Genomic DNA, 72,089 nt, shown 5'->3' on the forward strand with positions numbered 1-72,089 from the left:
GAGAGAGAGAGAGAGAGAGACAGACAGACAGACAGACAGACAGACAGACAGACAAACAGACAAACAGACAAACAAACACACACACATTAATATTTGGGTAAACTCTCCTCATTACTGTCATAATCTCACTCTCATTACGGCAAAAAGATAAAACTGAATATACAGCGTGCTATTTCCTTCATGCAATTATAAAACAGTTATCTTAATATCCGTTCGCAACTGCTGTTTGTTTACATCGGTAGAATGACTGTAAGTCTCTCACAGTGAAACTCTTACCTTAACTCTTAAATCGTACCTGCTTCGCGCGCGTCTGGAGGAATAAACGCGTTTACTCTCGTTCTGCAGGGCTTCAGTCAGAGTTTCAGCGAGCGACTGTAAAGAAAAACCTTCACAATGTACTTTGGATTTTAGCTTACGGCGCTCGAGCGCGACCAAAAAGTACAACCGCGCGAGCCTCAATAGCATTCGTGTATGGGGTCCATTTGTGCCAAAAATGAGTCGACTGCTTTGTGCTTTATACTACACATAGTTGTTCGTAAAACTGGTATGTTGATGTGTGTTTTCTCTGTTTATGTCGATTTGATCTGTCGTTCTTACTGTATTGATCCTTCTTTTTCAGGAAAAATAGTATATGTTGCTGTGTTTGTTCTCGATTTGTTCTGTATTCCGTACTTGAACTGTAGTCCGATAGCCTACACTGTCGTCCCGTTCTGACATCTTAACTGTCGTCCCGTTCTGACATCTTAACTGTCGTCCTGTTCTGTCATCTGAACTGTCGTCCTGTTCAGTCATGTTAACTGTCGTCCTGTTCAGTCATCTGAACTGTCGTCCTGTTCAGTCATGTTAACTGCCGTCCTGTTCAGTCATGTTAACTGTCGTCCTGTTCAGTCATGTTAACTGTCGTCCTGTTCAGTCATGTTAACTGTCGTCCTGTTCTGTCATCTTAACTGTCGTCCTGTTCAGTCATGTTAACTGTCGTCCTGTTCAGTCATGTTAACTGTCGTCCTGTTCTGTCATCTGAACTGTCGTCCTGTTCAGTCATGTTAACTGCCGTCCTGTTCAGTCATGTTAACTGTCGTCCTGTTCAGTCATGTTAACTGTCGTCCTGTTCAGTCATGTTAACTGTCGTCCTGTTTAGTCATGTTAACTGTCGTCCTGTTCAGTCATGTTAACTGTCGTCCTGTTCAGTCATGTTAACTGTCGTCCTGTTCAGTCATGTTAACTGTCGTCCTGTTCAGTCATGTTAACTGTCGTCCTGTTCTGTCATCTGAACTGTCGTCCTGTTCAGTCATGTTAACTGCCGTCCTGTTCAGTCATGTTAACTGTCGTCCTGTTCAGTCATGTTAACTGTCGTCCTGTTCTGTCATCTTAACTGTCGTCCTGTTCAGTCATGTTAACTGTCGTCCTGTTTAGTCATGTTAACTGTCGTCCTGTTCAGTCATGTTAACTGTCGTCCTGTTTAGTCATGTTAACTGTCGTCCTGTTCTGTCATCTGAACTGTCGTCCTGTTCTGTCATGTTAACTGTCGTCCTGTTCAGTCATGTTAACTGTCGTCCCGTTCTGTCATCTGAACTGCCGTCCTGTTTAGTCATGTTAAAGGGGCATTATGCAGGAATCCCGTTTTTGTCAAACAGCGACCCCTAGAGTTACTGTGGAGTACTTGAATTTAACGTTACTGTCGTAAATAACACTCACTCAGAGCGTGACATGGCCTGTTACATAGTATACAATAGTACATTGTGTTTAATTTGTCGTTTAATGAGATATAATATATGTTGTTAGTGGTGAGAATTTTCACGTGATTAAATACATAGATCCGACAATTTTAATGGTCCAGAGGCAGAACTTTTGCCAAGTGTGTCAGAGGTTCTGGGTTCTAATCGGTACTAGTAGTATAGTTTATTTTCCTCATCAAAACTGATTGTTTATTAGTGGTTGTATTTCAAGCAGGGACATGTTTTTTGTGCATTAGGTTTTGTGATTTCACCGTAACAAATATAGAGAGTCTCTCAGTTCCTGCAACGGATTCAGGCGCGCGTCACAACAGAACACTGTAACTTATCTGCACCACTGATCGCAGAGGCAACGAGCACTTTGGTCACTTGATTTCAAAAATAACACATTTCAGATCGCCTCTTATTTAACAAACGAACGAAATGAATGCTCTACTAGAGTTACCTGGAGATGTTTTATTTGTTTGTAATGGTAACGTTACATCCGTGCCGCGAGAAGTTTCAATGGGGACATAACACACCCGCAAATTATGCCTATGCTCGTGTCCGACTCCTCGCTCGGTCAGTCTGCTGTTTCCTCTTTCTCTGTTCCTCCGACAATGCTTTCCTAGCTTTCTGCATCTTATATGCCGGCTCAGCCATGACGATAGTGTGACAAACTCCATCCCTCTATACCTTGTTCCTGTGTGTATGTGTGCAGTTGCCGTAAAGGAATATGTTACATCGCGAGAGCTGATATCACGCGATACTTCCTGACACTGAGCACGGCGGCCCGCCGCACCGAAGTTGCAAGTGAGATTTTTTCGCTCACAGGCACCAGGGGGGGTCGAGACGCCCACCATTCAACCCGAAAGAAGTTATATAACCATTTCAATAACTCTGAAGCTGTTCAGTTAAGCTAAAAAAGCTGCATAGTGTCCCTTTAACTGTCGTCCTGTTCAGTCATGTTAACTATCGTCCTGTTCAGTCATGTTAACTGTCGTCCTGTTCAGTGATGTTAACTATCGTCCTGTTCAGTCATGTTAACTATCGTCCTGTTCAGTCATCTGAACTGTCGTCCTGTTTAGTCATGTTAACTGTCGTCCTGTTTAGTCATGTTAACTGTCGTCCTGTTCAGTCATGTTAACTGTCGTCCTGTTCAGTCATGTTAACTGTCGTCCTGTTCTGTCATCTGAACTGTCGTCCTGTTCAGTCATGTTAACTATCGTCCTGTTCAGTCATGTTAACTATCGTCCTGTTCAGTCATCTGAACTGTCGTCCTGTTTAGTCATGTTAACTGTCGTCCTGTTTAGTCATGTTAACTGTCGTCCTGTTCAGTCATGTTAACTGTCGTCCTGTTCAGTCATGTTAACTGTCGTCCTGTTCTGTCATCTGAACTGTCGTCCTGTTCAGTCATGTTAACTGTCGTCCTGTTTAGTCATGTTAACTGTCGTCCTGTTTAGTCATGTTAACTGTCGTCCTGTTCAGTCATGTTAACTGTCGTCCTGTTTAGTCATGTTAACTGTCGTCCTGTTTAGTCATGTTAACTGTCGTCCTGTTCAGTCATGTTAACTGTCGTCCTGTTCAGTCATGTTAACTGTCGTCCTGTTTAGTCATGTTAACTGTCGTCCTGTTTAGTCATGTTAACTGTCGTCCTGTTCTGTCATCTGAACTGTCGTCCTGTTCTGTCATGTTAACTGTCGTCCTGTTCAGTCATGTTAACTGTCGTCCTGTTCTGTCATGTTAACTGTCGTCTTGTTTTGTCATCTGAACTGTCGTCCTGTTCAGTCATGTTAACTGTCGTCTTGTTCTGTCATGTTAACTGTCGTCCTGTTCTGTCATGTTAACTGTCGTCTTGTTGTGTCATCTGAACTGTCGTCCTGTTCTGTCATGTTAACTGTCGTCCTGTTCTGTCATGTTAACTGTCGTCCTGTTCAGTCATGTTAACTGTCGTCTTGTTTTGTCATCTGAACTGTCGTCCTGTTCAGTCATGTTAACTGTCGTCTTGTTCTGTCATGTTAACTGTCGTCCTGTTCTGTCATGTTAACTGTCGTCCTGTTCTGTCATGTTAACTGTCGTCCTGTTCAGTCATGTTAACTGTCGTCCTGTTCTGTCATGTTAACTGTCGTCCTGTTCTGTCATGTTAACTGTCGTCCTGTTCAGTCATGTTAACTGTCGTCCTGTTCTGTCATGTTAACTGTCGTCTTGTTTTGTCATCTGAACTGTCGTCCTGTTCAGTCATGTTAACTGTCGTCTTGTTCTGTCATCTGAACTGTCGTCCTGTTCAGTCATCTGAACTGTCGTCCTGTTCAGTCATCTGAACTGTCGTCCTGTTCAGTCATGTTAACTGTCGTCTTGTTTTGTCATCTGAACTGTCGTCCTGTTCAGTCATGTTAACTGTCGTCCTGTTCAGTCATGTTAACTGTCGTCCTGTTCAGTCATGTTAACTGTCGTCCTGTTCAGTCATCTGAACTGTCGTCCTGTTCAGTCATGTTAACTGTCGCCCTGTTCAGTCATCTGAACTGTCGCCCTGTTCAGTCATCTTAACTGTCGTCCTGTTCTGTCATCTGAACTGTCGTCCTGTTCTGTCATCTGAACTGTCGTCCTGTTCTGTCATGTTAACTGTCGTCCTGTTCAGTCATGTTAACTGTCGTCCTGTTCAGTCATGTTAACTGTCGTCCTGTTCTGTCATCTGAACTGTCGTCCTGTTCAGTCATGTTAACTGTCGTCCTGTTCAGTCATCTTAACTGTCGTCCTGTTCTGTCATCTGAACTGTCGTCCTGTTCAGTCATGTTAACTGTCGTCCTGTTCAGTCATGTTAACTGTCGTCCTGTTCAGTCATGTTAACTGTCGTCCTGTTCAGTCATGTTAACTGTCGTCCTGTTCTGTCATCTGAACTGTCGTCCTGTTCAGTCATGTTAACTGTCGTCCTGTTCTGTCATCTGAACTGTCGTCCTGTTCAGTCATGTTAACTGTCGTCCTGTTCTGTCATCTGAACTGTCGTCCTGTTCAGTCATGTTAACTGTCGTCCTGTTCTGTCATCTGAACTGTCGTCCTGTTCTGTCATCTGAACTGTCGTCCTGTTCAGTCATGTTAACTGTCGTCCTGTTCAGTCATGTTAACTGTCGTCCTGTTCAGTCAATGTTAACTGTCGTCCTGTTCTGTCATGTTAACTGTCGTCCTGTTCAGTCATGTTAACTGTCGTCCTGTTCAGTCATGTTAACTGTCGTCCTGTTCAGTCATGTTAACTGTCGTCCTGTTCAGTCATGTTAACTGTCGTCCTGTTCAGTCATGTTAACTGTCGTCCTGTTCAGTCATGTTAACTGTCGTCCTGTTCTGTCATGTTAACTGTCGTCCTGTTCTGTCATCTGAACTGTCGTCCTGTTCAGTCATGTTAACTGTCGCCCTGTTCTGTCATCTGAACTGTCGTCCTGTTCTGTCATCTGAACTGTCGTCCTGTTCAGCCATGTTAACTGTCGTCCTGTTCAGTCATGTTAACTGTCGTCCTGTTCAGTCATCTGAACTGTCGTCCTGTTCAGTCATCTGAACTGTCGTCCTGTTCAGTCATGTTAACTGTCGTCCTGTCCAGTCATGTTAACTGTCGTCCTGTTCTGTCATCTGAACTGTCGTCCTGTTCTGTCATCTTAACTGTCGTCCTGTTCAGTCATCTTAACTGTCGTCCTGTTCAGTCATGTTAACTGTCGTCCTGTTCAGTCATGTTAACTGTCGTCCTGTTCTGTCATCTGAACTGTCGTCCTGTTCTGTCATCTTAACTGTCGTCCTGTTCAGTCATGTTAACTGTCGTCCTGTTCTGTCATGTTAACTGTCGTCCTGTTCAGTCATGTTAACTGTCGTCCTGTTCAGTCATGTTAACTGTCGTCCTGTTCAGTCATGTTAACTGTCGTCCTGTTCTGTCATCTGAACTGTCGTCCTGTTCTGTCATGTTAACTGTCGTCCTGTTCAGTCATGTTAACTGTCGTCCTGTTCAGTCATGTTAACTGTCGTCCTGTTCAGTCATCTGAACTGTCGTCCTGTTCAGTCATCTGAACTGTCGTCCTGTTCTGTCATCTGAACTGTCGTCCTGTTCAGTCATGTTAACTGTCGTCCTGTTCAGTCATGTTAACTGTCGTCCTGTTCAGTCATCTTAACTGTCGTCCTGTTCAGTCATCTTAACTGTCGTCCTGTTCAGTCATCTTAACTGTCGTCCTGTTCAGTCATCTGAACTGTCGTCCTGTTCAGTCATGTTAACTGTCGTCTTGTTCTGTCATCTGAACTGTCGTCCTGTTCTGTCATGTTAACTGTCGTCTTGTTCTGTCATCTGAACTGTCGTCCTGTTCTGTCATCTGAACTGTCGTCCTGTTCTGTCATCTGAACTGTCGTCCTGTTCTGTCATTTGAACTGTCGTCCTGTTCAGTCATGTTAACTGTCGTCCTGTTCAGTCATCTTAACTGTCGTCCTGTTCAGTCATGTTAACTGTCGTCCTGTTCAGTCATGTTAACTGTCGTCCTGTTCAGTCATGTTAACTGTCGTCCTGTTCAGTCATGTTAACTGTCGTCCTGTTCAGTCATGTTAACTGTCCGTCCTGTTCAGTCATGTTAACTGTCGTCCTGTTCAGTCATGTTAACTGTCGTCCTGTTCAGTCATGTTAACTGTCGTCCTGTTCAGTCATGTTAACTGTCGTCCTGTTCTGTCATGTTAACTGTCGTCCTGTTCAGTCATGTTAACTGTCATCCTGTTCAGTCATGTTAACTGTCGTCCTGTTCAGTCATGTTAACTGTCGTCCTGTTCAGTCATGTTAACTGTCGTCCTGTTCAGTCATGTTAACTGTCGTCCTGTTCAGTCATGTTAACTGTCGTCCTGTTCAGTCATGTTAACTGTCGTCCTGTTCAGTCATGTTAACTACTCGGTTACTATCGTAACCTCAGTTCCCTGAGAGAGGGAACGAGTATTGCGTAGCTATACGCAGTGGGGAAACTCCTTTTCCTCGATTTACTGAAGCCTATATGTAAAACGCATTTGCAGCTGCACAGCTAGCACACTGAGCGTCTGACACGCTCATAGGCTGTGCTGCAGCAACTGCACATCCAATGGCGCGGGCGAATCTGACGCACGACCAATGAGCTAGCCCAACGTCAGAGCCCGTCGAGGGGGCGTGGCCCAGCCTATATAGACCCCCGAATTCGCCATTATAGCAGGTTTATACGACTGAAGCGACCACTTCACCAGTTACCATAGTGCGGCCGGCTACGCAATACTCGTTCCCTCTCTCAGGGAACTGAGGTTACGATAGTAACCGAGTAGTTCCCTTTCGAACGGTCACTTCGTATTGCGTAGCTATACGCAGTGGGGACGCCATGCAAAACGCCGCACCCTGAGTAACTGGTTGCCCTGGCACTCAGGACCCCTGAGCTAACAGAACAAGCCAGAACCCAATAACATATGCATATACATGTATATATAACAGACCAGACACAGTCGGGTCTGAATAATATATATATAAAGTCAGTAACAACTAACAGAATATACTAACCAAACCAGACACCGTCGGGATTATTAGTATAACTTTATAACCGGCCGAAGCGGGTTTATATAAATATGTATGTGATTATGCACAGTAATTTTTGTAGACAAGACCAGCCACTGACAGGTCTCAATCATACCGAAAGCACCTTCGCCTGCAGGGAAGGTACCTCCATATTATAGAACTTCATAAATGTGGAAGGCGAGGACCAGCCGGCCGCATCACAAATATCTTGAATGGGAAAACCAGATGACCAAGCCCACGACGAGGCCATACCTCTGGTTGAATGGGCCTTGACACCTATGGGGCAAACCTGACCCATTGCAGTGTAGGCCAAAGAGATGGCATCCACTATCCATCTAGACAGTCTTTGCTTAGTGACTGGATCACCCTTAGATCGGCCCCCAAAGCAGACAAACAGCTGTTCTGATTGTCTAAAAGACGCAGAACGGTCCAGATAGATTCTCAACGCCCTGACAGATTAACCTCCCCATCCTCGGCAGAAGGGGGAAGGGCTAATAGCGTAATAACTTGTGCTCTAAACGGTGTTGAGAGCACCTTGGGTACATAACCATGCCTGGGTTTGAGAATGACTCTGGAGTCATCCGATCCAAACTCCAAACATGCAGGACTCACAGAGAGGGCCTGCAGGTCTCCCACTCGCTTGATAGATGCCAATGCCAACAGGAGAGCAGTCTTTAGCGAAAGTGGTTTTAGATCAACCGACTGGAGCGGCTCAAAAGGTGGTCCCCTCAGGGCCCTAAGGACCGTGGAGAGGTCCCAAGGCGGCACCGAAGGGGGCCTGGAGGGGTTAATCCTCCTAGCACCCTTCAGAAACTTTACCACCAGGTCATTCCTTCCTAGTGATTGGCCAGCCACCAGAGCATGATGCGCTGCGATGGCTGCCACATACACTTTGAGCGTGGACGGGGTGCGGCCCGCGTCCAGTAGCTCCTGCAGGAAGGAAAGCACCACCGAAACCTCACATGACTCTGGGTCAATACGATTTCTCGAGCACCAGCTGGAAAAACCCGACCACTTTAAAGCATAAAGGCGCCGAGTAGACGGGGCCCTTGCTTCAGAGATAGTGCTTAAGACCCTGTCAGGAAGGTCCCCGGATACCCGTTTAGGGGCCACACATGGAGGGTCGGGGATGCCACATCGTTCCGTTGGCCTGTGTGAGGAGATCCTTCCTCAACGGAACAGGCCAGGGGGTCGTGTCTGACAACTGAACCAGTTCCGGAAACCAAGGTCTGGATTTCCAGAGAGGAGCCACCAGAAGGACTGGGCATCCGCTCTCCCTGACCCGCTCGATAACCTGTGGGATCATCGAGACGGGGGGAAACGCGTAAAGGGGGCGGCTGGGCCAGAGATGAGCCAGCGCATCCCTGTTTTTCGAGAAAAACACCCTGCAGTGGGTGTTGGCTCTCGAGGCGAAAAGGTCGACTTCGGCCTCGCCGAACCTCTCCCATATTAGTCTGACCGTCTGAGGGTTCAGGGACCACTCGCCTAGGGGAGTGTTGCCCCTTGAGAGCATATCCGCGCCCACATTCTGGACGCCCGGGACATGCGCTGCTCTCAGAGAGCTCAGATTGGCTTTGAGATTTCGCATTCATGCGATGATGCATTCGCATCAGATTTCGCATTCAGGGCGCTCCCGCGCCCTGAATGCGGCTACCAGTGTCTGCACAGAGAGCGCGCGCTCTTGAGTGAGCCGCGCTTTCATTGTCACCGAGTCTAAAACCGTGCCCAGAAAGACCACAGTCTGGCTGGGGTTCAGTTCGCTTTTGGCAACATTGATTTGTGAGACCCAGGCACTTTAAATGGCTGAGAATCAAATCCCTGTGAACTATTAGTTCGTCTCTCGACTGCGCTAGCACCAGCCAGTCGTCGAGATAATTCAGCACACGCACTCCCTGGCTTTTCAGCGGGGAGAGCGCTGCATCCATATGTCACGGGGTGACCAGGGCCGGAACCTTTTTCACGGGAGTTGTTGCCATGGAGGAACACTTCCGGTGTAACACCGGGCCGGTTCCGGTGACTCCCGAACAGGGCGGAAATGCAGCGAGAGCTGATCGGGCGAAATCATCGGCACGTGCGAGGGGAAAATCCCAAACGGTGATTTGGGCGTGAGAAGCATAAAAGACGCGGTAGCGAGGGAAGGAGAGGGTGGAACAGCCGGAGACGCAGTAGAGACGCAGGAGAAGGACGGAGGACGGGGGGAAGCAGGATTCTTCTAGCTAAGTGGCTAGCTTTCTTTGGCATGAGTATTACATGAGGAACGATTATATCTCCATATTGCCCAGTGACGTGGAGATTATGGTGAAATAGATTCTGTTTTATGTCAGCGTGTGAAGATTCCATTTATCAAGGGTCCATTTGAGCCCGAACACTGCCTTATCCAATGATTTGCGGTGCTGGGTTGATATTTTCACGTGTGGAGTGAGTGTTTTGCAGTGTACACACGAGTGTGGGACCCCTGCGGACCGTTCGGGTGATCGAGTGGATAAACACCCTTGATGTAACTGCGCCAGCTCATGGAATCCAGTCCTGTGAGTACAAACTACAGAGTTATTGTTGACATCTTCGTCTGTTCTCCTGTCTGTGCTGAAGCACATCAGAGCTGCTGGACCGAGTATACCTCCTGTTGAACTGAGTCCATCTTCTGCCGTAATCCAGCCCTGTGAGTACGAAAGACCGAGTTAATGTTGACATCTTCGTCTGTTCCCCGTCTGTGCTGAAGCACATCAGAGCTGCTGAACTGAGTCTGCCTTCCGCTGTCATCCAGTCCTGTGAGTACACAATACAGAGTTATTGTTGACATCATCGTCTGTTCCCCGTCTGTGCTGAAGCACATCAGAGCTGCTGAACAGAGTCTGCCTTCTGCTGTCATCCAGTCCTGTGAGTACAACATACAGAATTAATGTTGACCTCTCCGTCTGTTCCCCGTCTGTGCTGAAGCACATCAGAGCTGCTGAACTGAGTCCACCTTCGGTCGTAATCCAGCCCTGTGAGTTCAAAATACAGAGTTAACGTCGACATCTTCGTCTGTGCTGAAGCACATCAGAGCTGCTGAACTGAGTCCACCTTCTGTCGTAATCCAGCCCTCCCTGTGAGCACAAAATACAGAGTTAATGTCGACATCTTCGTCTGTTCCCCGTCTGTGCTGAAGCACATCAGAGCTGCTGAACTGAGTCTGCCTTCTGCTGTCATCCAGCCCTGTGAGTACAACATACAGAATTAATGTTGACCTCTTCGTCTGTTCCCCGTCTGTGCTGAAGCACATCAGAGCTGCTGAACTGAGTCCACCTTCTGTCGTAATTCAGCCCTGTGAGTACAACATACAGAATTAATGTTGACCTCTTCGTCTGTTCCCCGTCTGTGCTGAAGCACATCAGAGCTGCTGAACTGAGTCCACCTTCTGTCGTAATCCAGCCCTGTGAGTACAAAATACAGAGTTAACGTCGACATCTTCGTCTGTTCCCCGTCTGTGCTGAAGCACATCAGAGCTGCTGAACTGAGTCCACCTTCTGTCGTAATCCAGCCCTGTGAGTACAAAATACAGAGTTAACGTCGACATCTTCGTCTGTTCCCCGTCTGTGCTGAAGCACATCAGAGCTGCTGAACTGAGTCCACCTTCTGTTGTAATCCAGCCGTGAGTACAAAATACAGAGTTAACGTCGACATCTTCGTCTGTTCCCCGTCTGTGCTGAAGCACATCAGAGCTGCTGAACTGAGTCCACCTTCTGTCGTAATCCAGCCCTGTGAGTACAAAATATAGAGTTAACGTGGACATCTTCGTCTGTTCCCCGTCTGTGCTGAAGCACATCAGAGCTGCTGAACTGAGTCCACCTTCTGTTGTAATCCAGCCCTGTGAGTACAAAATACAGAGTTAACGTCAACATCTTTGTCTGTTCCCCGTCTGTGCTGAAGCACATCAGAGCTGCTGAACTGAGTCTGCCTTCTGCTGTCATCCAGTCCTGTGAGTACAACATACAGAATTAATGTTGACCTCTTCGTCTGTTCCCCGTGTGTGCTGAAGCACATCAGAGCTGTTGAACTGAGTATACTTACTGCTGTAATCCAGTCCTGTGGACAAGAAGTACAGAGCCAACGTGTGTTGGAGAGACACAGGAAGAGACCGCTTGATTTTAAAAGAGACATTCCTTTAGCCCTCTGGGGTCTGCAATCACGCCGGCGTGATCTGCTCGCTTTTTTTCTTATCAGTGCAAAAGAGACTCAAATAACTCAGTCGATTTTTGTCATACAGGCAAATGTTATACATCAATCGATCCTGTTAAGTTTCTATTTTTTTTGTGGATACTCACAATAAAAACAAAGTGTTGTGCTTTTCACCAAATAAAGAAAAACAAACATGATGCGAGTTCTGCGTTCTCTCTGTCAGTGAAGTCCATTCTGAAACGCGTCCTAAGATTAACTGTAACTCCGCGATTACTTGTCATACAGGCACGAGAGATTTTTCTTTATGAAGCTTGAATTCTCTTTTTTTAAATGAAGTAATTTATATAAAAAACAAATATTCTCAGTTTATGCAATCTGTATGAAAAGAGAGTGCTGTCAGTATTTTTTTCCCCAGCTCATTACACTTCATTACGCGTTAATCTGACACGCCCACGGAGGACGCGCGCTGTTCAAACGCAAATGTCGGCAAGCCATGACAATGCCCACATCAGCCGTTCCACCGCGGTGGTAAAATGTGTGGTGTATTTGCTGCCTTTTACCGCTAAGAGGCGCTACAATCATAGACTATGAAAAGTGTTCGTTTATTCCGGTTTATTCTCTCTAATGCGTAATCTGCTGCCGCACCGCGCTGATTCAGAGCGATTGAAAGCTGGTAGCAGATGAATTCAACAAGTGAAATGTGGTTAAAATAATTCATAATCACAATACTGAAATTAGGCTACTGAAATGTAATTGAATAAATAATGAAAACATTTCAACATAAAACATTGCAATAAAAACATTTAGGCTACATCAATGAGGCTTTACAACTTAAACAGCGTACAGACGATAGCTCAGTGGTTAATGCAACAACACGAGCTTCGAGGAGCTTCAAACGACCCGAGATCGAATCTCAATGTAGCATACATGTTGTTAATCGATGTTGCCCTACAGCGTTTATATTTTACCACCTTGATGCTTAAATAGCTAACTGTTTATAACTGTTTACTTATTTAAAGTCAAGAGTTTTGTTTAATTATCATTACAACATAAATTTGCTACATTCCTGTAGAACCGCAGCCGCTGCACAAACGACATAAACTGATGAAGGAAGATTGTCAGCCGATTGCATCAGAAAATGAAAATGAAGAAGCTCGTCTTTAGTCTGCTAAATTATTGTGTAATGTAAAAGAACACTAAAATTACTTAAGTTTGAAACCAAGTTCGAACATTTCAAGGTTTAAATAAAGTGTCGGGACAGTTTTTTTTATTTAAAACAGGGTTGCATCGGGTTTAGAGTTTATTTCTTTTGCGATGCAAAATAAGAAACACTAGGCTAATCTTATTATTGCGACATTTTAAATTTGTATTGCCAAAGAAATGACAGCTAAATTAAACAATTAAAACAGTACAAAACGAAAATTGTCCAAAGAAACATAATTAAATTAAAAACATGCGTTTTTCTTTGCCTCTCTCGCGCTGGAACTCTTTTTAACAAATTTATTTAGTCTCCCTCGCTGCGCATGCATGATATGATCAATGCATGATAATTATTTAGCCTTTAATTGTTGCTTCAAAGACACAGCATGCCTTGTTGAATTCACCTTACAATAACTTCAATTGAAATTTTGTGTGAAAAAAAACTTAAAATAGGCTACAATAAATAAACTACAATATTTATAATTTAATAAGATATGGGGCCTACATTTGGACACAGATTTATCCTTACAATAATTTTGCCTGCTCATCAGGCTGGCTATCCGACACTCTCCATATGAAAGAGGAACATTAACACCTTTGTCCAGCAAATGTCCCTCCAACCCCCCACAGGCTATCGGAGTCTGAGGCTGACTTAACACAAAGAGAAGTCGCAATTCACACTTAAATCGCTATTCTAGACAGTGTTGATAATGAAGGAATTAAATGATTTAAGTTACATGTAGCCTAGTGATATTTCTGTCATAAAAGTTTATTACTAAATATTTCATTATTTCAATAATTAATGAAATAAAACTGGTTTGGGGCAGCTTTTTCCAAGCAAAACTAAATATAATCTGAAAAAACGCTTGTTAATTTGTTGTCATGAACAAAAGGTTCAACTTAATATTAAAGTCTACAGGGATCTTTGGATCCTTACAACCAGGCATGCAATTTGTGAATTAAGTTTTTATTTTATTTTGTATTCAAATAAATATCGAAACACGGTGCTTCGTGGTAATGCTGCTAAATTAAATAACATTTATAGAATAAATATGAACTTAAATGAAACAATATCGCAACATTTCGACAAATACATTATTATGTTTTTACATTTTAATTCAGGGCGATTTAGCCTACATTTAATTAGAGCGAGATTTTCACCCTTGTCTTGTCATTTTCTCATTGGGAAGCACATGTTTGAGTAGATCCTCTGTACCTCTCGTTTTCATATGGATTAGCCTACATAATCAGATAACATTTATTAGCCTAAACATTTAGACATTTAAATTCTTTAGACATAGCCGATTTCTTATCGTGACTGAGCTGAAGTGGCTTTCGGTTCATTTTTGTGACGCGCAGTTCCCGGAGACAGAGAGGACAGATATACTGTTTTTGTCGTTAGCCTAATATGAATACAAGTTTACAGTTTTGAACGATGTAAGCTACTCTACTCTTATCTGTATGACCAAAAAATTACGGAGTCGCCTATTAAGTTATTTTAGCTGTAATAATGAGATAAATAAATTAATCTAAATGAACGCGCCGCCGCGTTTGTCGAACACTAACTCACAAAGCCAGAATAAAACGTACTCGGTTACTAACGTAACCTCGGTTCTCTCTAGAGAGGGAACGAGTACTGCGTAATAGCTTTACGCTAGGGGAAAAACTCTTTTCCGCGAGATATTGAAGCCAAAAATTATCCTTTAATTTTTTATTAATGCAAAACGCTTTGCAGCAGCAAGCAAACATAGGCGAAACAGCTCGCGCGCCTATTGGTTGCTCTGCAGCAAATGCAGCAGCCTATCGAGAGAGACTCTGCGTGACGTAATGACCAATGGGGGCAATTCGCGCCCATATCGTCACGTCCCGCCAGAAGGGGCGTGGTCTCGCCCTATAAATATGCTCGTTAGGCTGATACAAGCTGGTTTTTATCGCTGAAGCGAACCAGAGCGTATTCCACGCACGGCAAGATACGCAGTACTCGTTCCCTCTCTAGAGAGAACCGAGGTTACGTTAGTAACCGAGTACGTTCTCTTACGAGAGTATCTCTCGTACTGCGTAATAGCTTTACGCTAGGGGAACACAATGCAACACGCCGTGCGTAAAGGGATCCAACACCAAAGTCCCAGGGGCCGAAGCCCAGGGCTCATGTAGTGCATAATCACCATAAACTCACATAGAGTAAAGGAAGAGAGGCTGGAAGCGTCATTCCCTATAAAAAAGCACCCAGCGGGGCTATTATATGACCATCAAACGCGCAGCCAGGGTGAAAGCATTCAGCCTGATCTGGGCGGCCATACGTGAGTCAACACTCATGGGGCTGCAGTAAACTCAGCATCTGGGCCGCAGAGCGGGGCAGATAGCACTGAATTTAGACCGCCAAAAGCTTAGCTTGTAAGGCGGGTACCTCCAGGTTATAGTATTTTATAAATGTAGACGGCGAGGCCCAGCCCGCGGCCGTACAGATATCTTGCAGGGAAACCCCGCTAGACCATGCCCACGAAGAGGCCACGCCTCTCGTGGAATGCGCCCTGACACCCAAGGGGCACTGTAAGCCCTTCGCAGAGTAAGCGAGCGCGATGGCATCCACTATCCATCTGGATAGGCTCTGTTTTGAGGCGGCGAGTCCCTTGGAACGCCCGCCGAACAAAACAAAAAGCCGCTCCGTCTGTCTGAAAACAGACGAGCGTGCCACATAAGCTCTCAATGCCCTGACGGGGCAGAGGAGACTTGCATCCTCCTCCTCACTGAGAACCGGAAGGGCAGACAGGGAAATGACCTGGGCCCTGAACGGCGTGTTGAGGGATTTCGGGACATACCCGTGTTTCGGTTTGAGAATGACCTTTGAGTCATTAGGCCCAAACTCCATACACGACGCGCTTACTGAAAGCGCCTGTAGGTCCCCTATGCGCTTCACTGAAGCGAGAGCCATGAGAAACACTGTCTTGAACGACAGGTGTTTCATGTCCACCAGCTGGATTGGCTCGAACGGGGCGCCTTTCATGGCCTCCAAGACCGTGGAAAGGTCCCACGTCGGGACTGAAGGGGGCCTTGGAGGGTTCAGCCTCCGAGCTCCCCTAAGGAAACGCACGACTAAGTCGCTTTTCCCAAGCGACTGGCCAGACACCGGTTTTGCGAACGTTGCTATGGCCGCCACATATACTTTGAGCGTGGATGGGGTCCTGCCCTTATCCAGTAGCTCTTGAAGGAAGGAAAGCACTTCCGCAACCCCGCACTCCACAGGTGAAAGGCTCTGGGCCTGACACCATGTAGAGAAAACAGACCATTTCGAGGAGTAGAGCCGCCTGGTAGACGGAGCTCTAGCCTGCGCGATCGTGTTTAACACTCCCTCTGGGAGGCTAGCGGGTACCCGTTGATGGCCCATGCGTGCAGGGACCATAACTCCGGGCGAGGGTGCCAGATCGAGCCCTCCGCCTGAGAGAGGAGGTCTCTCCTCAATGGTACAGGCCATGGGGCAGTGCTGGTCAGCTGCATCAGGGCAGGGAACCACGTCTGGTTCGTCCAGAGCGGGGCTACAAGCAGCACTGGGCATCCGTTTTCCCTGATTCGTTCCAACACCTGAGGCAGGAGCGAGACAGGAGGAAAAGCATACAGGGGGCAGCGGGGCCAAACATGAGCCAGCGCGTCCTTGCTTTTCTAGAAAAACTCCGGGCAATGAGCGTTTTCTTGGGACGCGAATAGGTCCACCTGAGCTCTGCCGAACGTTTTCCACAGCAGCTGGACCGTCTGCGGGTGCAGCGACCATTCCCCTGCTGGAACGTTGTTCCTGGACAGTCTGTCTGGTCCCACGTTCAGGTGACCAGGCACGTGCGCCGCTCTCAGTGAGAGCAGGTTGTGCTGAGCCCAAACCAGGAGGCGTTCCGTCGACCTGTAAAGGTTTCGTGACCTGACGCCGCCCTGGCGATTTATGTATGCCACCACCGACATGTTGTCCGACCGGACCAAGACGTGGTGGCCTGTTATCTGGGGACAAAAACGCCGTAGCGCTTTGTCGACTGCTATCATCTCCAAGCAGTTTATGTGAAGGAGCTTTTCCCGTTCTGACCACAGGCCAGCTAGCGGTCTGCCCTCGAGCAGCGCTCCCCACCCCGAGGTGGAGGCGTCCGTAGACACCACCTTCACGCTCGAAGCGGTCCCCAGACTTACACCTGACTGATACCAGTCGGTTTCTCTCCAAGGTTTCAGAGCTGAAACGCACTGAAGGTCGACTCTGAGGCGAAACAGACCCGCTGTCCATGCCCTGGGTGGAACCCGCGTCTTCAGCCACATCTGCAGTGGGCGCATGCGGAGCAGGCCCAACTGGAGTACAGAGGCTGCTGAGGCCATCAGCCCCAGCATTTTCTGAAACCTTTTGAGCGGGACTATCGCGCCGTGGCGGAAGGATTTCACGCCGCGCTGAATATTTAGCACGCGCTCTGGTGACAGGCGTGCTGTCATGGACAGCGAGTCCAACACGGTTCCCAGAAAGGAAATTTTCTGACTGGGAGACAGTGAGCTCTTCGCCCAATTGACTGTGAGGCCCAGCTTCTCGAGGTGTTCGAGCAATGCGGCCCTGTGTTCTATGAGCTCCGATCGTGATCGAGCTAGAATCAGCCAATCGTCCAAGTAGTTCAGAACTCGCATGCCCTGAAGTCTCAGGGGCGCGAGCGCCGCGTCCATGCACTTCGTAAATGTACGAGGCGCTAGGGACAGGCCGAACGGCAGGACTGTGTATTGATATGCCTGGCCCTCGAAGGCGAATCTCAAAAATCGCCTGTGATGGGACGCTATTTGTATTTGGAAATAGGCGTCTTTCAGATCTATCGACATAAACCAGTCCCCGAAGCGCACCTGCGCGAGGATTTTCCTGGTCGTAAGCATTCTGAACTGGCGCTTCACAAGCACTCTGTTCAGCTGCCGCAGATCTAAAATGGGTCTGAGACCCCCATCCTTTTTCGGTACCAGAAAATATCTGCTGTATAGGCCCCCTTCGCTCTGAGATAAAGGTTCTATAGCCCCTTTGCTCAGTAGTTTCGCTATTTCGGCACGAAGTAGATGAGATACTTCGTTTTTCACCGTAGTTTCGACGCGCGCCGTATAACGGCGCGGGCGTCGAGCGAATTGTAGCGAATAGCCTCTCTTTATAGTGTTCAGCACCCATTCTGAAACCCCGGGAAGCTTTGACCACGCATCTGCGTGAATAGCTAGAGGCAGAATGAAATCCGGGCTCTGGCCGCGACAAAACGGCAGCTCGAGAGCCTGGGCATACTGGGAACACAACACCGTGTTTACAGCGTTCGAGGCGGGGGGCGCGCTGATCACAGCGGGCGACCTGGCCGCGCTCAGCTTTTTTATGGCAGATTGTGCAGAAAAAGCGAGCGGGGGAGATCCCGTGGGAATCGGCGTGTCTGTGAGAAAATGTGGGCGCGGGGCTGCGGGCACATTTAATACACTGAAAACACTGTCGTTCATGGCCGACTGAATGTGTGTTGGTTTCGTTTTTACAGAAACCATGGGACACGCAGCATGTAGTGTGAGCGGGCATGGTGACATGGGCGCGTTTACTACATTGTTTGCACAATCGACCTGAGTCGAGTTTATTTGTGCTAGCCCTGCACCGTGGCGGGCTGTGTCTGGGTGTGGGAATGGGCACTGGGTGGGCATTCTTACAACACTCATAACACCATCGGCCGTGGCCGGATTGTTTGTGCGAGCCCTGCATTTTTGCGGGCTGTGTTTGTGTGTAGAAATGAGCCCTGGGTTGTAGGCATTTTCAATACACTCATAACACCATCGGCTGTGGCCGGAATATCAGAAAATACACCATTTATGTGATTTATCTGGGTCGCCGTGGGAACAGCATTAGTGTGCAGGCAAGCGGGCATGGTACTGGCTTGCTTACTGCAAAATACACTGGAACAGTCACATTTTCTGGAACTGAACGAGCAAAAATTTCAGTGGAAGTCTGGCCACGGCGAGACTGAAACACCGTCAATTTCCTAGGAGGCTAGGAAGACTTGTGTTGGTTTCGTTTTACAGAAACCGTGGTAGTGTATGTGGGCACTGGGTTGTGGGCACATTCACTACATTTAATGCACAATTCTGCGAGCCCTGTACCGTGGCGGGCTGTGTTTGTGTGTAGAAATGAACACTGGGCTGTGAGCATTTTATTACACTTATAACACCATCGGCTTTGGCCGGAAAACCAGAAATACAATGATTTTTCTGGGTCGCCATGGAAACGGCCTTTATGTGCAGGCAAGCGGGCCGTGGTACCAGCTTGTTTACTGCAAAATACACTGGAACAGTCGCATTATCTGGAACTGAACGAGCGAAAAGTTTCGGTGGAAGTCTGGCCGCGGCGAGACTAATTTTTTTATCTGCTGCGAGAGCCGGGATCGAACACGGGTCTCCCGCGTGAAAGCTTCAGGTTCCGCCACTGGGCCACAGGAAGAACTACACTAGCGCAAGCAGATAAGAGAGCGTCATCACAGTTTTGTGTGTGTCGGCGTTTGTATGCAGATGTGCGTGTTATACAACAGGCTCATTGCTGCAATAATGACATTTTCAGCCGCTCAAACTAGGAGCTGAGAAATGTTTGAGAAATGGAGATTAATCCGGCCTCGGCGGGGACTAAAACACACTCTTTTCTCATTTGCCGGTGACGCACGCCCATGGGGGGCGGGGTAGAATGCTGGCCCGTTTCCTTGACGACTCGCAGACAGAAGGCGGAGGTCCACAGAGCTCGCCTGTTGCGCGGCGGTTGCGCGGGCGCCTCCCAATCGAGGCCGATGCTTTCAACGGCCTGAGAGAGCAGACGCATCAGCTCAGTCTCAATGCCGGCTCTCTTACCAGTGGTCTGGCGGGAAACGCTAGCGGAGGGGAGATCCACGGAGCTCGCCCAATCCTCACTATCGGACGCCAGAAGAGAACACGCCTCGGAGGGTTCGTCAGGCTCGTGGATGGACGCGGCGGCAGGCGGCGGCCGTTGTCCGTCAGTGAGCGACTCGAGCGAAGCCGGCGAAGCAGGCGGGCGAACCGGCGAGCTTTGGCGGGCTGGAGATAGCTCGGGAGCGCGCTGGGCGCGGCGCTTTTTACGGCGCGGCGTCACGGCGGGCTGTGGTGAAGGCTCGGAGAATGATGCCAGGCGCGTCCTCAGAGTCACCATGGGCAAAAACTCGCAATGAGGGCATCCGCCGTCAGCGAGCGCGATAGCCGCGTGATCCTCACCCAGACAGGAAACACAGATGACGTGTCGATCTCCGTCGCTGAGCGGGGCGCGGCACGAGCCACAGGAAGGCATCTTTAAAAAGACGCTGCTCTTTTTGTGAGAGAAGTGTAAGTCGCGTCAAGTAAGCGAACAAACACTTCTCAACAGAGAAATACACACAGAGTATTTGAAAGGATATATAACGCCGGAAAGCGCAGCAGGTACGGCAGATGAAGGCGGCGAGGCCAGCGACTCCAGAGCTCGTCCCGCTGAAAGGCTTGCTTCGACGGCGCGGCTTCTCACTCCGGATCCAGCGATGCGTGTGCTTCGCTGAAGAGGTAAAAATCAGCTTGTATCAGCCTAACGAGCATATTTATAGGGCGAGACCACGCCCCTTCTGGCGGGACGTGACGATATGGGCGCGAATTGCCCCCATTGGTCATTACGTCACGCAGAGTCTCTCTCGATAGGCTGCTGCATTTGCTGCAGAGCAACCAATAGGCGCGCGAGCTGTTTCGCCTATGTTTGCTTGCTGCTGCAAAGCGTTTTGCATTAATAAAAAATTAAAGGATAATTTTTGGCTTCAATATCTCGCGGAAAAGAGTTTTTCCCCTAGCGTAAAGCTATTACGCAGTACGAGAGATACTCTCGTAAGAGAACCCGACTTTAGAAAAATGCATAGGGCCACTCGGCGTGGTGTGCCAAAACACTTAATTATAAACTTCAATATTTCATTCAAAAATCTCAACACGCTTTGTGAAATTTTGAAAAGCCGTGCATGCATTCAGGCCACTGGAACTAATGAACAACTGAAACGCTGGCTTTGATTTTATTGTTTGTCGTTTAAACGTGCCTGTTGCATATCTCTATTTTATATATTTGATATTGGTGAAGTAGCCTATAGCATTGATTAGCTGTGGAGGGAGGGGTGTGGGGATTAAAATAATTCAGCAGAAGTAGGGATGTTTAGACCAGAAGGAAATCCCAGTCCCCCCTGGCAAATCACACTTTACTTAAAACCATGTTTTTAAAAACTCTAGGTTGTAGGGAACAGACCTCTCTGCCATGCGCGCGCACGGTTTGGAGCACAATATCTGTCTTGCATGCACGCTCGCTCTAGATAGATTACGGGATATTTTAACTAATTCGCGGTATAACTAGTCGATCACGAGTGGCTCAACAGGTAGATCTATAGATAAACTATATCTTTCAGGAATTTGACCGACCGGGTTGACACTTCAGCGTGAGAAATCGGGGGTGTGGCGTGAGAGCCTGGAATAAAAAATATATATATATATATAGCCTATATAAAAAAAACTGTATGGTGTAACAGAGTTTTAGAGCTAGACAAATCTCTCTGCAATAATAAATATAAAATTTACAGCAGACCATGTATGTGCGGGATTTGAACCTGTGTCATCTTGATGATGAACCGTAAGTTCTACCGCTCAGCTATGAATTTTGTTACTGGCTAAAAATGGTATGTGGATGGCTAAAAGGTGTGACTAAAAATGTGCTTTTGGCTTTCATTTATATTTTGATTGTTTGTATATATATATATATATATATATACACTCACCGGCCACTTTATTAGGTACACCTGTCCAACTGCTCATTAACACTTAATTTCTAAGCAGCCAATCACATGGCGGCAACTCAGTGCATTTAGGCATGTAGACATGGTCAAGACAATCTCCTGCAGTTCAAACCGAGCATCAGTATGGGGAAGAAAGGTGATTTGAGTGACTTTGAACGTGGCATGATTGTTGGTGCCAGAAGGGCTGGTCTGAGTATTTCAGAAACTGCTAATCTACTGGGATTTTCACGCACAACCATCTCTAGGGTTTACAGAGAATGGTCCGAAAAAGAAAAAACATCCAGTGAGCGGCAGTTCTGTGGGCGGAAATGCCTTGTTGATGCCAGAGGTCAGAGGAGAATGGCCAGACTGGTTCGAGCTGATAGAAGGGCAACAGTGACTGAAATAACCACTCGTTACAACCGAGGTATGCAGCAAAGCATTTGTGAAGCCACAACACGCACAACCTTGAGGCGGATGGGCTACAACAGCAGAAGACTCCACCGGGTACCACTCATCTCCATTACAAATAGGAAAAAGAGGCTACAATTTGCAAGAGCTCACCAAAATTGAACAGTTGAAGACTGGAAAAATGTTGCCTGGTCTGATGAGTCTCGATTTCTGTTGAGACATTCAGATGTTAGAGTCAGAATTTGGCGTAAACAGAATGAGAACATGGAACCATCATGCCTTGTTACCACTGTGCAGGCTGGTGGTGGTGGTGTAATGGTGTGGGGGATGTTTTCCTGGCACACTTTAGGCCCCTTAGTGCCAATTGGGCATCGTTTAAATGCCACGGCCTACCTGAGCATTGTTTCTGACCATGTCCATCCCTTTATGGCCACCATGTACCCATCCTCTGATGGCTACTTCCACCATGTCACAAAGGTCTAATCATTTCAAATTGGTTTCTTGAACATGACAATGAGTTCACTGTACTAAAATGGCCTCCACAGTCACCAGATCTCAACCCAATAGAGCATCTTTGGGATGTGGTGGAACGGGAGATTCGCATCATGGATGTGCAGCCGACAAATCTGCGGCAACTGTGTGATGCCATCATGTCAATATGGACCAAACTCCCTGAGGAATGCTTCCAGCACCTTGTTGAATCTATGCCACAAAGAATTGAGGCAGTTCTGAAGGCAAAAGGGGGTCCAACCCGTTACTAGCATGGGGTACCTAATAAAGTGGCCGGTGAGTGTATATGTATATATATATATATATATATACTAATGAGCCTTTCATTCAGGGGTGTCACACAAGAAAGAATGCAAGGACAATATATATATAAATAAATAAATATTTATATACACACACACATATATATATATATATATATATATATATGTGTGTGTGTGTGTGTGTGTGTGTGTGTATATAAATATTTATTTATTTATATATATATTGTCCTTGCATTCTTTCTTGTGTGACACCCCTGAATGAAAGGCTCATTAGTATGCAGTCTGCTCAGGTGAGAACTGCCTAATTATTCATGAGGGGGTTGGGCCGATCTGCCCATCCGCATATTGCCTTTGCAAACAAAAAAATGTTTTTCACAATTTAAAACAATCTATTGTTTTATGTGAATGATTAGGCAGAATGATTTTCAGATCAATTTGAAGCAAATACTCTAGGCGACAACATCCACTAGTCAAAAGTCTTGTGGACAGATATTTAGTATGTTATTTGTGGCCTTATATTAGAAACTTTATTTTTTATTTTTTTCAATAACCACGCATAAACAATATTCTCTCAAAAATACAAACATGTACATACATGTTGCTCACATATTATGGTAGCCCTGTGTGAGCTATATAGAGTGTAATTTCACCTGTGCCATTAATATGTTTATAAGCAACTGAAAAAAGCAGAAATGTCAGAGCATGCCAAAACATCTCAAGGACCCCGAAAACACCTCAGACCCCAGAGGGTTAATAAATAAAAGTTCGACTGTATCTCCTGTTGTCTGGCCTCTTCTGTCCTGCGGGGTAGCTCCTCAAGGGGGTGTGGTAGTTTGGGGGTGTTTGTTGGCTGGTTCAGTACCAACGAAACCCCCTGGCCTGTGACACATACATTTCGTGAATGTACGGGGTGCCAGAGCCAGACCGAACGGCAGAACGGTGTATTGATATGCCCTCCCCTCGAAGGCGAATCTCAAAAATGGCCTGTGACGAGGGTCGATCTGAATATGAAAGTATGCATCTTTCAGATCCATTGAAACAAACCAGTCCCCCGGGCGAACCTGCGCGAGAATTTGTTTGAGTGTTAACATTTTGAAAGGCCGTCTCATGAGAGCCCTGTTCAAACGCCTCAGATCTAGTATGGGTCTGAGCCCGCCGTCTTTCTTTGGAATTAGAAAATAGCGGCTGTAAAACCCCGAATACATTAGCGCGGGAGGGACTGACTCTATCGCTCCTTTTGCTAATAATTCCTGAACTTCGGTGCGAAGCACGTGATTCACGCCGCTTCTCACCGATGTCTCGATAACCGCCTGGAATTTCGGGGGTCTGTGAGCGAATTGGAGCGAGTAGCCTCGCTTTATAGTGTTTATGACCCAACTCGACACACCAGGGATGGCTTGCCAGGCCATCACTCGTGTGGCTAGGGCGTGACACACTGAATGGGGGGACCGCCTAACATAGGGGGACCTGATACCCTTATAATGTGATTTGTGCACATACTGAGTGTTTGACTGACTATATAGGCTTTTGCCCGGGGGGAAGTCAGTGTTACAACAGGGCGGGGGCCGCCTAGTGAAGGGGGACCGTGAACCCGTGTGTTGTGATTGTGAAACATGCTCTTTTTGTGCTTTATTTGGGTCGCCGTGAAAACGGCGTTTGTTTGCAGAGACGCGCTCACTGCTGCGGGCCTGTTTACAATAATAAAATCCCCAGCCGCCTGAACTGAACAGGGAGCTGTGGGAAGTTTTGCTGGTTTCTTCGAGGGTGGTCCGGCTAGCGCGAGACACGAGCCCTCTCTCTTTCCCCTCCGTGCTAGGACGACTTCGGAGGCGCCTGGTCGGCCACGGCGCTGGGTCGAGGGCCTTGACGCCTGGGGAGCGGGTAGCGCTTCGCGGGCCTTGACTGGCGCTGGCTACCAGCCGCAGGGCGGGGCTGAGAGGCCTGTTTCGCCGGCTTGGCTGGATGAGGCGAAGGCGGCGGCGGCTTGGGCTTGCTGGACGCGGAGCTCGAACGTTTCGGCAAGAAGTGTCGCATGGCCTGGGACGCTTTCTGTGCCTCCGTGTACCTCTCCGAGAATCCCTTCACCGCCGGGCCGAAGAGACCGGAGCTGGACACCGGGGCGTCGAGAAACCTCGTTTTGTCGGCCTCCTTGATTTCGGTGAGGTTAAGCCACAGATGGCGCTCGAGCACGACCAAACTAGCCATATTTCTGCCGATGGCCTGTGCTGTAGACTTAGTAGCACGCAGCGCTAAGTCCGTAGCACTCCTCAGGTCCCGAAAGGTCTCCGGGTCCGGGCCAGCCTCGTCCATGGACCGGAGGAGTTTGGCCTGGTAGACCTGCAACACGGCCATCGTGTGCAGGGCCGATGCAGCCTGACCGGAGGCGGCGTACGCGCGTCCAGCGAGGGCTGAAGTGTTACGGCAGGGTTTGTTGGGATGAGCGGCTCTAGCTCGCCAGCTAGCTGCAGTGTTCGGGCAAAGATGAGCTGCCACGGCCTCTTCGAGGGGCGGCAAAGACTCATAACCCTTTTCCGCTGCGCCATCCACGGAGGAGAGCGTCGCGCGTCAGGGGGGGGGGGGGCGCTGGTCTCCTGCGAACAGGACCGGTGATGGCATTTGAGTCGGAGAAAGTGAAGCACACGGGGACGCGGCCGGCGTGCGTTCATAAATCTCCATACCCTCCGGTTGCCGTTGGCTGCGACGCTTCTTCTTCCTCGGAATGGAAAGCGTGGTTGAAGCGGCCTCGCCGTCCCGGGAGAGAGCTAGCCGATTGCGCAGCACGGAGATAGGCATGCAGTCGCAGGCCTCACATCCGCCGGCAGAGAGAGCATTCTCTGCGTGGTCGACACCCAGGCAGGAAATGCAGCTCGTGTGCTGGTCTGCCTCGTGCAGACGGCCTCCGCACGTGGTGCAGGATGAACGAGGCATACTGAAAAGAATACAAAATAATAATACAAAGGATATAGGATGTCGCCGGATAGCCACAGGTGAGACGGCCAGAGCCGGCCAAGCCACTAAGCGACCGTTGCAATTGCATAGGGCCCCGTGGCCAGCAGAGGGCCCCCTAGAGTCACTGCTAGTTAGTGAAAAAAAAAATCGCAAACAAAAGTAACATACAATTAATAAATAAAAAGAAATGGGCCTACAGTGCTCTTTATCAGGCATCATGATAAGCACAGAGTTGTTATTTTTTAATTAGTTCTTTATTATGGCAAATCAGCTGGGAGCTCCCCGCGAGGGCGCGCGCGAGTCTTGACACTGACTGACCTATGATGTCACTCGTTGTCACTTGGTCAGTCAGTTAGCGACTTGTCGACGATGTCTGACAAGAAACGCAAATATCTTTCTGGCCATGAAAAACGGCAAAAAAAGAGGCTGGAAGAAGAGAAGAAACAAGAAGATAAAGGTACGTAAGCCTGTAGGCTTAATTTTCCGATATTTGTATGGATAATCTGCACTAAAAGTCTTATATTAGCCTAAATCGTGCTTGTATTAATTTTCGTTATGCTATATTTGTTTACATGCTAATAATATGCTGCATAAAATTGGTTTAGTATTAAACCTATACCATTTGATGTGGTGTTAAAGCATTTTACAGAACAATATAAACCCAGTTTGGCTTCTACACTAAAAGGCTAACATTAATTTACTCCTTATGTCCCCTTTCCAGGAGCACTATTAAAGTATATGCTGCCAGTGCCAGTAAGCAAAGCTCCAGCTGTTGGTGAGTATAAAGGGGCTGTAAAATGATTAAAAAAATTAAGTCTAACTTTATGTATAATTATTTTCTTTATTTCATTGCAGCTCAATCAACCACTTCTATTCCTGGTTCACAACACAGTCATATCACCCAAGAAGCTGACAATGCTGGTAAGTTCTGTGTTTTAGTTTGTTTAACCTAGAGATAGATACATTCCCCACTTGTTGTAGTGTCCTGTCCTTTGCTCATAAATGAAATCTGTCATAAAGGTGAGTGTGTAGTAGCTGTATTTAAGGACTGATTATTGAGCAACATGATGGAGTTTCCTCCAAAGCTGCTAATGTTGAAAAATACATTTTATCTAAAGTAACTTTTTAAAAGAAGATGGCAGATTGCATTTTAAGATCCTCCAGGTTTGTTGCTAGGGACACAGGTCATTTCAGTTCAGTCAGTTAATTACATTATTTTTCTAGCAGGTCCATCCACCCCTACCTCCAGCTCTGGTGTCACCCAAGAAGCTGACAATGCTGGTAAGTTCTGTGTTTTAGTTTAACCTATAGAGATAGATACATTCCCCCACTTGTTGTAGTATCCTGTCCTTTGCTCATAAATGAAATCTGTCATAAAGGTGAGTGTGTAGTATCTGTTTTTAAGGACTGATTATTGAGCAACATGATGGAGTTTCCTCCAAAGCTGCTAATGTTGAAAATACATTTTATCTAAAGTAACTTTTTAAAAGAAGATGGCATCAAACTCCTGCAGATTGTTTTGCATTTTAAGATTTTCTTGGTTTGATGCTAAGAACACAGGTCATTTAAATTCAGTCATTTTATTTCATTATTTTATTTTAATTTATTTTTTTCATAAGCAGGCCCATCAACCTCTACCTCCAGCTCTGGTGTCACCCAAGAAGCTGACAATGCTGGTAAGTTGCATCGACAATAAATTAACAATTATTCACCGCTAGGAAAACTAACATCCAACATATGTCCATTTACTAAAATTAAGATTTTTTTGTGTTATTCTTCCCCATAGGTCTTTCTCCTGTTGAAGTGGAGAGCAGTACCCATGCCTTCCACCACACCTGGCTCTCTTTCTACTCCTTCATTGGATCCAGCTGACTGGCCAACAGTCATTAATGACAAAGTACGCATTGATCTGGTGAGCAGAGGACCAGCACATGTTGACCACCACTTCACATTTCCAAAAAGACAATCAGACAATAGAAGATTTCACTATCATTTCATGTTTCGATCTCTCACAAATGGTGAAAAGGTTAGGAGAAGCTGGTTAACATATTCACAGAAAAATAATGGGTAACGCTTTAGATTACAGCCCGGAAAGTACTGTGTAATTAAGAGGAATTTACAGAGTAACTTTCAGTAATTATAGTGTACCTATAAAGTACTTGCATGTAAGTATAAGGGAACAATATGTAAAGTTTGGGGAATAAAGGGGTAACAACCAGGAGAATAAAAAAAATATTTATACTGTAAGTATTATAGAACTAAGGGGAACTTATTCTACTGTTATGATACAACAATATTTAATTTGGGAGCAATTTAGCGAGGACATACACGGCGTACGTTTTTGTAATAATTGTGTAGCAATACATACTGTATAGGCTTTTTTTAAATTAAAGGGTACATATCTATGCATTTATACTTTTTTTGATAGCAAAAGTGCAGATGTTTAAGTTTGGTGTAACATGTTTCAAGGCAAGAAAAGCTAAGACTATTGCAATTTAAAATACTGGGAAATATATCTTGTTTGATGTGGTTACAGGCTAAGTGGTGCTTGTATAATAAATAAAGGTTTCCGAGTCAGTGATATAAAACTGTGTATGCAATTTTATTGCACTTACCCTGTAACTACATGGAACAAGGGGGTAACAAGCATCACTACATGAAACAAGAGTATCTTTCCCCAATATTTAAGCAAAATTTGCAATAGTTTTCGTTTTCAGTGCACTTTTGTTAAAAAGATTACTTTATAAATGCATAGATATGTACCCTGTAATTTTTAAAAAGCCTATACAGTTATAAGTTACTGGTTTACCATTATTTCAAAAAGGTACGCAGTGTATGTTCTTGCTAAACTGCTCCCAAATGTAAGATTGTTATATCATAAGCCGCGTTTCCACCGCAATTACCAGGAACTATTTGTCCCAGGAACTTTTTTCATAGGAACTTTTTTTGCCCCAGAACGGTTGCTCAATGCGTTTACACCGTGGACTAAAGTACCGGGAAGATTAGTCTGGTGACGTTGAACTGCGTGCGACTGCTCCTCCCAGTCTGCGCGTACTTGTTTTGAGTTTTAAGTAATTGAGGAGATTCAAGCTGTGCTGTTTTTGTGTGCGATCTATTGGTTTGCTAACGAGGTAATTAACAAAACGGCAGAAAAGAGACGAACACTAATACCAAAGCGTATTCATTTCAGAAAGCTCGTAATGCTAGATAGACAACGTTTGTTATCAGCTATAGCGGACATGACCGTGAGATGGATGGGACGAACGCGCGCCATCCGGCAGAGAGAACAAGGTAAAAGAACCAATCAGCATGTTCAGCGCACAAGTCCCACCCCGAAAGTTCCTGAACTCTGAAAAAGTACTACCTCGCCAGCAGGGACTTTCTGGGGGGGGGGGGATTTTTACCCGGAACTTCATTTAGACCCTGGTTCCTGCGGTGTAAACACACGGAGTACCATCCCAAAGTTCCTAGTTCCTGGGGAAAGTTCCTGCGGTGGAAACGCGGCTATAATAGTAGAAGAAGAACCCCTCAGTTCTATAATACTTACAGTATAAATATTTTTTTAATTCTCCTGGTTATTACTCCTTTATTCCCCAAACTTAAAATATTGTTCCTTTATACTTATATTGTAAGTACGTTATAGGTACACTATAATTACCCAAGGTTACGCTGTAAAATTGCTTTAATTACGCAGTACTTTCCGGGCTGTAATCTAAAGCGTTACCAAATAATGCTGTCTACTGTTTTTGTTGTAAATTGTTTTCAAAAAAATCAACAACCCAGATAGCATGTATAATCGGCCCGAGCTCGGCTGCCCCGCGGCGCCTGCGGCTCAGACTCGGCATCGGCGTGTGTTAACCGGGCCGAGTGTGGCCCGCAGCTCGCTCTGGCACATGCATTTTTGTTACGGCTGTAAAGCACTGGGCCGATTCATGTTCACCATAACTGGTAACCCGGCTCTGCCTGTATGATCTGGACCACTTCTGGAAATGACTCAGATTAAATCAATGATGGTTTTAATGAAGCAATAATTAACATAAAAAATATTTTAAAATTGACGTAAATTCCTGACCGTATCTGATGCTTGTCCAAAACAAAATATTAATATTTTTTGCAGTAATAATAATAATAATAGTGTCGTTTTACACAGAGCATTCTTTAATATTTATAACCATACCAAAAATATTTAGTTGTCATGAAGATCATTCTTTACTTTATGTATTTTAAACATGCATGCGCGCTAGGTGACATCACTCGCACAGCAGTCATGGTGATCGCAGTCGCGGCATTGGCTGAGTAGTGGCAACCGCAATTAGGCAAAGTCACTTCATTTTATTGCCTATTTCAAATATTTACCACCATTGACAGCGGTCGACGGCTGTAAACTCTGGGCGCTCGGTCGGCTCAGACCCGTTTACCAGTATGAAGCCGATTTCAACGGTTAGTTACTGCAGCAAGCGCCAGCACGCATGCTCAGCTCATCACTGGAGTGACGTGTGCACAACTTTGGGTGAAATAAAACTCCACGCCTGACTTGGAATCATCCCTTCTCGATTCTGCGCCATTACGGTGAATTTGAGGTAAGTCTTGTGTTCAATTTCAAGCATCAACATTTCACGCCGAGCATAGGTTCAATCGAGTTCCCTTAACTTCTTATATTAACTCTACATTTCGAACTGTTGCTGATTAAATGTTGATTATTATCGATCCGTTTAAACTTTGTTCGTGGTCCTTTGACATGCTTCCCTCCAGATGAAACGAAAAGAAAGAATTCCGAATTCAGTTAAGAATTATTAATTAGGACAATAATTGTTTACCATGTCTAAGTAGTGCAAGTTAGGTTAATATGAAAGTGGCTCCGATTTTTATGGCGCGAACGAAGCTAACATTGACTAACGTTAGCTGGGCTGTTAGCTCTTCTTTGCAGCCAGAATTAGTACATTAGACGCCATTTTTATTGAATGCAATTTACGTGAATAATATTTACGAGCACAGTCTTTGATCTGTGGAAGAAAATAAAGTGGAACAAAATTTTAGCTGGATTAAGGCCCACCGCACAGACTGGCAACAAACATTGTCAAAAAGTATACACATTTTGATCCTGTAAGAAAATGTTTATTTTACTTATGTAAATTGTAATAGAGGAATGATGTGAGACTTTGGTATAAGTCATGCTGAAAGCTGGGTCATTGTCTGTTGCTGAGTGAGTTAGGGACTCTTATTATGAAAATGAACTGAGGACTCTTATAGAGGAGCAGTATTGCGCCGGCGCCCTCGCAGTATGATTACTCTGACACGTTTGCTCCTGTTTTTACAGGTATGATAACAACTTAATATGCAGACGAGTCCTGTAATTCCGATGTATGTTCATGCTGCAAATATTTTGTGTATTAATGTTCTGGGTTGTGAAGATATTGAATATGTGCAGACCGTCCGCCATTTTGTGAACGCTGTGACATGACGTGGTCGTGAAATGCATTTAATGGCCTTTTGCGCGGGGCCTGTAACAGATGCACTTTCGACATTTAACAATATCGAGAAGAAAGTCGTGTCTGAAAGCTGCAATCTTTTACTTGTATTGGTTAAAATGAATGGGCAATATCTCGTGTTTTTCCGTGGGTGCTCGAATTTGTCGGTGGCTGTTGGCTTATTTTTCATAACATGTTTGCTGGCGTTTGTCTGTGCGGTGTGAATTGGCCTATAGTTGTAGTTTTATGGTGCAAACTGAAGTAACGTATGCACTATAGTAACATTTAACCTGTCCTTCCAGAAAAATGCAGAGTTTTTTTGTGATTTGTTGCGGGCAAAAATCCTTAATTATGCGGCACGTTTTCTTAAAAAATGCGACGGAATATTTATGCAATTGCATGCGATGAAAAAAAGTGATTCCCCAAACACCCTGTTCTCACTTAATCTCCCTTAATGTAAAGAGTAATTTCTTATTACTTCCTATGCTAAGCAAGCATACTACATCACAGATAGTGCTGGGAATATTTATTTCAGTTTTCAGTTTTATTTCATACCTTAATAAACACATGGCTCAAACTTACAAAACATTGATGAATCAAACATGTTCTGTAGCTTTACAAAAGGAATATGCTAACGTTACAACTTCTGTAAAAATGAATAAAATATATATATATATATATTTATATATATATAAAAGTTTGCTTTCTGTTTTACAGAGTTAGCTATACAAAACAGACATCTGTTAAAATAAGTGCTTCCAATGCACAACGTGCAATATCTTACTGTAATGTAAATTTACATGTCTTGTAACATATTTGTGGCTTTTTTATTTTAGAACACCCCACAAGTACATGACACACAGAACAGGTCTTCTCGAGAGGCTGTGCCTACAGGTAGGAATTCTACAGTGATCTTTCTCGGTTTACTCTGACATATCTACATATGATGTTTTGCTACTAATCTGCTATGCCTGCTTTTTCTTGTCTTACAGCAATTGCCAAGGAGATCCTCATTCAGCTCGATTCTATCAGAGCAGCAGTTGCTCATCCTGGTGCATTTCCAAAAAATCTCCAGCAGTCAAGCAGTTCCAGACTTCACGCCAGACCCAACACATTTTGGGCTCCCGCCACTTTCAACTATTGAGGAGCTACAATGTTTGGAGGAGACATTAAAGAATCCAGAGGAGAGGAAAAATCTGGTGAGTTAATTTATACATTAATCAGATCATTCCAAAAAAGTCAGTCCCCACTCTCACTCATGCTATATTCCTTAAATAACTAACAGGGTTCTCGCGGGGCCTTAAAAAGCCTTAAAAGCATTGAATTTATTAATTTGGAAATAATACCTTAAAAAGACTTTAAAAGGTCTTGAATTTTGATGTTTGTTTCTTAAAAATTGTGCTGTATGTAACATCTCCGTATTGTATTTTTCCTCAAAAGTTTCATTTGTCAACCATCATCGTTCTCAGCCACTCCCTCTGTTCGCTGATTGGTCCTACAAAAAATTGATTTCTGGAAACCTAAGAATATACAGCAGTCCCAGACGTAGTACTGAAGGAAAATGAAATTGAGCGGAAGTGCGTAGGAGGGCGCAGCCAGGCTAATTTCCCATGCCTGACAGCGCTGGTCAATGGATTGATCTCTATGAAGTGAAACATCAGATACCATATGTAATTTGAGTAAAAAAATAAAATAAATAAAAATAAGATATTGTTTGATAAGTGCTGATTGAAGTCCGTGAAATCCAAAAAAGTAGTGCTTTACGTCCTTGAAAGTCCTGGAATTTCATAATGACAGAGTCTGTACGAACCCGTCAAATATAAATCACCTTATAATGGGAAGGTTAATTTGTCATTTTTCAGATCAGATCACATCAGGTGCTCCTAAATGTTTGACTGTGCTCCTAAACTTTTTAAATTAAAAAGAAATGTAAGTGTAGAGGAGAGCCTTGCATCCAAATTAAGTTTTGGTGGTTGCAGAGTAACATCACATGGTCATGCTGCCCTCTTCTATCTTGTGTTTTTCTCAGATGCAGTCCGCCGGAATGCCCTGACCAAAGACTCTACAGAAAAGGAAATAGAGCTCCTCATCACCAGGTGGCTGCAGCCTCTGATAGGGATGGTGGCCGAAGCCAGAGGGCGAACAGGCAGACAACATAGACCTCAAACGCAGTGGGATTAAATGTTTTAAAGTTACAAATTTGATATTGGAAATTAGTATTTTGAACTCCTTGATTTTACATTAATGCTGTGATATTTCAATATCTGTTATTAATGTGTGTGTGCCCTTGTTTATATTACATGGGGACCAAATATCCCCACAAGTATAGTAAAACCTGAGATCACCTACATTGTGGGGACCAGCCAGTGGTCCCCATGAGGAAAACAGCTTTTAAATCATACTAAGTAATGTTTTTTTGAAAATGTAAAAATGCAGAATGTCTCCTGTGATGGGTTGGTTTAGGGGTAGGGTTAGTGTAAGGGGACAGAATATACATTTTGTACAGTATAAAAATCATTATGCCTATGGAGAGTCCCCACAAAGATAGCGAACCAGACGTGTGTGTGATGAGCTGACTTTGTTAATTTAAGTAGTGTCCTTCATTCATCAGAGGGGAGAGAAGTGTGGTCCAATAAAAAAATGCATTAAACATGAAACCTGTCTTGTGCTGTTTTATTTAAGTTTATCTTGCATAAATAATGGCTGCTCAGCTATTTTAGTATTAACCTGACATGAATGAAAAATCAATAGTTTAAATAAGCCAAAACAAGGAACGGGATTGGAGGGGAGCGTTACGTCCTCTCACTCAGGGTTCCGCAATCGGGCCGCATTAAAACCGAGCGCTCGGCCGAGTGTTTAAGCCTTAATCGGACCGTGTTAAAACCGAGTGCTCGCAGAGCAATCGGACCTAGATTCATGCCGAGGATCGGCCGAGTGTTTTAGCCTTAATCGGGCCGCTCTCGGCCCGCACAATTTTTGCTAGCTGGGAAAGCTCAGTACAGATGGTCAACAAGACTGGATCAATATTGGCACATTACTTAAGCAACATGAAAACAGCCCCGATCATGCTAAAAATGTGCTGTCTTGGAAGGAGCTAGAAGTCCGTCTACGAAAAGGGGAGACAATAGATCAGACTGAATTGTCCCTCTTAGAGGCAGAGAGAAACAGGTGGAGAGAGGTCCTCATTAGGCTTGTGTCAATCATACAATCTCTAGCAGAGAGGAACATGGGTCTTAGAGGATCTGTTGATACGTTACATGCCAACAATAATGGTAACTTCCTAAAAGAGGTGGAATTACTAGCGAAGTTTGATCCGGTTTTAAAAGAGCATGTACGACGTATTGACAGTGGAGCAAATCACACAACATACTTAGGGAAAACAATACAAAATGAGCTTATCGCTTGCATCAGTGACACCATTCTCCGTACAATTGTTGTTCAAATCAAGGAGTCAAAGTATTTTTCCCTGATTTTGGACTGCACTCCAGATGTCAGCTACCAGGAGCAGATGTCTGTTGTGATCCGTACAGTCGACCTAAAAAACACACCAGAAATCAGAGAGCACTTCCTGGGGTTCCTATTAGCCCATGAATCAACTGGACTCGGCTTATCCACACTGATTCTAAGAAGGCTAGAGGAGCTGAACATCCCCTTTGAGGACTGCAGAGGACAATCTTATGACAATGGTGCCAACATGAAAGGCCGAAATAAAGGGACACAGGCCAGGCTGTTGAAGAAGAATCCTCGAGCTCTCTATGTACCTTGTGCAGCCCACACATTAAATCTGATGGTGGCAGATTCAGCCAAGGGGTCAGTGGATGCTACTAACTTCTTCGGAGTGGTCCAGAAATTGTACACCTTATTTGCAGCTGCTTCCCAGAGGTGGGCCATCTTAAAAGATCATGTGGACCTCACTGTCAAGGCCTGGAGTGAAACAAGGTGGGAGAGCCGAATTAACAGCATTGAGCCTTTACGCTACCACACCGTCAAAGTCAGGGAAGCTTTGCTTGAGGTGAGGGAAAAGACAAATGACCCTATGATTAGAATCGAGGCCCAGTCCCTGGCAGAAGAAATTGGATCATTTAGGTTCCAGATCTGCACAGTTGTCTGGTATGACATTCTATCAAAAATTAACACAGTTAGCAAACTCCTTCAGTCCGTCAACATGCAGCTGGACATAGCAGTAAATCTCATAAATAAAACCAAAGCATCTCTACAGACCTACAGGGCAACTGGGTTTGTAGATGCTCAGACCACTGCAAAAGAGCTCTGTGAAAACATGAATGTTGAGGCAGTGCTGAAAGAGAAGAGGCTGCGAAGTACAAAGAAGCACTTTACCTATGAGGCAGCTGACGAGGTAGTGATCACTGCAATGAAGAGACTGGAAATAGGATTTTTCAATGTTGTGGTGGATTGTAGCATCCAGTCTTTGGAGGACCGATTCAAGTCAATGGGGGAAGTAAAAGATAAATTCGGAGTGCTCCTGAACTTCCACAAACTAGATGAAGAGTTACTCAAAGAGCAATGTGCCCAGCTCGGAAAAACACTCACCTGCGGAGAAGAGGCAGATATTGATTGGAGAGAGCTAGCCATGGAGATGCAGAGCCTTCCAGAGCTTCCAAAAGAAGTCACGACAGCGTTGGAGCTACTTATTCATATACATGAAAGGGGGCTGTGTGAGTTATACCCAAATCTTTGGGTAGCGCTGAGGATAGCCTGCACTCTTCCAGTGACAGTGGCAACTGCAGAGAGAAGCTTCTCTAAGCTAAAACTCATAAAAACCTTCCTGAGGTCCTCCATGTGTCAAGAACGCCTGAGCGGAATGGCAATGATTAGCATCAATCACCAGATAGGCAGCCAAATCTCATATGATGAGGTTATAAATGACTTTGCATCCAGGAAGGCCAGAAGAGAACAATTTTGAGGAATGAGTAAATGGATGCATAGCATCACAGATTTAAAGAACTTATGAGGGGAAGGCATTTTTAGCGAATTACTTTTTTCCCAAGAAGACCATGCATGCGTGTGCGCGCACACAAATACACAAGTTTGGATTTTAATAGTTCTATTGAAATGTTACCTTATTCTTGTTATTGTTACTATTGATCTTCTTTGTGGTGTTTTAGATGTTATTGTTAATTTATTTTATTTGAAAATTCAAACATTTTAAATGTTCTATTTATTATTTTATATAATATTTTATTTAAAAGTTATTCTATTTGTTCTATTTAATTTAAATTATATATGCTGTAGTTTGTGTGCCTCTTAAACTCTGGTGTCAATTAAAAAATTATATTTGGTCAATGAAAATCACTTTATCAGTCTTTTTATTAAGTAAGTTCATCAGTGTTTGTTCGGTCTTGCACTGCCATTCAGCTCAGTAGTATCATAATTTTCCTGTTAGACATCAAACACAGTAGATATAATATAGCTGTATAGTATGGTGTAGTTTTATATGGTAGTCATTTCTTTTCTTTAGGCCTTACTTAAAACGGTCAAAGGGGCCTCCAACCAAATTTTGCTTAGGGCCCCCAAAGTTCTAGGACCGGCTCTGGAGACGGCGTCAGGAGACAATCGACGTGCAGGCGAAGTCTGCTGAAGAGAAGCTCGCTCAGGCTGAAAGGCTTGTTCGACGGCGAATACACAGTAAAAAGCTCAGGGACATGTGTACTGTCGGTGAAGGAGTAAAATCTGCTATAATGGCGAATTCGGGGGTCTATATAGGCTGGGCCACACCCCCTCGACGGGCTCTGACGTTGGGCTAGCTCATTGGTCGTACGTCAGATTCGCCCGCGCCATTGGATGTGCAGTTGCTGCAGCACAGCCTATGAGCGTGTCAGACGCTCAGTGTGCTAGCTGTGCAGCTGCAAATGCGTTTTACATATAGGCTTCAGTAAATCGAGGAAAAGGAGTTTCCCCACTGCGTATAGCTACGCAATACGAAATGACCGTTCGAAAGGGAACTGTCGTCCTGTTCAGTCATGTTAACTGTCGTCCTGTTCAGTCATGTTAACTGTCGTCCTGTTCAGTCATGTTAACTGTCGTCCTGTTCAGTCATGTTAACTGTCGTCCTGTTTAGTCATGTTAACTGTCGTCCTGTTCAGTCATGTTAACTGTCGTCCTGTTTAGTCATCTGAACTGTCGTCCTGTTAGTGTGCAGTCGTCATCTTGCTGTCCTTTCGCTAAGTTTATTTAATTGAGCGTGGTGTAGTAGACGCAAAAGCACCCCCTGCCACGTCACCCAAATCTGTCAAAATAAAAGTCTTTATTGATCTAGCAAGTTTACAAAATAATTAATGCTCATAGTTTTGTGTCATGTTTGTTAACATTATTACAATTATAACTAAGTGGTAACTTAAGTGAGAAATGTGAATGATTTATTTTACAGAAACAAAAATACTTTTGCTATACATTACAACTTTTACCCCTGTTTATTTGCTATAGTTCAATTGCTTATTTTTTAACCAATTACAACAGACAATTAGTCACAATTTTATTTATTTAATTTAATCATTTAGCAAATGCTTTTATCCAAAGCGACTTACAAATAAAACAGGGCAACAATATGTAAATGTCGTGACCAGTCCAGCTAGTCCAGTGTAGCACACATGACCATGATTATTCATAATAGATATAGAATAGGAAGTGATTAATATTATTGAGATTAGTACAATTGACAACCTATAAACCCACATATATTATGTAAACACAAACTTTTATTTTGTATGTGATTAATCGTGATTAATCATTTGACAGCCCTAATTAATACATGTACTGCCACACTTGTGCGATGTTGTGATCTTCCAGTAATTTAAATAATAAGTTAAAGATTTATTTGTTATATGAGTAATTTTCTTTCTCCAAACCCACAGCTGTTTTCACAGGGTCAGCCAGGGGCAAAAGGAAAAAGTCTGGTATGTAAAAAATGTTTGTAGGGCATTGGTGGTTCTGACAACTGTTACCATACCTCATTAGTCAAGCAGATTCTCTTAAGTAAATAAATAAATAAAATATAATTTAAAGGGGACCTATTATGCTAATTTCCAGTTCTATATTTTTATTCTGATACTCCACTAGAGTAGCTTTGCATGATCCTTAAAATCCTTATTTATCTTAAACTGGTCCTTTATGCAGACCCTGTCTGAAATGAGTCGTTTTAGATGGAGTATTCTATAAGCCTATGATTACTATTCTAATGAGCCTGCACGTGATGTGAAATGTGGAGGCAAATATAAACAGCGTGTTTGCACACATATTAACTGAAAGAGAGGGTGGTCTTTTCTCATATTTCAGGGGTCTCTAGACACACCAGGGACACATATTTATGTTGAAAAGACCTTACAAAGTGCATTTTGTCTAATTATTGTAAATGTTGTTTTTTCTGAGTGGATATATGACTGGACTGTAATCTTATATCCCACAGGGGGACCAAGGCATATGCCTGAAAGAAAAAGGCCACAAAAGAGTAAGTGCATGTAAATGCAATGATTTATACTTTTGCTATGCATTACAACTTTTACCCCTGTTTATTTGCTATAGTTCAATTGCTTATTTTTTAACCAATTACAACAGACAATTAGTCACAATTTTATTTATTTATTTAATCATTTAGCAAACGCTTTTATCCAAAGCGACTTACAAATAAAACAGGGCAACAATATGTAAATGTCGTGACCAGTCCAGCTAGTCCAGTGTAGCACACATGACCATGATTATTCATAATAGATATAGAATAGGAAGTGATTAATATTATTGAGATTAGTACAATTGACAACCTATAAATCCAACAGGCTTAGTTAGTCTAATTTGACCAAAATGTAGTCAAGTAGTGGAAGCAGCAGCAGTGGAGTATTCTCAGTTGTGAGCGTTGGCTTTGCAGTAGTATGGTTATTCAAGCAAGCATGCCACATTGGAACTGAGAGTAAGTTGGTTCCATTATACATTTTTTTTAATTAGTGATAAACATCACTTGTCATCCTTGCAAGTCTGGTCGCTACTTAAATCTTCATAGTTGTGTTTATTTTGTTCCTAATCTAACTATCTAAGAAATATTTGAAACGTGTTTTTGATCTTCACAGATTGCTCCTACCACACTCGCCTAGAGGCTTTCCCCATCAGGAGTGTTGTAAAAGAAAGAGTGAGAAAGGTTAGACAGTCATAAAGGAACTGCAGAGTGTAGGCGGTATGCAGAGTGCAATATAGGATTTAGAAACTTCCTTGTGTGTTGACAAATACAGGTGAAACTTAAAAAAAATTGAATATCATGCAAAATTTCACTTATTTCAGTAATTCAAATTAAAAGGTATATATATAGTATATAGAAATATATACATATGCATGATTATACTTTTCAGAGGGCTAACATTTCTGTATTTAAAATCCTTCTTTTTTATTGATTGTATGTAATATTCTATTTTTCTGAGATTTTTAATTTGGGGTTTTCATAAGCTGTAAGCCATAATCATCAAAATAATAACTTTTCCACAATATTCAAATTTTTCGAGTATCACCTGTGCATATTCATACCATAATTGTTAGGTACATAATTTTTATGTGTTTAGTCTTTTTGAATTACAGTTTAGGAAGAAGAATTACAGTTTAGGAAGAAGAATTACAGTTTAGGAAGAAGTGTCTACTGAAAATAATGACCCATTGGATCAATTAAACTCAATGCCTAACCAGACATAATAGCCTTATGCTAAGAATTAAATTTGTTTCTTGATAGGGCAAAGCAGAAATGTTGGTTGACTGGGAGCCCTGTCCAGTATGGTATGTATTTTTCTGTTCTTCTGCTTAATGAATTAATGCATTCATTATTTATTTACTTTAATAAACTCAATAATTTTTTATTTATCTGTTCTGTTTCAGATTAAACAAGCCTTTTAACAAGTGTAAAGCACACATCATTACTACGGGTATAAAAAGAGCAGAGCATTAAAAGAGACAGAGCAACAGTTACAGTCTTCTTTTATCCTTTCCCTGACCATGTGACTAAAACCCAAATGTGAGACATTCAAACTGACCAATCAGATAATTACACTTCCCCCATTGTTCTAAAGGTGTGACAATTCATAGACCCCCAAAGTACAAACATCTTGGCCTACAGGCCTTGATCACTATCAGACCCAGCATGTAACTCCTCTATGCCTTTGGGAACTCCAAATGGTCCTTGTGGTTGAAAGAAAGGGTGGAACACTGTAATGTTCATTTCAAATGTCTTGGATTATTTTCAATCCTACAGCAGTCTGAAGTACACCTACTGTACCTGTTTTCCTCCCTGAAGGTTCTTATGATCGAGGTGACGGTGAAGCGACTCCAGTTTGGCCGTACTCGTCGCCCAGCCTCCCTCATAGTCATACCATGGACAAGAACATGGTCTAAAGTGGCACAAATCTCATCTGAGACTGCTTGTCTCTTTCCCCTTCCCCTTTCTCCTCCACCTCTCGTCTTATCCCTTCCATCGATCTATTGAAGGTTGCGATTGCTGTGTGATCAGTTTTGACTCTTTGTGTTTCCTCCTGGGTTAGGGTTAACCCTAACCCTCCTGGGTGATTGTGTGCTAATTGAGCTGAAGCTGTGCTGAATGCTATACTAAATTACAACAATGTAGGCAATGAAAAATGTAGGGATATGTGTGTAAAGTTTTGCATGTGTCAAAACTGAGCAATAGTGTTTATAGTTTGGGGAAAAGTATGTGCTTTTTTATAAACGGTGTTATGGTTTTGAAATTTTAGTTCAAAACCATAGTTATAGTTTCAGCAATCGAGGAAAATGTAACATGTATATACACCTTACATATACTAGATATTACTTGTTTATTTACAAGCAAGCTTGGTTGTTTGAAAATAAGAAAAAAAGACATGCATTAAAGTAATGAATTAATGATACAGTGGGATGTTAAATTAAACAAGATTCCACATATAAATAAGTTATTTAAGTTATAAGTTTTATCCAGCTATTGGCTTTTATCAACCATAAAAATATCAAATATTGTTTTTCAATAACAATGTAGGAAAAAGTAATCTTTGGAAATATTTTATTTCTTGTCTTTCTCAACAATACCACTGAAAATACACCAAATGCATATTTGTCAAACAAGCCATACGGCTGTATTTAAAAACACTGGACTGTGAGGATAAGTTCACTTGAAAAGCTCCAGCAGAACAGAGAATCAAGTCATCTGTCAACTGTAATAATATACAATATAAAGTATAATCACAACATAAAAAATGCAAGTGATCAAGAACGAGTTTTTAAATTATGGCCTAAACGTGATGATAGAGGAATGGTCATGAGGTCACCAAAGTCATCATGTGCTTACAAGATTTCATGGGAATCTGCCCAATTAGACCAAATCAAATTTTACATTCTGGTCTAATGGTTGTGCTACAGGGAACGTCATGAGGTCAACAAAAATGACATGATTCATTGCTCAGCAAATTACAAAAATCGGTTCATAACATTTGTTGCATGCAAGTCAAAAGTTTGGCCTGACGTTGGTGCAAGAGGAAATGTCACAGGGTCACCACAATCAAGGGGAGTCTCTCTTAAAAGGGTATGAATTCACTACCCAAATATCATGTGAGCCCAGTAATTACATCTGGTAATATCATACATGCCAAGTTGATGCCATAGAAATATACAGAGCGACCGCATAAACGGAAGTTCAAAGACAATATTCTAAAGATGGCGGCGCCCTCGTTTCTCTGGTGCGTAAGGTCTATAGGGCAAGTCCATTTCCTTCAACGCAGTCCTTCGTGCAGCTTCCATCTGGAGAAATACAGAAAAACAAAAAAGCAAGAATTAGAATAAGAGGGTGAATTTCAGCTGTTTTAGAACAAATAAGGTGTGTAAAGCATTAATGAAATACACAAAACAAATTATTATAAACAGTAACAGGGGGTTATTCCAAAAACAGACAAATGTACATATTAATGAATAAATGACCTAAATTGTGTTTTCCTCTTCATCCTCACTGGTGTCTGGACTACTGAGGCCACTTTGACATTCCTCTTCAACATGTAGAAGGACAGAGGGCTCAGGACCTAAAGCAGTCTTGTACTGTTGGAGGACCACTTGGAACCTTTCTGACACCTCTGATAGTCTTCTTCTTAAGAGACAGCAAAGTCCCTCATTTCCCTTGTCTACGTCTCAAAATACAAAAGAGATTACATTAAAGACAAACTATACTAAGATTGTTTCATTAGACCAAAGAACTTAAATGGAGTAAAAAGATATCCCCTATTCAAATCTACAAGCAGGATGGTTGGCATTTTTATGTGTATCGCTGACATGGGACCAGGCTTGCTTCTGTATAAAACGACTTGAGGCAACATGACGGGTCACTGAGGTGACTTTATGGAGGAAGGCCCAAAGTTTTGTGCCCATGTTTGATAACTGTTAACTTAAAACAGCTTTCTTCACTACAGTTGTGCTGAATTAACGCATTGTTACTTGCTGACCAGCAAGGTTTTCTATGTTGACTGGAGGAGATAATAATATTGATGTTATGCTAACCCCATGTAACATATCAGGACACAAAGTCCAATGTTTCAAGTAACAGCCATAGTACAACAAATCTGCACATCTTTCAAGCAAATGTGAATCTTTATAGTCTTACTGACTTGTTACAATAGCTACAGTAACAAGTTGAATCCCTATTTTATGTACATGCCAAATGGCTACGGCAAAGCAATAACCAATCTACTCCATCCAAGTTCTGTGACTGAGATTGATGAGTGTTTTTTTTTTTTTCACATTAGATGGACAGGGTTTTAATTTAACTTACCCTCCTCACCCAACTTGTTTTTGAGAACCATTGCCAGGCTCTGCAACCATGTGCAGTGTTGTGCCATCTCCAACACCAAAACACTTGTTTCCTCATGCAGTCGCATTGTTAACATCACTTGGTCATGCACTTGTTTCTTGATTGAAATGTTTGCTAAGAATCAATTACAGTTATATGTACACATGAGACAATCTTGCATAATAACTACAAACATTTACTTTTTTGATCAAATTGATACATAAGAAAACTGAGAATACACCATTAAACTAAATGAATATTACAACACTCAATATGTAACATGCATGCCTTAGTTCAGTAATATACTGAACTCAGTATACTCTAGCAGAACTGTAAATAAATTCCTTTGTAGCATCTGAAAACAGACATACCACTGCCATGAACCTCCCACGGCCATATTTGAGACACAGTCCTCTCTCCAGTTAGGGAATGCTCCACCACAGCTACGTCAATGTTTGTTGCTGTGTCTAGTACAAGATCATTGTATTTATTTATCTCCTGAAGAAGGAGCTATTTGTCTTCTGCCAGCTTCCTTCGAAGGCGATGGGAAAACTTGCTGCTCTCTAGAAAGACATGAAGTATAGGGGCAGAGGTGTGAGGCAAGAAAAAAAAATTGTGAAAAGCAAAGCTGTAGTTTTTGTAGTATGTGAAAATTATAATGTAGACTGAAATGGGTAACAAAGGTCCAGTGTTTAACATTTTGGGGGGAATCTATTGGCAGGAATAACACACACGCACACACACACACACACACACACACACACACACTTACTTTTCATGATCGCCTGAAAATAATAATTGTGCATTAATTACTTTAGAATGGGCAGTTTTTTATCTAAATAGATAAAAGATAGAGGTGAGGGGAGCTGGTTGCAATCGTCAAACATCACTGAGAGATACCACTAAATTCTACAGACTGGTCATTTAAAGAACAGAATTAAATGATTGAGCTGAACTGTGCTACTACATTATTTGCTAATTCCATGTTGGTGGAGTAGGATGCATACAGTAGCTTGAATTTGTCAACCTATCATATTTTATAGTTATACCATTCTGACGGTAGAGGGTTCGCTTCCGCTGCCTCACACTAAGGTAGAGCCCGTCAATTGATTGCTGAAGTCCTCTGTGTGTGGTGCCTTGACTGGCATGAGTTGTATCAGTTGTCTCTGTAGAAGAAATAGTGAAAGCAAAATCACTGTTAAAACAACACAGAACCGTTTCTCTGTTTGAATTTGTATGTAAAACCTTTTAATCCAACTTAATTAAACTTGGTATGTGCACTTCCTGCAGGGAAACTGGAAAATAGTAATAAACCTGACATAAATGTGGCATCACATTAGATGTTGACACATAGTTGGCTGGTCTTCGGTGGCAGGTGATGTCACCAACTGTATTGTAATCCATAGATCATCAGCCTAATATTTTTTTGCTGCTCTTTAATATCAAACTTAAAATTTTGATAGTGGGAAAGGATGTTTGTTGTTTCTTTTATCTGGTCATTCTTACCACCAGCTGCCCATTCCTTCACATCAGATAGCCACTGTGACACCACTTCATCTGTGCAATGTAGCTCTGTTTTTAGGTCAGCTAGCCTTGCAGTCTCATCCTGGAGTCTCTGACAAGTCTGATGAACAGTGTTATACAATAATCAGGATTAAAACTTTGTATGATTAACAACAGGCCAAGTTAACACAACAAAAGGACACACAAAACAATTAATAGGAGACTTACCTTCACATATCTTGTGGAAAGTGCCTGATGTAAAGAGAGATTTTTTTTCTCGTTCCAACCCATTGCATGCAATGTAAGCATGTCCACCCGTGCTGTTGAAAGCAAATAATGAGGTTATGATGATCAATCTAAAAAAAGTATACAAGAATACTGCAAACACTCTGATCACCTGCTTTGGACATGTATTTGGTCGTCAGGGCACAACGTGAGAGGTAGCTGTTCACTTGCTCCACCTCCTCACCAGCGGTTGTCCCTGCTCCTTCCTGGTTCCTGCCACTACATTTAATCTGTTAATAAAGGGTGGAAGAAATTCAATTAAATTTTATTTATATAGCCCAATATCACAAACAACAATTTGCATCAAAGGGCATTCCAATCTGTGCCCAGACTGATCTCATGAAATGGCGTATGTATGACACGCCAATTCATATTTCCATTTTTGGCATGCTATCAACACGCATAATCGCTTTTCAGCGTGTTTATCAACGACTTAACCCTACATTACTATATATATATATATATATATATATATACATACACTCACCGGCCACTTTATTAGATACACCTGTCCAACTGCTCGTTAACACTTAATTTCTAAGCAGCCAATCACATGGCGGCAACTCAGTGCATTTAGGCATGTAGACATGGTCAAGACAATCTCCTGCAGTTCAAACCGAGCATCAGTATGGGGAAGAAAGTTGATTTGAGTGACTTTGAACGTGGCATGATTGTTGGTGCCAGAAGGGCTGGTCTGAGTATTTCAGAAACTGCTAATCTACTGGGATTTTCACGCACAACCATCTCTAGGGTTTACAGAGAATGGTCCGAAAAAGAAAAAACTTCCAGTGAGCGGCAGTTCTGTGGGCGGAAATGCCTTGTTGATGCCAGAGGTCAGAGGAGAATGGCCAGACTGGTTCGAGCTGATAGAAGGGCAACAGTGACTGAAATAACCACTCGTTACAACCAAGGTATGCAGCAAAGCATTTGTGAAGCCACAACACGCACAACCTTGAGGCGGATGGGCTACAACAGCAGAAGACTCCACCGGGTACCACTCATCTCCACTACAAATAGGAAAAAGAGGCTACAATTTGCAAGAGCTCACCAAAATTGAACAGTTGAAGACTGGAAAAATGTTGCCTGGTCTGATGAGTCTCGATTTCTGTTGAGACATTCAGATGTTAGAGTCAGAATTTGGCGTAAACAGAATGAGAACATGGAACCATCATGCCTTGTTACCACTGTGCAGGCTGGTGGTGGTGGGGTAATGGTGTGGGGGATGTTTTCCTGGCACACTTTAGGCCCCTTAGTGCCAATTGGGCATCGTTTAAATGCCACGGCCTACCTGAGCATTGTTTCTGACCATGTCCATCCCTTTATGGCCACCATGTACCCATCCTCTGATGGCTACTTCCACCATGTCACAAAGCTCTAATCATTTCAAATTGGTTTCTTGAACATGACAATGAGTTCACTGTACTAAAATGGCCTCCACAGTCACCAGATCTCAACCCAATAGAGCATCTTTGGGATGTGGTGGAACGGGAGATTCGCATCATGGATGTGCAGCCGACAAATCTGCGGCAACTGTGTGATGCCATCATGTCAATATGGACCAAACTCCCTGAGGAATGCTTCCAGCACCTTGTTGAATCTATGCCACGAAGAATTGAGGCAGTTCTGAAGGCAAAAGGGGGTCCAACCCGTTACTAGCATGGGGTACCTAATAAAGTGGCCGGTGAGTGTATATCACCTACCCCAACCCCGTCCCTAAACCTACCCATCACTGGGGTAATACCATTTATGACTCTACCCCTACCATCCTATGGAAAAAAATATCGCTCCCCAGATGTAGATATACATTTTGCTTCATTTCGCTCGGACATTTAAAGCAGCGCTCAGTAAGACTGGCAATTTCTTAGCTGTTTTCTCGCAGGTTTCTCTCTCGAGCTCCCCCTACAGTTTCGGAGTATATATATATATGAGAAAACTGTCTTAAACTCGTTGTCAACTCTCCCCCCTCCCATCTCGCTCAGGCCATGTGCATTTGTTTTCAGAGAAGCCGGCGAACTAACGGAGCCATGTCCACTGAGGTATGTATGATTCTCAGAACAATATCATATAAATGTTATTGTATATTTGTATAGTGGAGATAGTGTATATTTTTATAGTGTTGCCAAACGTAATCAGTAACATTATGGCGAAAAACAATACTATAAGAAATATTTCAGCTATTTATTTATTTTTAGTTTAGCCTACAGCTATAGCTACTTAGATTATGCATTATCAAAATAAATGTTACGTTACATTCTTTTTTAATTTTGCCGGTGATCCGAGTTGTCCATCATACCGATTGACCAAACAAAGTCAAACACGTAGCCTAGTTTGTTTATTTATTTTTCAAGAATACGTGTACTATGGTAAGGCTATAATTTATTAGTTCATAACGTTTGGTTTGAAATTTCATAATAACTGTGGTCAGTCTCCCGTTTCCTCTTTGGTCCACTGACAAAGATTTCCGAGCTTTCTTCTTCTTTTTTACATCAGCCATTACGAAAACTTGAAGAATTCAATATCTAGCGTTACCTTTTTCTTATAGCTAGCCGGATACTGGATGGATGGCGGCCCGCCGGCCCAAAGTTGCAAGGGTGGTTTTGCGGCTCACAGGCACCAGGGGGGTGCGAGACGACCACCATTCAACACGAAATCAGTAATATAAACATTACAATGACTCCAAAGCTGTTCGGTTAAGGTAAAAAAGTTACTTAGTTCACCTTTAAAGGCTCGGACATTTAACGGTGTACACATACACGCGGAATCACTTGGAAATTTAACGGTGTAGACATACACGCAAAAGATGACGGTTCGTTTCGGCGTGGACATTCACGCGGATAGCTCAAAATGCGTATAGATAACACGCCACTTGACTTGAAAGTGGAATGTATGTTTACGCAAAGTCATGATGTCATGTTGCTGTGCAAGAATTGGTTATGCAAAAAGACAAGCTATAGTGTAGCTTAACTTCAATTTCATATTATTAATGTGCTTGTAAATCCTACAAATGTACATATGATGCCAAAATACTATACACACCTCACACTTAGTAGCATGGGCTCGAGCATGCATCACACTGAGAAAGGGTTTCATAGTGGTCAGCTCCTGAAGAGCAGGAAGAACACTAGCAGCTTTCTCCAAGTATGGCCAATATTTGCAAGCCACGTCCATCGCGAAGAATTGTGCCTTGGCTGGCATGAGGTCCTTCGGCAAATATCTCCCCCCTGTACATATTAAGGGCTTTCAGAAGGAATCCATGGCGGCACACAGCAACTTCCATCCCCTCTTCATCCAATTTTGAAGCCCTCCTTGAAATTTCCCTCGCTGCTGTCCACTGGGAGTCCCCACGTGTGCCTCTTCCCTGTGTCTATGACACACAAAACAAACATGACAAATCAAATAAAAGCAATGGTGTCATTCAATATATGGCATTTATTCTCTCAATTTGATTTTGTAGTTGGTAGGCAGAAGTAATTGAAGTGGGGGTTATGGTTAATATTGTAACAACTATTTTGTCAACTTGCATTTCTCACTGCTTTCTGTATGGTGTCGACAAATCTAGACACCGCACTGTCTTCAGCCACAAAGAGCCCCTCAAAAAAGCCAGGATCATCAGAGCTGAGGAAGAAATAAAAATAAAAAAATCCATCCATGAAATATATAAAGTAAGAAAATAAATCAATAAAAAGACTGAAAGAAAGATCACCTTCCGTTTCGGCGAAAGCGATATAGCTTTCTGTTTCCATCTGCTGAAACAGCCAACATTTCCGGCGTGCAGGCTGGGCAGGTGAAAGGAGCACTACAGCAGAGCTGGTCTTCCTCAAATGATGCATATGAAAGCTCTAAGAAGCTGCGCTGCAGTGCATCGCCGTTGATAGGTCCAGACTGGAAAATATATAGAATGAAATAGTATTTGTGATATTGTCTGCTTTTGGAGAGAAATGTTATAATATTGTAATAACATTTACACTTACTCTTCCTCCACACTTAGTGCGATGCTCCAGCAGCTTTGCGAAGGCTTGTCTGGAGAATCCCGGAGAAATGATCTTGAGTTCCTGAAGGGAGCTTAGGAGGTCCAGTGTATAAAGTGTGGAGTTCTGGACAGAGGCTGGCCAATATCCACTTCTTAGGAGGTCCTTCATGTCAGGGGTCCACTGCTGCTGGCATGTTTGACATACATATAGTGGCTGATGCAAGTCAAAACGCCCTTGGAACAAGAAAAAAATAATAATAAAATACACATTTAATTACCACATACTTAATACGTACACTAGTGTGAAAAACATCAAATCTACAAAAAAAATCTAAATATTGATTATTATTTTTTACCATTGATGGTAATTAAAATCACTGGTTTGCCTGGTAACACAGTGAAGTTTGTGGCTCCACAGGAGCAGTCTGGCACCTTCACAGTTGGCAAAATGCAAGCTGGCAAAAAGAAGGAAAACCAATAATTTAGATTATCTGTAACTGTCTGCAGACATACATTGAAACGCAAAATTAGGGCTTTCATGAGAATGTACCTTGCTCATGGGTGCAATATCCATCTTCCCCTTTAATGATGCATGAGGTTGGAGGAATGGGTTGAAAAAACCCACGAATCACGCATTCCCTGTTGTGGAGTGGCTGTTTTTTGTGATGCAATACATCACAGTCCCCACAGAACCACTCCTCAGGAAGACACTCTCTGCACCTAGGGAGAAAGTAAAACAATATTCTAATATAATACATTATTTCAAGGGTGAATAACTCATAAAGTACAGTACACTCAATTTAATATTTATGTGCATAGTAGTGTGGCTCAGTGTTTAGCACTGTCACTTCACAGCAAGAATTTTCATCATCCAAGTCTTCTCCCAGCCCAAAAGACATACCTTAGCCTATAAAGCAGGGCACTCAGCAAACCTACCCTGGGTAATTGAAGTTTGATATTAATGAAAACCAACCTAATAACAGGGGATGACCAACAGCCTCTTTTGAAATAAGGCATTTAAGGTGGTATGGTCTTGCTTCTTTCCAGCGCTCTGAGGCTTTCTGCTGCCGAAAAGACCATGATGAGGCAGAGCTTCTTTGAGGCTCAGCAGCAGAAGCACATGACGCCAAAATATCAGAGAGCCTCTCCATATTTTTTTCTGTATAGAAAATACGAAATAAAACGGCAAGGGATAATTTAGATAAGGAACAATTAAAAGTCAACTGATCAGTATTAGAATGAACAATAAAAAAACTTTAAAAAAAATATATAAATGCATAAATTCATCACTGTGAATTACCAAATTCCTCTTGAGGATTTAGTTCTGTTGAGGTTGCAGTAAATGGAACCTCCACACTGGATGACAGGGAGCACTCAACTGTGGGGTATGTGGCTGTAAAACAAAACATAGAAGAATAAGAACAAATCACACTGCATTTATGGTCTTCTTTTCAACCTATATACTGAACAATTTATGAAATCAGACATATTGCAGACATATTACATAAGTACTTGGTAATGTCCCTACAATAGTGTCACTGAAAGGTTTATCTACTTTTTAGATATTGGAATATTTTAAACACTCAATAAACAATTAGTTTTCTAATTTGAGTTGGTCCAACATTGACATAGTAAATTCCTAGAACACATGTCAAATAATTCAGATATAACCTATAGCGGAGGCTTGGCGTCGCCCTCCTCGCCTCCCCCTCGGCTTACCACGTCCTACAGAGTCCCTTTTAAAGGTGTGTGGAGGGTCTCGTACACGTTTTCTCTGATCAGCTGCTCTCTGTGTATTGAAGTGAATATTTCTTGTAAGACTGATGTTGTTAAAAGTATTGTAACCAAAAGGCAGGTAACTAGTGAAAGCAAAACACAACAAAGTGTGTTAGTAAGGTGTTGAACAGCTTAAATGAGCCTTGGAATAGATTCTCCAAGTCTCTGTAACTTGGAGGGAGTCCATTCTTCTAAAATATAATCGATATGGGGGTGATTGTCCCTTTAAATGCACTGCAAGTCGCTTTGGATAAAAGCATCTGCCAAATGCATATAGTATTATAGTTCTATTATATTCCCTCATTAACACAGACCACAGAGCATGTTAGGATGTATCATGTAATATACATGTATAAAATCTTCTACACTCATCCTTCTTACACATTCCTCATCAGGTTTTACTTCAATTTGTCAAGTTCAAGAATAAAATTATTATTGAGCTGTATAAAAACTCTAACCCTGGCTTCAGCTAGAATGTGTTCATGTTTCAGCTCCAGAGCCATGCGTCTCCCCTCTTGGTAGTGGGGATCCTTTGAATCAAGTTTATGCTTGGTGGCCATTGCAATGCAGTCAGATACAGACAGACAGACAGACAGACTAGTAGACAAAGACAGACAGAGAGAAAAGAACAAGCAACAAATAAAGACTGAGATAGACAGATATAGATTAGAGAGATGGAAATAAATATAGATATTGAGAACAGAAAGGATGTTAGATATAGAAAATAAAAGAGATAGAGGTTGGCTCTTAAAAGTGCCTTTGTGTTTTAAGAATCAGGTTCAGGATAAGTTCGGACAGGTGGTGTGTTTAACAGGATCTGCAGGGAGAACAGAAAATGTTAATTATCTAACTTAGTGTTATGTTGATCTAAGATTTAAAAAGTGTACAATAATAGTGAGTGATTCCCATTTTCTTATAAATACAGATTCACGTTGTTCCTATTTCCTGTGCGACTGTTAAAAGGCGCGTAACATGTGCCTGGTGTTCGTCATCCCAGATTTAAAGGCAGCGTTATGTGCAGTATAACGTTAGATAAAGTGATAATATTTTTATTACTGACACATTACAGTGACCTTATGGGTGAACCACGATGATCGAGAGAATATGACATCATCTAGATAAATAGAGTTAGCTTATGTTGAAGTTGGCTAGCCATTTAGCAAGCCTAATTTCACAGTTTGTTTTTTTCTGATATTGAGGAAACCTTTAAGTCGTCGGGCTTTAATTCGTTGCCCTACCCTGTAAATCATGTGAATAATACATTTTCATCAAAAGAAGCCATAGATTTTTATAGCATTTAAGCAAAACGTGATCGTTACGTATGGCTCTATGAGCCTCGCAACTTACCTGGAAAGTGGTTTGAGCGCAATGAGAAATCAAGCGGGCTGGCTCCGTCTCCATAGCAACGGAAGCTGATGATCATGGGTAATGCTGGAAACAAATAAAACTGATGGCCATAACATACTATTGTTGAATTATCAAGCACACTTTCGCGTTTGTGTTGAAAAAAGATGAGGATATAATTAAAAGACAATCGGTGGTGGAGGGTCCTCAGTTTTTTCTGTCGTCTTCACCATAACGGCCGATAAGGCTCGTGGGAAATGTAGTTACTGCTAGATTTAACACACCAAACCGATGGAAAACCGGTATTTCTCCGAAAAGAAAGGGCAACATTTAGCCGTAACTCTGCAGTCCCGTTCAGGAAGAATATATTTACGTTACTATATGTATTATAGGCCTATATTTGAGCTATTATTGCACTGACGATTGTTTACAATATTTGAGTAGCCTACCGATTATAAAGCAATAAAACAATGATTAAACTCTCCTGATTAAATTTTGAGTAATGTAACCCTTAAAGTTGGCAAAATAATTAAGTGAGGAAAAAACAATAGCCTACTGTGCTCTTGAAAGAAAAACGTGGTACAGACACGAAAAGTGTGTCCCATTGAAATACATTGGATTGAAAGTCGTGCTGAGTGACACGAAAAAAAGAAGGAAATTCGTGCCCCTAGACACGAATCATCATTTGATTCATGTTGCGTAGCCCACCGAATATAAAGCAATAAAAACAAGGATTAAAATCTTCTTATTAATTGTTGTTAGGGACTAGTGTAGGCTACCCTTGAAGTTTGCAAAGTTAATAAAAATTGAGGGAAAAAACAATACTGCGCTATCGAAAGAAAAACGTGGTGGAGATACGAAAAGTGTGTCCCATTGAAATACATTGGATTGAAAGTCGTGCTGATTGACACGAAAAAAAGAAGGAAATTCGTGCCCATGGACACGAATCATCATTTGATTCATGTTGCGTAGCCTACCGAATATAAAGCAATAAAAACAAGGATTAAAATATTCTTATTAATTGTTGGTAGGGCAGTGTATACCTTGAAGTTTGCAAAATTAATAAAAATTGAGGGGGGGAAATCCTCTCGAAAGAAAAACGTGGTACAGACACGAAAAGTGTGTCCCATTGAAATACATTGGATTGAAAGTCGTGCTGAGTGACACGAAAAAAAGAAGGAAATTCGTGCCCCTAGACACGAATCATCATTTGATTCATGTTGCGTAGCCCACCGAATATAAAGCAATAAAAACAAGGATTAAAATCTTCTTATTAATTGTTGGTAGGGCTTAGTGTAGGCTACCCTTGAAGTTTGCAAAATGAATAAGAATTGAGAAAAAAAAAATACTGTGCTCTCGAAAGAAAACCGTGGTGTAGGCTAGGCACGAAAAATATGTCCCATTGAAATACATAGGATTGAAAGTCGTGCTGAGTGACACGAAAAAAAGAAGGAAATTCGTGCCCATGGACACGAATCTTCATTTGATTAATGTTGCGTAGCCTAGCGAATATAAAGCAATAAAAACAAGGATTCAAATCTCCTGATTAAATGTTGGTAGTGTAGGGCTACCCATAAAGTTCGCAAAATTGAGAAAAAACAATACTCTGCTCTCGAGAAAAATATGGTAGCCTACAGGCACGAAAAATATGTCCCATATTGAAATACATTGGATTGAAAGTCGTGCTGAGTGACACGAACAAAAAGAAAAAAAAATTTGCGCTCATGGACACGAATCATCATTCATGTTGCGTAACTTAGCCTAGCGAAAATAAAGCAATAAAAACAAGGATTAAAACCTCCTGATTAAATGTTGGTAGTGTACCCAAGTTTGCAAAATGAATAAGAATTGAGAAAAAACAATACTGTGCTCTCGAAAGAAAAACGTGTTGCAGGCACGAAAAATATATCCCATTGAAATACATTGGCTTGAAAGTCGTGCTGAGTGACACGAAAAAAAAGGGAAATTCGTGTCTATGAACACGAATCAATAGATTACATTTCGTGACTATATCACGAACTGCCGTGAGACTGGGTTGCATCAACATATACCAGTTTTACGAACAACTAGACAATGACTGTTGACAAGGACAAATGTGTAGTATAAAGCACAAAGCAGTCGACTCATTTTTGGCACATTTAACCCCATAGATTATACTACCCTACCCCCACCATTCTTCTTTTCTTTTTTTTCTTTTTTTTTTTAAATTAAGAGTGTTGTAATTTATTTAGTCAAATAGCAATAATAGTGTGCAATGTGTTTCTGTGCAGTGTGTCATCCCCTCAAGTATAAGTAGGCCACACACACTGTAATCAGAGTTAATAAACAAATCTCTTTAACTAGGACTTCTTTTTTTGTTTTCAGTTGGTTTTGTTGTATTTTGGACATTATTAAATGTGATTTTGTTATTCTGTAAAAATGATTTTGTTGAATATGAATTGAATATTAATGTCTAGAAAGTTTATTAATCGATTGTCAATGTAATAAAATAAAACTAATATGGCTACAATTCTACTTTAAATAACAATGCATACAAATGAGAACACAAATAAAGCTGTGCCTTTTTAACTATGTTACTTCGTTCTTGCTGTCCTTGTTGTTCAATTTGAAAGCGTCATGTTATGTCCATCACCTGATCATGTGAACGATCGACCAATCAGGACTCGGCCCTGGGTGCGATGATGCTGTGAGTGTGTGCCGAAGAGGAGGTGTAAAACGGTAGGAGTGTTACACGTGTAATTAGGATAATATCTTAATTGACAGATTATATGACACTGTTCATTTTCTTAAAAACTGCACAAATTTAATTTCAAGGAGTTAGTAGGCCTATGCGTAAACATACAGGATCTAAAAGCAGCTGTGCAGAAGAACTTTTCTTTCCATCGATATCGTCCTTTTGAAAGGTAAATATGTTTCCATTGTCACATTATAGGCAGATGTAAGGCCATTGCACGCACACTGAGTCCGAAATTCGCGTCCGAAATTTTCGCATGTTAAAAAAATAAATACGACCTCACGTTGTCAATCACGCTTGCACACCGCCTCCGAAACTTTCGTGCGTCATAAAAAAAAATTCTGCGTTTTTCGCATCCGTTGCAAGCAGTTTGAATGGGGTTTGAATGGTGTTTTGACAATTCACAGCCTCCGAATCACGAATATGTGTGTTAAATCACTGTGGTGGAACAAACATTATAGCCAACTATGAGGATGTCATGAAAGCAACAAAAAAGAAAAAGAAAATAAATTACTTTATGAGAGATTTGTGTATGCTAGACAGTATAGTTTCTCCGAATTTTTTTTGTAAATTATGCGTGTTAGCTATGGTAACTTTATCATTGCATTGCAGATCTTACATCAAAATATAGAAGTGATATCATTATTTACTACTTTCAATGCAAAATATTGTAAAAATATGTGTCTGGCTATCTATGTTTTAGTTTGAGTGTAGTTTCAGAAGTCAATATTAATGAATGAATGAATGAATGAGTTATATTAATATATTAACATTTAAAGGCCCTTTACAGGATCAGTGCACATCAAGAGGGAAAGCATTTATGTTACACTTTTGTGAAGGTGATTATAAAATACCATCAATTAAATCTGTGCCATTAAACCCCTCTCGACAACCAGCCCTTACTTATTAATTTGTGCTTTTTGTTCTGTAGATTATGGATCCTGCAACATACAGTGCTATTGTGACCTACAAAATAGGTGGTGGGTATCCTCAGGGATTACCCAAGGATCAGAAGTCCAATTTCCGGAAAAAAAAACTGCTATTTATGACATTGAAGGTGACTACAACTATGTGATTAACCAAATAAAAAAAAGAATAAAACCCATTTGCAACATAAAATGTTAGGTAACGCTTTAGGTTACAGCCCTGAAAGTACTGTGTAATTAAGAGGAATTTACAGTGTAATTTTCTGTAATTATAGTGTACCTATAAAGTACTTGCATGTAAGTATAAGGGAACAATATGTAAAGTTTGGGGAATAAGGGGATAACAACCAGGAGAATTGAACAAATATTTATACTGTAAGTATTATAGAACTAAGGGGTACTTATTCTACTATTATGATATAACAATCTTACATTTGGGAGCATTTTAGCGAGAACATACACTGCATACCTTTTTGTAATAATTGTGTACCACTACCAATACATACTGTATCGGCTTTTATGATATATTTTATTATGATATAACAATCTTACATTTGGGAGCATTTTAGCAAGAACATACACTGCGTACCTTTTTGTAATAATTGTGTACCAATACATACTGTATCGGCTTTTTAAGAATTACAGGGTACATATCTATGCATATCATATCTTGAGCACTTCTTGCGTTGTTTTTGCCTCTTCACGATGACTCGCTTGGTTTAGTCCTCAGTTGTAAGTCGCTTTGGATAAAAGCGTCTGCTAAATGACTAAATGTAAATGTAAATACAATAAAAAATAAATTAAAAAAATTATAGCAAAAGTGCAGATGTTTAAGTTTGGGCTACCATGTTTCAAGGCAAGAAAAGCTAAGACTATTGCAATATTTTTAAATACTGGGAATGGAAATATATCTTGTTTCATGTGGTGACAGGGTAAGTGGTGCTTGTATGATAAATAAAGGTTTCCGAGTCAGTGATATAAGATTGTGTGTATGCACTTTTATTGTACTTACCCTGTAACTACATGGAACAAGAGGGTAACAAGCACCACTACATGAAACACGAATATTGAAACACCCAATATTTAAGCAAAAGTTGCAATAGTTTTCGTTTTCAGTGCACTTTTGTTAAAAATATTACTTTATAAATGCATAGATATGTACCCTGTAATTTTTTAAAAGGCTATACAGTTTGTACTGGTTCACCATTATTTCAAAAAGGTACACAGTGTCTGTTCTTGCTAAATTGCTCCCTAATGTAAGATTGTGGTCCCACTTTATATTAAGTGGCCCTAATACCTGTGAACTTACATGGTTACTAGATATGTACTTAGTATGTAACTACAGTGTAAATACCAGGTAAATACACATTGGTACATAGTATTTACAACTGTAATATTTGTGTAACTACACATATGTAACAACCCACGGAAAGGTATGTGTAAGTACAAATGTGTAACAGGACATTGGTAACAACACTTTTTCCACTACAGTAAGTACACATGTGTAACAGGCATTATGTAACTACATTTTGTAACAACAATATGTATTCACACAAGTTGTTCCACTTCCACACGCAGTCTTCCATACTGTAGTTACCAGTTAAGAACACACTGAAACCATGATGATTCTTATGTGTATACCATGTATTTACTATATGACCGGCAGGACTTATGTTGAATTAGAGCTAAAGTTTTCCCTTGTGGTACCAGTGTATATACACGGTAACTCCTCAGGAACTCTGCACTTGATACAATGTGTTAAACCGTTACACATTTGTACTTACACATACCCTTCCGTGGGTTGTTACATGTAGTTACACAAATATTACAGTTGTAAATACTATGTACCAATGTGTATTTACACTGTAGTTACATACTAAGTACATATCTAGTAACCATGTAAGTTCACAGGTATTAGGGCCACTTAATATAAAGTGGGACCAAGGTTTTTAATAAAAGTCCATAAATTTAATAAAATCTTTCTTATATATGTTAACTGATAACTTCTTTTTAAACAGGTTGCTGAATGTGTTGCATGTCAGGCAACTAAAGCGTCAATTAAAGAAGAGGTTAAAATTACACCTATACAGGTAATCAATCAATCTATCTATCTATCTATCTATCTATCTATCTATCTATCTATCTATCTATCTATCTATCTATCTATCTATCTATCTATCTATCTATCTATCTATCTGTGTCTGTCCGTCCTTCCTACCTTCTTTTCTTTCTTTCCCCTACATCTGCACCAAGTTAGAATATTTACACAATTTACTGAATATTTTTATCTAATTATCCTTTACCACATTTCTTGCAAGGTTACACACCCTTTTGAACTTTTAGGAATGGATCTGATTGGGAAACTCACCCTCACAGACAGTGGCCATCAATATATTTGCGTTATGATCGATTACTTGACCAAATGGCCACAGGCTTATCCACTTAGAAGTAACTCTGCAGAGGAGGTCACAAAATGTATTATTAAGTTTTTTTTATCAGTTTGAGGCACCAAAACGCATACTCACAGACCAAGGGAGGGAGTTTGTTAATCAGGTAAATAAAAGCTGTACTGCTCAAATGTAGTTTTAAAAAATATATTTACCTAAATTGATTATAATAATAATAAAAAAATGTAATTATCAGATCAACCAAAATGTGTCCAAAATTCTTGGCATCAAAAGGAGTTTGTGCTCACCTTATCACCCCTAGACTAACGGTCTAGTCGAAAAGATGAATGGGACCATACAGAGGTACTAAATTTATACTGTACATACATTTTTATACAAAGATCCTTATCTTTAAGGATATCTTAAATAAGCCTATTAGAAAATGTTATTTGGTTATTTTAAAGCTATAATGGCATTAGCAAGAACTGTTATAAAATAAATATGGTATTCAAATATATTTATAGAGACAGTATCTTCTGCTAAAACTATTTTAATGTTAATTAAATGTTTAAGGGTTCTCAGCAAATTGGTCTCCAAAAAACCAAAGGAGTGGGACAAACACCTTGATGCTGTCATGTTTGGACTAAGGACCAAAATACAGATGACGACAAAGTTATCTCCATTTTATATGATGTTTGGTCATGAGGCACGGTATCCCTCTGAGGTCCCTGAAAATTGTCAAGTGGGTGTTTGTTGTCTTCTGTGTTTGGTTTCATTTTTATGTGTATGTATTGCATTCAGTATAAACTTACATGAATTTGAGATGATCAGGTATTTTAAACTAGAAGCAAATGTTCCTTTTTTTCAGATTGACAGCTCTGTTGAAGCTGTCGTAGGAATCGGAAAAATGACTGAGGATGTCCTGAAACTTGATACAATTCTTCAAACTGCCCTTACCCACACTGCTCAGGTTCAAAAAAGAATGACAAGGAAAGAACAGAATGCAAAGAAAGTGAAATTCTCTGTGGGCAACAAGGTATGGAGGTGTAATGTTCAGAGCCAGCAAAGAAAAGGCGGAAAATTGGATCCAAATTTTTTGGGTGGGTCATTTGGCCAAAAATTAATATTGACCACTTGAGATTGTACACTGAGGAGATGCCACGCATTCCACACAAGATTGTGTCTGAAAGATCAACACCAACTGCATCACAAAAAAACTGTCCAGCTGCTGCATCGCCTGTCTTTGCATCTGGATCTGTGCCACACTCACCTACCATTTCCAAAGTGGCAGCATCACCTGTCTTTGCACCTGGATCTGTGCCGTCTTCACCTACTATCTCCAAAGCGGCTGCATCACCTGTCTTTGCATCTGGATCTGTGCCACCCTCACCTACTATCTCCAAAGTGGCTGCATCACCTGTCTTTGCATCTGGATCTGTGCCGTCTTCACCTACCATCTCCAAAGTGGCTGCATCACCTGTCTTTGCATCTGGATCTGTGCCGTCTTCACCTACTATCTCCAAAGTGGCTGCATCACCTGTCTTTGCATCTGGATCTGTGCCGTCTTCACCTACCATCTCCAAAGGGGCTGCATCACCTGTCTTTGCATCTGGATCTGTGCCGTCTTCACCTACCATCTCCAAAGGGGCTGCATCACCTGTCTTTGCATCTGGATCTGTGCCACACTCACCTACCATTTCCAAAGTGGCTGCATTACCTGCCTCCACATCTGGATCTGTGCCACCCTCACCTACTATCTCCAAAGTGGCTGCATCACCTGTCTTTGCATCTGCATCTGTGCAGTCTTCACCTACCATCTCCAAAGTGGCTGCATCACCTGCCTCCACATCTGGATCTGTGCCACCCTCACTTAGTCAAGTCAAGTCATCTTCATTTATATAGCGCTTTTAACAATGGATTGTTTCAAAGCAGCTTTACAGAGATAAACATATAATTTAAGGTAACAGATTGTTTTGGCGTTATAGCGGTTCTTGAATAATGTTACTTCCAGCTAAAGTTAACTTTGATTGATTCACCTCCGTCGAAATGATCAGACTTTAAACGCGAACCTGTGATTAACGCTGACGGCGTTCACATGCTCATTCAGAATTCTATAGTTATGTGCTTTTTAAAATATGTGCGCAGGTTTGTAATTCATACAACCCAGCCTAAACAAACTACTTTTCTTGCCTATAAATTTTGATACAGGATTTTGTTTTATTTTATCACTTCGGGGTACGCGAGCCGGAATTCCCAACGCTTTATCTGTAGAGTGGGAAAGGGATCCTCCATAGGGAGAGGATAGTGGATACTTCAGCACTGCATTGTCATCGGGTCTAGGCAAAGCTCCCTCGTCAGATCTGGACACTGCCTGGATCCGGCAGGCTGCGGGAAAACCTCGGGATAAACAAAGACACTAATATTAGCGTAGATGCCATTCTTCTTATGATGTAGCGAGTACATCAAGATTTAAGGGAAGTGTTCCCAGTTCCGGCTGACCTAATCTATGCAGCCTAACATTGAATTTATAGAAGTCTATAATGTATTATGTGTATGCTAGGTCAAAGAGATGTGTTTTTAGTCTAGCTTTGAACTGACAGAGTGTGTCTGCTTCCCGGACAATGGTAGGAAGACTATTCCAGAGTTTTGGTGCTAAATAGGAAAAGGATCTCCCACCTGCAGTCGATTTTGATATTCTAGGTATTATCAACTGGCCGGAATTTTGAGATCGCAATAGACGTGAAGGACTATAATGCGTTAAGAGCTCGCTCAAGTACTGCGGAGCTAAACCATTTAGTGCTTTGTAGGTAATCAACAATATTTAAAAATGTATACGATGTTTAATAGGGAGCCAATGCAGTGTTGACAGAACCGGGCTTATATGGTCATATTTCCTGGTTCTGGTAAGAACTCGAGCTGCGGCGTTTTGAACTAGCTGTAGTTTGTTTATTAAGCGTGCAGGGCAACCACCCAGTAGAGCATTACAATAATCTAGCCTTGAGGTCATGAACGCATGGACTAATTGTTCCGCATTTCCCAATGAGGGCATATGGCGTATATGACCACCTGCCTCCACATCTGGATCTGTGCCACCCTCACCTACTATCTCCAAAGTGGCAGCATCACCTGCCTCCACATCTGGATCTGTGCCACCCTCACCTACTATCTCCAAAGTGCCAGCATCACCTGCCTCCACATCTGGATCTGTGCCACCCTCACCTACTATCTCCAAAGTGGCTGCATTACCTGTCTCCCCCGCTATATCGGTTTCATCATCACCTACAATCTACAAAGTGGCTGCATCACCTGTCTTTGCATCTGGATCTGTGCCACACTCACCTACCATCTCCAAAGTGGCTGCATCACCTGCCTCCACATCTGGATCTGTGCCACCCTCACCTACTATCTCCAAAGTGGCTGCATTACCTGTCTCCCCCACTATATCGGTTTCATCATCACCTACAATCTCCAAAGTGGCTGCATCACCTGTCTTTGCATCTGGATCTGTGCCACACTCACCTACCATCTCCAAAGTGGCTGCATCACCTGCCTCCACATCTGGATCTGTGCCACCCTCACCTACTATCTCCAAAGTGCCAGCATCACCTGCCTCCACATCTGGATCTGTGCCACCCTCACCTACTATCTCCAAAGTGGCTGCATTACCTGCCTCCACATCTGGATCTGTGCCGCCCTCACCTACTATCTGAAAAGTGGCAGCATCACCTGCCGCCACATCTGGATCTGTGCCACCCTCACCTACTATCTCCAAAATGTGGCTGCATTACCTGTCTCCCCCGCTATATCGGTTTCATCATCACCTACAATCTCCAAAGTGGCTACATCAAAAAAATGTGTTGGATGTTTGGACTGTGTTTAAAAGGAAAATTGAATTATATAATTAAATATTGTATGTGTATTTTAAATGTGACATTATGTTGGGATGCTTTTTATGATGTTTTTACCATAAAAGTTTGTTGTGTCTTAAAATACCTAATGTGGAAGCTGCCGGGAAGTGAAGCAGGGCCGTCGCCAGAACATATAGAATGGGGGGGCATTACATTTTCATGGGGGGGCACACTTTTTATGATCTACAAAACAGACAGTCACAAAAACAATAACATCCCCTATTTAGTCTAATATAACTGAAATAGACCAAATTCTATATTTAAACAACACCAAAACACAAAATATTAAGTTTCTGATCATAGGCGGAGGGTGAACCAACACCATGAGGATATGCGCTTCCCCTTTAAAAACATTTGCTAGGCTATCTGCAGGATTTGACATGGCAGAAAGCTCGCAAAGAGCGCCTATTTTATTATCTAAAAGACTGCGGTCACGCCATCTGTGCTTCAGAAAAGCGCGGTCACGCCATCTACGCTTAAAAATATATTGCGCGTCTACACAAGGTTGCGTGGTAGGCTCAAGGTGTATGCGCTTGGTGTCGGCTGACTTTTAAAAAATATTCATAATAAAATAAAATCTAATTGTTTTCTGCAAATTCCACCAGATTATTGTTCTACATCTCACTGACTACCACTGTGGGGATTTTCATGTTGTTCTACTGTTTTGTTATTTAAAAATTGCCTGCCAAAGTCCTATACTGCATATACCTGGTTATATGGGCATTAGGGCTGTCACTTTTGTGAAAAAATCCTGTTCGATTTTTGAGACATAAGTGTTCATTGAATCGATTTTTTCCATGTCTAAAGACGTTTCCATTTTCAACGCCAAATATAGGCAAATCCATGGACAACAGGCATTAGGACGAACGTAAAAAGGGTGCATGAGACGCACAAGTCAGCAATATTTCTAATAATTTATTGGCGTGAAGTTTCGTGCACAATAAATAACAGGAGTGTAACATTCTCGAAAAACAATAAGCAGAGTGGACTGCCATAACATCAATGAAAAACATTAGCCTTCTGCAAGGTTCAACATGGCTGTGTTTATGATTAGAAGAATAAATGTCAAACAAATTTCGCCTACGTAGGCGATTGTAATAAACAGCGAAAATAAACGAAACATTCATAAACAGCATTTATGATTTAAGCTATTCAAAAATTTCCAAAATTATTTTACTTAATGATTCAATCCATTATAGACAACTGTTCAAAAATGAAACTTTAAATGGACTTACTTAAATGGAGAACAGGCCATGTTTTTATTTTTTATTGAACGTAACAATACTTAGGCTAGGCGGGCGTATAATGAAACGTGCAAATAAGGCTAGACCTATTACAAAATATTGGACAGGAAAACAAGTCGATCGACATTTTCGGGGTCCAGTGCAGAGCGTGTTTTATTCACTATATGTCCAGCTGATGAGAAGACGCGCTCCGACCGCACTGATGTCCCAGGGACACTCAGGTACTTCATTGCCAGCTGCGCAAGGTGGGGGTATTTCACACTTCCAATCTTCCACCACAAAAGCGGGTCGCTGTCAGCTGGTGATGGTGGCTCCTTTTCATAAGCCATCATCTCCTGTAAGAGGTCACTTTTGACATCAATCGCTCTTTCGTAGCCCCTTGTGTAGATGTCTCCAAACAGATCCCCCATTGCTGTTAAGGCCGTCTTTCCCCTGCTTGATTCCGAGCTGCATGGCTCCGCCTCCACGGGTTCGTCATTGTCGCCAGACTGCAGTGCCAATTGACCGTTCGCAAAAGCCACGCCCCCTAGTTATTGTTACTACGCCCGTCAAACAATTGAGAACCACGCATAGCCATGGCTGGGTTGAGCTCCTTAAGTGATTGGTTTTGGAGTAATGCAGCAGACATATTCTCCAGGGCACGATAGAAAGGGCTGCAATATGCAGTGGAGGGATATGTGCAAAATGTTAATATAAGCAAAAACGGGAATATTACAACAATCGAGGCAAAGGTGTACCGGTCTCAGTCCAAGAATGAGAAACCTCACGACCTGTTCTTGCAATGCAACCAGCACAGCCTTGTGGACCAGTCATGTTCCTGCACTGTCGGGTAAGTAGCCTACGTTTTAAATTTTAAATATTTTCCCAGCCAACATTCTCTGTCATGTGTCAGACCTAACAATCTAGTTTAGGTTACAAAGATTCAGTTTCTACCTGTTCTATCAGAGGTATGACAGGTTAGCTATGCTAGCTAAGCTAAGGATGACGACCAGCCTAAACAAGTAGCCTACAGTTTACCCACCTCTCAAGTTTAACCTTTCATCATCGCATATGTTCTACGTGTCTTTAAACATTTCATACTGCATGTCACAGCCCTTATCACCGAATTCATAGTTTACTCACCTCTTAATTTTACTACTATAGAATTTCTATTTACAATGTAGTCTTTGTACAGCGACGTAGCAACAGTGTAGTGATCCACCGTGGATAAACATTGGCTATGTCAAACGTACTGTGGTCTGTACTGAACGTCATCAAATCTTACCAAACTCATTGGAGTCTTCTGCTTTCTGAAGATTAAGCATTCACCAGTATAGGACATTTGCATCATGCTTTGTTTGTTTACATCATTGTCATTATGCTTCAAATCGTCACCAGTAGGCCTAGGCTATGACATTTGCGATCATGTTTTCATCATTCATCATCGACATCCTGCTTCCGGCTTTATCTTCGCATTTCCTTTTGTTTTGTTACTATGTATAAAAAAAGGTTAAATGATAAAAGCTACGATCTAGTCCTAGCCTATGTAACAGGTGTAAAATAATTAAGTAGCCTATTATTAGAGAACTATTTGTCAGTGTAACTGTTTTTCAAAACAATGGTCCTAATGTAATGTTATGGCTTTTTACTAGGTCACCGGGTTACTGTTCACATGTTGTGGGCCTCATGTATACCTTGGACCTTGAGCGTGCAAGAAAAGATGAAGAATCTTCCACAAGCCAACCTCAACAGTGGCACAAAGCCAGAGGGAAAAAGATATCTGGGCAACCAGTGTTCAACCTGGTGGTCGCCAAGGCCAAAGTCAACCGCAAGCGTAAACCTATAGTGTCTAATTATACCCACAACAAGTAAGTTTTTACTCTCTGTGTACTCTACATTACCATCAATATTATGAATGTATGTTTGTTTGCTGTGTAACATAGACATTCACAAGATCTTGAGGATGTGTTTGTATTATAGGAAAGTTCTAGGGACAGACATATATGATCTACTGAGGGAGATGACAGATGCACCCATAAGCTACATTGTAGATAGAACCGCACCTATGGTAGAAGTTGGAGGCAAGAAGTATGCAATAGGTAGTGGTCTAAGCCACCAGGTGAGATGATTAATAGAATAACAAAACACAATATTCCCTGTACTGGTTTTAGTGTTTATTGTGTCATAACGTGCACACAGTACAATTTCATTTCAGTGAGATTTCATAAATGAACATACATATGGACATATTGTCCTGATCAGTGCGCTAATTTAAGAATGTGTGGCTGGAAGTTAGAAAGTATGCTAACCACATACCAGATCTGATTGATATCACCAAGCCTTGAATTAGGTATCCTGCCAGACACAATTTTAAACTTTTTGATTTTAGCGATGGACCTCTCAACGTGCACCCTGTGCTTTGCAATGCGCTTTGTTGCCATCACATCTCCAGCAGCCATTTGCCTATTAGACCTTGCAAAAGGTGGAAGATTTAACTGCAGTCCGATTGCTTTAATGTCTTCCTCGATCAAAAACCCTTTATCAGCCATTAGGCCATCCCCTCTTTGTAAATAGCCATTCTCAATCATTTTCTGCAATAGTGAGATGATACCGCACTGTCTGACAATCTCCTTGTCTGACATGGAACCTGTAAAAAGCGCTGATGAGAAAATCACAGCGCCACGGGGGTCACATGCAACTAAAGCTTTGAGAGTATTGGTGCTTTTGTAGTTAGAAAAGCTCTGGCTTTGCAGAACAAGTGAGGTTGGCCTCTCAATTCTGAGCTCGGTGCAATCTAATATAGCGAATGTGGTTGGGTAGTCAATTTTGTAGGCAGCTGGCATGTTCTGGGCAATGATGTCCCTGTGTGGCCAAATTGGCAATTCACCCAAAACATCGAACATATAGTCAATCCAGGCTTTGAAGACATTGCTTGCATTTTGTAAAGTTATGTTGAATCGAAATGCAAGACTTTTCAGATCTTCATTGTTCCGCAATTTCATCAAGACGAACAAGAGCTGGTTGCGGAGGGGCATCTCATCAATTTCCCTATCAGTGCGTTTGTAGTTTAACGGGATAGTAATTGAAATGGTGTGTGGATTATTTGGAATTCCAAAAACGGTGCACAGTTGGTTGAATTTGTCATATGTGAAGCCAGTACTGTATTCAAACATTTTGGACATTTTGCTGCTTTGAATGAGCTCAGGTGTGAGAGTTTTCTTTCATAGTGTGCTTATTTCTGCTTTCAGTCTGTCTATCTCAGCTTCTTTTACAAGCAATTTCAGTTTTAAGTTATTATTATCTTCTTCCAAGCTCTTCTGTTTTCCTGTGCCCTGCTCCTCCTCTGTTTCCTTTTCCAGCTGGAGTTCAGGAAGTAGGGGTTGCTCAAGATTCTCTATAAAGAAAAAATGTTTAGAATGTTAGATGTCAATGATTATTGTCAATGAAAGAGAACTACATTCTCTTTCTTTTCCCCCTTTTTACAGCTGCCACTTTTTAGCAAAATTGACGCATCATTTGTTGACCCTGGAGCACGTCCTGTCAGCCAATCGGATGACTTACCCAACTTTCCTCTGTCACCCCAACCCATGAATGTCTACACAGTTCTGGATGAACAGGCCACACGTCACTACACAAAACTTAGCATTACCATGTCTGATTCCATAGCGCTAGAGCGTGAAACAAGGGGACAAAACACAAACCAGCTGTGGTTCCATGTGTAGTGGATTGGGAATTTCCCCGATAACTCCCCCTGGTGGAGAACTGGAATTATCTGCCCAGTAGATTTAGCGGTAACCGGTTGGTTGATCATTACCATGATTGCGCTTCTAAATAAAAGCACAGCGTTCAAATGGCTGGGTGTGCACGTTGCTTTTGGGCATCCTGTTTGCCTTTTCCTAGTGGAGTCGTGTGGTCCGGGGTATTTATTCCGTTTATTGTTCGATCAGGTATGTGAATCTATGAGACGTGGAATGTGATTTCCTAATATTGGTGTGTAATTTAAAGCCTATGTTCTGCAGTCACTACACAGTCCGAGTGCAGCGAGAGCCTGTATAGTCGTGTTAAAATCATTGTTAACGCAGTGAGTATGATCTCTTTTCTGGTGGACCGTTTCATGTTTGTATAAAGAAAAACTTAAAACTCACGGCTGTGTGTGTGTGTGCGTGCAGGTCGGAGGGACGTAACAGGCTTGCTTCCAGCTCTGAGCGGTGTAAGCGTATCTGTAATGCCAGGACACACGGACCCGGATTACGCTGCTGTTTTGTTTCCATTGTGAATTGTTTTATTTTTGATTAATTTGTTTTGTGGTATTTTCTTTTATTAGTATTGATTTTCCTTTATATATATATATTTTTATAAATTGTATTTTGTAGACGAAGTGCTTCCTATTGGGGAAGTTTACAGAAGAACAAGCAATTGTTTGTACAATAATTTAGGGTATCTACATTTGCCTTTGGGGTTTATTTATAAAGTTTCTTTCTTTTTTTTTTGGTTATTCGTAACTTTGGTAAGCGCTTGGGCGTCACCTGTGGCCATTGGTAAAGGTACGTTGCCCACCTCTCTATTTGGGGTGTTGTGTTTAATACATGAGTGTTTCTCATCTCCTTTCTAGTGTGCAACACCAATGTGTGTGTGTGTGGTTGTAGTGAGTGATTACTGGTTGGGGTGGGGCCGGATTCTTTTTCCCTGTTAGTGTCTCTGATGACCCGAGTGCTGCCCTTTGTGTTGAATCTTTATTAGGGCCCAAGCCCAAAGGGCGAAGGCCCTATTGTTTTCCTTAGGATTATTTATTAGGGCCCAAGCCCAAAGGGCGAAGGCCCTATTGTTTTCCTTAGGATTATTTATTATTATTATTATTATTATTATTATTATTATTTTTCTGCTACCTTTTGGACACTTTTGGAGGCCTTAACATGCTCAAAAACTCCTGAAACTTTGCACACATGTCAGAACCCGCGGCCATCAGGGCCGGGCTGAAGATGGTACCCGGGCGTGGCAGGGGGGCTCGACAGCGCCCCCTGGAACGGGGTCCGAAAACATGGTCCATAAATCAAACACGCTTGCATGTAATAATATGAAACTCGGTACACATGTAGATCTCCTCGTTTCATATATACTTCACACTCTTACTTTTTACCCCAGCCCAACAGGAAGTCGGCTATTTAGGGTTGTTGGTAAAACACACGCAATGGAATGTGAAATACTCCTCCTAGAGAATTCAAACAAACGGCACGAAACTCGGTCAGCATGAAGTCAAGACATTGAGGATGAAAGTTTGCGAGGGGATTTTTGATATCTCGAACGGTTTGGCCGTGGCGAGGAAACGAATTTATGGCGAGAAACAACAAACAAGAAGTGCGTTATAACTTCTGCATACATTAACTGATCTTGATGAAACTTCAGCAGTGTGATCGCTGTAAGAGGCCGATCACATGGATGTGACTATTGTGAGTCAAAGTTATAGCGCCACCAACTGGCAGCAGGAAGTGTGTCACTTTCTAAATGCTTTTGACAAAAGTGGGGGGGTTAGTTTTATCTACAGTAACAAAACTCGATATGTATATTGTACTCTTCGAGCCGGACAACTTTCTAATTTACCGTAATTAGCTACGACCAACAGGAAGTCAGATATTTTGGTTTGAATGTGGATTTCAGATTCTGAGTTTTTAGCTACTCCTCCTAAGTAGTTTATTTTATTCATGCCAAACTTTTTCAACATGATGAAAATACATTGAAGATGCTAAATTGTGAACAGATATTGAATATCTCAAACGGTTTTGCTATGGTTGAGGGATTCAAGTAATGTCAAAAAAAGAATCAGGGCATGTCTCATATCTTTCTAAAATGTAATTATACACCATTTATTTTTATATAAAATTATACAAATATTAGAACTAAACCCATTTTATTCCTTTTTTTCAATTTAAGAATTATTTTTAAGTTTAAAAACAGCCAGAATGGTTGTTTAGTCAAAAATAATAATAATCCAAATCATATATAGTGCTATACTGCCCTCTTGTGTTCAAAATCAGGTAGGCCTATTGAATTTATAAATATTTATATATTAGGGATGTTACTATGGGAATATTTTCCCACCGGTTAATCAACGTGTGATTGTGTAAACCAATTGTGTAAACCTCCCGCTGGGGGGTTTAAAAACACTAACTTGAAAGCGAAAGTATAATATGGACGTCCGCACAGACATTGAAATGGTGGCGCTCGAATGAATTCCTATGGAAGTAGAAATTAACTAAACGTTCGCTCTGTTCTGCTCGCTCGTCGCCATGGACGCGCACCATTATGAATGCCAGTGCAGCCGCATACTTTTTAGTGTCACTAAAATTAGTGCAATTTCGGGGGCCGATTGCTTGAATTGTGAGTTCAATAGTCTATTATTTTTCACAGAAAACACAACAATAAAAGAGTACAATGACAGATTCGCTTAAATAGGCGTTTTTACATAAAATAGCCTATTCCATCATCATCTTTTCAGTCAGCTCTTCACTCTCGTGATTAATGAAATTTGACTCCTGTTGCTGATATTTGCTGCAACTTTCGTTCAGCTCACAATTTAGTAAGCAAACACGTTTCAAATGTGTTTTTATTTTATTTTTGTGTATGTGTGTGTATATGTATGTATATATATAAATATAGCTTATGTTTCAAATATGAGTTAATTAACAATCGTTGGAAAGAATGATACTTTTAAACATAACACTAAACCGTCATTAGGTGTCGCCAGGCGACCGTCTTAATGAGCGAGTCATTGATTCATTCGTTTGAACGACTGAGTCATTCATGAATGAGATAGATGTTTATGGATTGATTGGTCATTGAATCTTTGAGTCAACCGATTCGTTCAAAATGCTGAATCATTCAGTAATGAGAACGCGTTGCTGTGAGATGCGCGATGGTTCTGCTGTGATCTTTGTTTAACTATTTTCGCTGCTGAAACAGAAAAAAAGTCAATATTGCATGTAAAATGTAAGTGATTTGACTTGTGTGTGTGTGTGTGTGATTGTGTGTGTGATTGTGTCTGTTACAGTGATAAGAGTTTAACCCTTGTTAAACTTTAGGCCTTGTCTTTTTGGATATATATCTTTTTATATTAAAAAATAGTCATACAACCCATATATTTTAAATGTATTGTTTGCTTTAAATTACATTAAGATTGTATGTTTGGTAATTGAACCTGAATGAATTTTAAATGAATGTGCTATATTTCAGATCATATATTTGTTTTCCTTAAAATTTGAACTAACACTAACTTTATTCTCATCTGAATGATAGATTATTTATTTCTGTATAAAATAAAAACACATTTGATTTTTCTTTTTTAATCAATGTAGAATGTGTAACTGAAAAAATAAACAGATTAGGGCTCTGTTTGATGACAAGAAATGAAAACCAATGCGATATGATGAATGTCCAAAAGATGGCTCCCACAGACTGTTTTTAAATAGGATTGTTTGATATTTTTTGCTTTTAAACTGTGTGTGTGTGTGTGTGTGTAAGAGATTTTGGTTGGGTGACAGTTGTAGTTTACAGTTTGACAAGAGTTTATAGCTTGACAAAAGCACAATGTTGTGTTTTATTGCAAGTGTACACAAATATAAGTAAACACTTTGCAGTTTGAATAATGTCCTGTATGAACAAAAGGACGGAGTATGTTTTTATGTCTACATTGTTCAATTACGCCACACACACACACACACACACAAACACACACACACACACACACACACACACACACACACACACACACACACACACACACACACACACACACACACACACACACACAAACACTATTTTTCTAATCAGATCAGGCAAGTAATATTCTGTCTTGTCTCTTAAAAAAACAATATATATATATTTATGTATATATATATATATATATATATATATATATATATATATATATATATATATATATATATATGTATGTGTGTGTGTGTGTGTGTTTGTGTGTGTATATATATAAATATAGCTGCGAGCAGCGATGAAAGGGCCAAAGCCGGCGGCACCGCCACCCCGGTTATAGCGCCACCAACTGGCAGCAGGAAGTCTGTCACTTTCAAAAAGCTTTGAAATCACCTGATTGCTTCAAACTTCACTACTATGATGTAAACACACGGCAGATGTAGACCTGGATGTAGACCTGACCTTTCAGAAGGTTGCTCTCGCATACTTTGTGGTTGATATGTGCCCTCAATGCACACTTTTGCAGAGCCCACACTGATACAAGCTCTACAGCACACTTCTTTTCGACAGTCAAAGCAGGGTTACGTTTTTGCACGTCGTGCACAATAACCCTAAAGGCACCAGGGTGGCGGTGCCACCGGCTTTATATATATATATATATATATATATATATATATATATATATATATATATATATATATATATATATATATATATATATATAAATATAGCTGCGAGCAGCGATGAAGGGCCAAAGCCGGTGGTACCGCCACCCCGGTGCCTTTAGGTAACTAAAGGCACCGGGGTTGCGGTGCCACCGCCTTGGGCCCGTAATCGCTGCTCGCAGCTATATTTATTATTATTATTATTATTATTATTATTATTTTACTACCTTTTGGGCACTTTTGGGGGCCTTAACGTGCTCGAAAACTCTTGAAACTTTGCACACATCTCAGAACCCGCGGCCATCAGGGCCGGGCTGAAGCTGGTACCCGGGCGTGGCAGGGGGGCTCGACAGCGCCCCCTGGAACGTGGTTTGAACACTTGGTCCATAAATCAAACACGCTTGCATGTAATAATATGAAACTCAGTACACATATAGATCTCATCGGTTCATATATACTTCATGCTCTTACTTTTTACCCCAGCCCAACAGGAAGTCGGCTATTAAGGGTTGTTTGGAAAACACATGCAATGGAATGTGAAATACTCCTCCTAGAGAATTCAAACACACGGCACGAAACTCGGTCAGCATGAAGTCAAGACACTGAGGATGAAAAATTGCCAGGGGATTTTTGATATCTCGAACGGTTTGGCCGTGGCGAGTAAACGAAATTATGGCGAGAAACGTGAAACAGGAAGTGTGTTATAACTACTGCATACATTAACTAATCTTGATGAAACTTCAGCAGTGTGTTCGCTGTAAGAGCCCGATCACATGGATGTGACTATTGTGAGTCAAAGTTATAGCGCCACCAACTGGCAGCAGGAAGTGTGTCACTTTCAAAATGCTTTTAAATC

At 42.0% G+C, this 72,089-nt stretch overlaps 3 protein-coding genes and 2 long non-coding RNA genes across 5 annotated transcripts; 2 read left to right on the forward strand and 3 right to left on the reverse strand.

The window, feature by feature from the left end:
• Positions 1-34,003: 34,003 nt before the first annotated feature.
• On the forward strand, positions 34,004-35,926 carry LOC130097677 (zinc finger MYM-type protein 1-like). The gene has a single exon (XM_056264620.1). The coding sequence runs from the start codon at positions 34,229-34,231 to the stop codon at positions 35,924-35,926; it is 1,698 nt and encodes a 565-aa protein (XP_056120595.1). The 5' UTR covers positions 34,004-34,228.
• A 1,852-nt stretch (positions 35,927-37,778) lies between these two features.
• LOC130097732 (uncharacterized) lies at positions 37,779-39,914 on the forward strand. The gene is made up of 5 exons (XR_008808334.1): positions 37,779-37,916; positions 38,426-38,467; positions 39,081-39,148; positions 39,728-39,771; positions 39,871-39,914. It is a non-coding gene; the product is annotated as an uncharacterized LOC130097732 (long non-coding RNA).
• Positions 39,915-41,633: 1,719 nt separating this feature from the next.
• On the reverse strand, positions 41,634-43,322 carry LOC130097731 (uncharacterized). Its single transcript, XR_008808333.1, has 4 exons — positions 43,180-43,322; positions 42,791-42,943; positions 41,950-42,152; positions 41,634-41,772 (listed from the first exon to the last, which is right to left on the reverse strand). It is a non-coding gene; the product is annotated as an uncharacterized LOC130097731 (long non-coding RNA).
• Positions 43,323-43,783: 461 nt separating this feature from the next.
• LOC130097678 (uncharacterized) lies at positions 43,784-47,764 on the reverse strand. Its single transcript, XM_056264621.1, has 5 exons — positions 47,633-47,764; positions 44,709-44,826; positions 44,540-44,631; positions 44,315-44,432; positions 43,784-43,974 (listed from the first exon to the last, which is right to left on the reverse strand). The coding sequence occupies exons 1-5, from the start codon at positions 47,762-47,764 to the stop codon at positions 43,784-43,786; spliced, it is 651 nt and encodes a 216-aa protein (XP_056120596.1).
• A 116-nt stretch (positions 47,765-47,880) lies between these two features.
• On the reverse strand, positions 47,881-50,931 carry LOC130097679 (uncharacterized). Its single transcript, XM_056264622.1, has 10 exons — positions 50,801-50,931; positions 50,238-50,355; positions 49,867-49,959; positions 49,503-49,725; positions 49,117-49,286; positions 48,923-49,021; positions 48,568-48,800; positions 48,300-48,478; positions 48,114-48,211; positions 47,881-47,960 (listed from the first exon to the last, which is right to left on the reverse strand). The coding sequence occupies exons 1-10, from the start codon at positions 50,900-50,902 to the stop codon at positions 47,881-47,883; spliced, it is 1,395 nt and encodes a 464-aa protein (XP_056120597.1). The 5' UTR covers positions 50,903-50,931.
• Between the last annotated feature and the right edge of the window lie 21,158 nt (positions 50,932-72,089).

Source organism: Rhinichthys klamathensis, unplaced genomic scaffold (assembly GCF_029890125.1).
Source record: "Rhinichthys klamathensis goyatoka isolate OS25496 unplaced genomic scaffold, OSU_Roscu_1.1 h1tg000223l_1, whole genome shotgun sequence".
Classification (NCBI taxonomy): Eukaryota; Metazoa; Chordata; class Actinopteri; order Cypriniformes; family Leuciscidae; genus Rhinichthys; species Rhinichthys klamathensis.

What these genes read in the sequence shown, in the direction of transcription:
- LOC130097677 (XM_056264620.1), top strand. Translation starts at nt 34,229, where the DNA reads ATGGGTCTTAGAGGATCTGTTGATACGTTACATGCCAACAATAATGGT.
- LOC130097678 (XM_056264621.1), bottom strand. Translation starts at nt 47,764, where the DNA reads ATGGACGTGGCTTGCAAATATTGGCCATACTTGGAGAAAGCTGCTAGT. An exon ending in CAAATACATGTCCAAAGCAG is followed by an intron (nt 44,632 to 44,708) that starts GTGATCAGAGTG and finishes TGCTTTCAACAG; the next exon opens with CACGGGTGGACATGCTTACA. An exon ending in GAAGGAATGGGCAGCTGGTG is followed by an intron (nt 43,975 to 44,314) that starts GTAAGAATGACC and finishes TTTCTTCTACAG; the next exon opens with AGACAACTGATACAACTCAT.
- LOC130097679 (XM_056264622.1), bottom strand. Translation starts at nt 50,902, where the DNA reads ATGGCCACCAAGCATAAACTTGATTCAAAGGATCCCCACTACCAAGAG. An exon ending in ATATTGCACCCATGAGCAAG is followed by an intron (nt 49,022 to 49,116) that starts GTACATTCTCAT and finishes TCTTTTTGCCAG; the next exon opens with CTTGCATTTTGCCAACTGTG. An exon ending in GAAAGCAGTGAGAAATGCAA is followed by an intron (nt 47,961 to 48,113) that starts GTTGACAAAATA and finishes TGTGTGTCATAG; the next exon opens with ACACAGGGAAGAGGCACACG.